Source organism: Myotis myotis, unplaced genomic scaffold (assembly GCF_014108235.1).
Source record: "Myotis myotis isolate mMyoMyo1 unplaced genomic scaffold, mMyoMyo1.p scaffold_m19_p_3, whole genome shotgun sequence".
In the NCBI taxonomy this organism is placed as follows: domain Eukaryota; kingdom Metazoa; phylum Chordata; class Mammalia; order Chiroptera; family Vespertilionidae; genus Myotis; species Myotis myotis.
In genome coordinates this window covers 89549060-89620821 of record NW_023416335.1, presented here as the reverse complement: position 1 = coordinate 89620821, position 71762 = coordinate 89549060, and the positions used below count along the sequence as shown (strand labels likewise).

The 71762-nt window shown below is 41.1% G+C and overlaps 2 protein-coding genes across 12 annotated transcripts; both read left to right on the top strand.

Moving 5' to 3' along the window:
• Positions 1 to 12708: 12708 nt before the first annotated feature.
• CKAP2 (cytoskeleton associated protein 2) lies at positions 12709 to 29228 on the top strand. Of its 6 annotated transcripts, none has more exons than XM_036299656.1 (9): positions 12709 to 12857; positions 13756 to 13840; positions 17154 to 17229; positions 17344 to 18197; positions 18841 to 19045; positions 20384 to 20554; positions 21384 to 21453; positions 27547 to 27802; positions 28293 to 29228. In XM_036299656.1, the coding sequence occupies exons 1-9, from the start codon at positions 12788 to 12790 to the stop codon at positions 28546 to 28548; spliced, it is 2043 nt and encodes a 680-aa protein (XP_036155549.1). In that variant the 5' UTR covers positions 12709 to 12787; the 3' UTR covers positions 28549 to 29228. The 6 variants fall into 6 exon arrangements, with proteins under 6 accessions (XP_036155549.1, XP_036155548.1, XP_036155553.1 ...); XM_036299655.1 differs by having other exon boundaries at positions 17151 to 17229; XM_036299660.1 differs by having other exon boundaries at positions 12759 to 12857; positions 13740 to 13845; positions 17151 to 17229.
• Positions 29229 to 43765: 14537 nt separating this feature from the next.
• Positions 43766 to 71415, top strand: NEK3 (NIMA related kinase 3). Of its 6 annotated transcripts, none has more exons than XM_036301291.1 (16): positions 43766 to 43860; positions 45489 to 45663; positions 47048 to 47141; positions 47229 to 47326; positions 48703 to 48786; positions 50104 to 50171; positions 50265 to 50351; positions 52980 to 53034; positions 59919 to 60119; positions 60716 to 60788; positions 63522 to 63571; positions 66298 to 66400; positions 67494 to 67625; positions 67853 to 67987; positions 69821 to 69950; positions 70406 to 71415. In XM_036301291.1, the coding sequence occupies exons 2-16, from the start codon at positions 45517 to 45519 to the stop codon at positions 70488 to 70490; spliced, it is 1542 nt and encodes a 513-aa protein (XP_036157184.1). In that variant the 5' UTR covers positions 43766 to 43860; positions 45489 to 45516; the 3' UTR covers positions 70491 to 71415. The 6 variants fall into 6 exon arrangements, with proteins under 6 accessions (XP_036157184.1, XP_036157180.1, XP_036157183.1 ...); XM_036301287.1 differs by having other exon boundaries at positions 67482 to 67625; XM_036301290.1 differs by having other exon boundaries at positions 63525 to 63571; positions 67482 to 67625; positions 70406 to 71414.
• Positions 71416 to 71762: the final 347 nt, after the last annotated feature.

Genomic DNA, 71762 nt, shown 5'->3' with positions numbered 1-71762 from the left:
ACCCAGACTCAAACGGGAGAAGCGGGACTGTCTGGCTTCGGTCAGAACTCGAAGGCAGCTTTCTCTCTGAGGTTTGCAGCGGTTGCTGGGACTCTGAGAGGCAGAGCACCTAGGGACGGAACTGAGAGCAGCCATAACTGCTTGCTCCGCCCACCCTGTAGATCCCCGGGGACCCGCCCCGCCCAAGCCCTGCGCAGAGCCATTTGCCAGATAGCCTCAGGCAAACACTAGATTAGCACCGCCCTAGAGATCCAGCACAGAAGCTCTCCCACTGCAGACACAGCTGACTCTCATAGCCAGTTAGCCTGGAGGTCAAATCACCCCGGGTATTGCCAACAACAATCAAGGCTTAATTACAACAAGACTTTGCACAAAGACCACTAGGGGTGCACCAAGAAAAGATTAAAAAAAATGCAGAGATAAAGAAACAGGATGCAAATGTCAGAAATGGAAGATATAGAGCTCAAAACCACACTTTTAAGGTCTTTCAAGAACTGTCTAGAAGCTGCCGATAAACTTAGTAAGGCCCTCGAAAAGACTGGTGAGACCGCCGATAAATGTAGTGAGATCCTCAAGAAATCTAATGAGACCCTCGATGTTGTGATAAAGAACCAACTAGAAATTAAGAATACACTGACTGAAATAAAGAATATTATACAGACACCCAACAGCAGACCAGAGGAGCGCAAGAATCAAGTCAAAGATTTGAAACGTGAAGAAGCAAAAAACACCCAACTGGAAAAGCAAAATGAAAAAAGAATCCAAAAATACGAAGATAGTGTAAGGAGCCTCTGGGACAGCTTCAAACATACCAACATCAGAATTATAGGGGTGCCAGAAGATGAGAGAGAGCAAGATATTGAAAACCTATTTGAAGAAATAATGACAGAAAACTTCCCCCACCTGGTGAAAGAAATAGACTTACAGGTCCAGGAAGGGCAGAGAACCCCAAACAAAAGGAATCCAAAGAGGACCACACCAAGACACATCATCATTAAAATGCCAAGAGCAAAAGACAAGGAGAGAATCTTAAAAGCAGCAAGAGAAAAGAAACTCAGTTACCTACAAGGGAATACCCATATGACTGTCAGCTGATTTCTCAACAGAAACTTTGCAGGCCAGAAGGGAATGGCAAGAAATATTCAAAGTGATGAATACCAAGAGCCTACAACCAAGATTACTTTATCCAGCAAAGCTATCATTCAGAACTGAAGGTCAGATAAAGAGCTTCACAGATAAGGAAAAGCTAAAGGAGTTCATCACCACCAAACCAGTATTATATGAAATGCTGAAAGGTATCCTTTAAGAAGAGGAAGAAGAAGAAAAAGGTAAAGATACAAATTATGAACAACAAATATGCAGCTATCAACAAATGAATCTAAGAATCAAGTGAATAAATAATCTGGTGATCATAATAGAATCAGGGACATAGAAAGGGAATGGACTGACTGACTATTCTTGGGGGGGAAAGGGGTGTGGGAGATGCGGGAAGAGACTGGACAAAAATCGTGCACCTATGGATGAGGACAGTGGGTGGGGAGTGAGGGCGGAGGGTGGGGCGGGAACTGGGAGGAGGGGAGTTATGGGGGGAAAAAAGAACAAATGTAATAATCTGAACAATAAAGATTTAATTAAAAAATAAAAAAATAAAACCTATTTGAAGAAATAATGACAGAAAACTTCCCCTACCTGGTGAAAGAAATAGACTTACAAGTCCAGGAAGCGCAGAGAACCCCAAACAAAAGGAATCCAAAGAGGACCACACCAAGACACATCATCATTAAAATGCCAAGAGCAAAATACAAAGAGAGAATCCTAAAAGCAGCAAGAGAAAGAAAATCAGTTACCTACAAGGGAGTACCCATACAACTGTCTGCTGATTTCTCAATAGAAACTTTGAAGGCCAGAAGGGAGTGGCAAGAAATATTCAAAGTGATGAATACCAAGAACCTACAACCAAGACTACTTTATCCAGCAAAGCTATCATTCAGAAGTGAAGGCCAGATAAAGAGCTTCACAGATAAGAAAAAGCTAAAGGAGTTCATCACCACCAAACCAGTATTATATGAAATGCTGAAAGGCTAGTTCCTTTAAGAAGAGGAAGAAGAAGAAAAAGGTAAAGATACAAATTATGAACAACAAATATACATCTATCAACAAGTGAATCTAAAAATCAAGTGAATAAATAATTTGATGAACAGTATGAACTGGTGATTGTAATAGAATCAGGGACATAGAAAGGGAATGGACTGACTATTCTTGGTGGGGGGAAAGGGGTGTGGGGGTGAGGGAAGAGATTGGACATTAATCGTGCATCTATGGATGAGGATAGTGGGTGGGGAGTGAGGGTGGAGGGTGGGGTGGGAACTGGGTAGAGGGGAGTTATGGTGGGAAAAAAGAGTAACTAATGTAATAATCTGAACAATAAAGATTTAATTTAAAAAAAAAGAATTTTAGTTCCATGGAAGTGTAATTTTTGGTTTCATCAAGGTCTTGAGGTCACACTGGAGTCACTTAACTGCTAACTGCATTGGCTAGACCTTTATCAGCTGATGTTAGCGAGTTATGGTTGATGCTGCAGAAGGGTTGGAGCACAGCCCCTCCTGTGTTCTACAAGATACTTCAAAAAATTTCCAGTATCACCAAGGAAAAGAAACATGATTAGGGTCTGGTGGGTGTCCGGTTTCAATTTCTAAATATTGGAGACTGAATTTATATTTTCAACAGTGAGCGCTCATTTTTTCCAATTCTTCTATTGAAATTCTTTTATTTATTTTAATTTTTAGTTTATTTTTTAATATATTTTTTATTGTTGACAGTATTACAGTTATCTCTCATTTCCCCCCTCTTCATCCCCCTCCTCCCAGCCCCTACCCACCCTCCCAGGTCTTCACTACCCTATAGCCCATGTCCATGGGCTATGCATATCCTACCTAATAAAAGAGAAACATGGTAATTGGCGTATGACTGCTACCCTTCCCATTGGCTAATCAGCGAGATATGCAAATTAACTGCCAGCCAAGATGGCGGCCGGCAGCCAGGTAGCTTGAAACTAACATGAGGATTGCTTGCTTCAGTGACGGAGGACTCCAATGTTCCCCGCCTGCCGCTGCAGGCCTCTGAGCTGCAACTCTAAGCAACTATGTAACAAATATAGAAGCTAAACAAAACCCCAGAAACCTGCTTTAGTCCTTCAGCCAGCAGGATCGCAACATTGTAAGCAAAGGCCAGAAACCTACTTTCAGCAGCAGAGGCCTAAGAGCTGGAGCCAAGCCTCACAGCTAAAGCTGGCCCAGAATAAAAAAAAAGAAAGAATAAAAGGAACGGTTGGGAGCTTCAGTCACCCCCAGCCTGAAAAGAGCCCTCAGCCCCTCACCCAGACTGGCCAGGCACCCCAGTGGGGACCCCCACCCTGAAGGGTGTGTGACCAGCTGCAAACAGCCATCATCCCCTCACCCAGGCTGGTCAGGCACCCCAGTGGGGACCCCCACCCTGATCCAGGACACCCTTCAGGGCAAACCAGCCAGCCCCCACCCATGCACCAGGCCTCTACCCTATATAGTAAAAGGGTAATATGCCTCCCAGCACCGGGAACAACGGAGCAAGGAGGCCTCCCGGCACCGGGATCAGCGTGACAGGGGGCAGCGCCCAAACCCCCTGATCGCCCTGCAGCTCTGTGTGTGACAGGGGGCGGGGCCACAACCTCCCTATCCACCCTGCTCTGTTCATGACAGGGGAAGGCGTCCCAACCCCCTGATCAGCCCTGCTCTGTGTCTGATAGGGGGAGCTCCCCAACCCCCTGATCGCCCTGCGGCTCTGTGTGTGACAGGGTGCGGCGCTCCAACCCCACCCCCCCTCGGGCCCTGCTCTGTGTGTGACGGGGTAGAGCCATAACCTCCCCATCAGCCCTGCCCTGAGTGTGAGAGTGGCGGCGCCCCAACCCCCTGATCGGCCCTCCTCTGTGGGTGATAGTGGGCAGTGCCCCAACCCCCTGATGGGCCCTGCTCTGTGCATGACAGGGGGCAGCGCCCCAAACCCCTGATTGGCCCTGCTCTGTGCGTGACAGGGTACGGAGCTCCAACCCCCCTGATGGGCCCTGCTCTGTGAGTGAAGGGGGCAGCGCCCCAACCCCCGGATTGGCCCTGCTCTGTGCGTGACAGGGGGTGGCGCCACAACCTCCCCATCGACCCTGCCTGAGCGTGACAGGGGACGGTGCCCCAACCCCCCAATCGGCCCTACCCTGAGCGTGACTGAGGGTGGCATCACAACCTCCTGATCGCCCTGCTCTGTGCATGACAGGGGGTGGCGCCCCAATCCCCAATTGGCCCTGCTCTGAGCCCAAACAGGGGCTGCTTGGGCTTGGGCCTGCCCTCTGACACCCTGGAGCAGGCCTAAGCCAACAGGTCGTTATCTCCTGAGGGGTCCCAGACTGCGAGAGGGCACAGGCCGGGCTGAGGGACCCCCCTCATCCCCGAGTGCGCAAATTTTTGTGCACCGGGCCACTAGTCTATAATAATAAAAGTGTAATATGCTAATTAGACCAGACAGCCAAATGACCTTCCGGATGTCATTCTGGACATCCTTCCAGATGAAGCCACAGCAGCGGGGGCTGAGGCAGAGGTGGTTAGGGGCAATCAGGCAGGCAGGCAAGCAGTTGGGGCGATCAGACAGGCAGACAGAGTGGTTAGGGGTGATCAGGCAGGCAAGGCAGAGGCGGTTAAGGGCAATAAGGCAGGCAGGCAGGCAGGCAAGCAGTTAGAAGCCAGTGGTCCTGGATTGCAAGAGGGCAGTTGGATATCCCCTGAGGGGTCCCGGATTGCAAGAGGGAGGATGCCGGGCTGAGGGACACACACACACACACACACACACACACACACACACACACACCCGCCCATGCATGAATTTTGTGCACCAGGCCTCTTGTAAGTATACAAGTTCTTTGGTTTATCTCTTCTAGTCCCCCATACCCCACATCAAGATATATCAGTCTGTTCCATGCTTCCATGCTTCAGGTCTTATTTTGTTGGTCAATTAATTTTTTTAAATATATTTTTATTGACTTCCGAGAGAGGAAGGGAGAGGGGGAGAGAGAAGAACATCAATGATGAGAATCACTGAATGGCTGCCTCCTGCATGCCCCACACTTGGGATCCAGCCTGCAACCTGAGCATGTGCCCTGACCAGGAATCAAACTGTGATCATTGCTTGACCCTTGAGCCACACCAGCTGGGCAGGTCAATTAATTTCGTTTATTAGATTCCACAAATACCTGAGATCATGTGATATTTGTCTTTCTCAGATTGTCTTGTTTCACTTAGCATAATATATTCCAGGCTTTCCCAAAGGGTAAAAGGTCCCTCTTTTTTATAGCTGCATAGTATTCCGTTGTACAAATGTCCCAGAGCTTTTTTATTCATTCATCTACTGATGGGCACTTGGGCTGTTTCCAAATCTTAGCTATTGTAAATAATGCCACTATGAACATAGGGTGCATATATTCATTCTGATTGCTGTTTTGGGGTTTTTATGATAGATTCCCAGAAGTGGGATTTCTGGGTTAACCAGAAGTTCCATTTTTAATTTTTGAAGAAACTCCATACTGTTTTCCATAGTGGTTGTACCAATATGCATTCTCACCAGCAATAAATTAGTATTCCCTTTTCTCTACATCCAACACTTGTTGTTTTCTGACGTTTTGATGGTAGCCATTCTAACAGGGCTGAGGTGATATCTCTTTGTGGTTTTAATTTGCATTTCTATGGTGATTGGTGAGTTTGAACATTTTTTTTCATATGTCTCTTGGCCATTTGTATGTTCTCTTTGGAGAAATGTCTATGCAGGTCTTCTGCCCATTTTTTAATTGGATTATTTGTTTTCCTTTTGATGAGTTGTATGAGTACTTTATATATTTTAGATACTAACCCCTCATCAGATGTATCATTGGCAAATATGTTGTCCTCTACAGTGAGTTCCCTTTTCATTTTGATGATAGTTTCTTTCGCTGTGCAGAAGCTTTTTATTTTGATGTAGTCCCATTTGTTTATTTTCTCCTTAGTTTCCTTTGCTCTAGGACAGTGGTTCTCAACCTTCTGGCCCTTTAAATACAGTTCCTCATGTTGTGACCAACCATAAAATTATTTTCTTTGCTACTTCATAACTGTAATGTTGCTACTGTTATGAATCATAATGTAAATATCTGATATGCAGGATGGTCTTAGGCGGCCCCTGTGAAAAGGTCGTTTGACCGCCAAAGGGGTCGCGACCCACAGGTTGAGAACCGCTGCTTTATGTAGTTAGATATAATTTACATCCAATAAAAATTTTTAAATATACATGATGAGTTTTGATTATAATCATTTATCCACAATCATGTATAAGAATATTTTAATCACCTTAAAAAGTTTCCCCTGGCTCTTTGTATTCAATTTCCTCCCCCAAGTTCTTGGTCTCTGAGAACTACTAATCTGCATTTTATCACTATAGTTTTGCCTTTTCTAGAATTTCAGGTAAATGGAATCATAAGGTATTGTAGTTCTTTGTCTCTGGCTTAAATGCAATGCCATGTTTTTATGACTCATCCAGTTGTTGCATTTCTCAGTATTTTGTCCCTTGTTATTGCTGAATAGTAGTCAATTACATAAATCTTTAACAATTTGTTTATCCATTCATCAGTTAATGGAGAATTGGTTACTTTCTGCTTAATCTTTAGTATGTGCATAGCCAATTGTCCCAACACCATTTTTTGGAAAGACTATCCTTCTTCTCCATTGAGTTGTCTTTGAAACTTGTAGAAAACTGACTGACCATAGTGCCTTGAGTATATAGGGTGGGGCAAAAGTAGGTTTACAGTTGTTCTATGGAAAATAATAAATAAGAATACAAGAATAAACTCTTGTGTTTTGAGTACTCATAACTGTAAACCTACTTTTGCCCCACCCTGAATTTCTGGATCTCTCTTGTATTTCATTGATTTGTTGTTCTTAACACCAATGCCACACTGTCTTGGGTTACTGCGGCTTTATAAATACATTTTGAAATCAGGTACTGTTAATCTTTCAATTTTGTTCTGTTTCAAAATTGTTCCTCTCTAGAGCCTTTACATTTCCTTTTAAATTTTAGAATTCAATGTCAATTTCAATAGAAAAGCCTTCTAGTTTTATTTCGATGGGATTGAATAAATCTACTTGGAGAGAATAGATATCTTAATATAGGATCTTCTAATCCATATGTATATTCTCTACTTCACTTATTTAGGGTTTTAATTTCTCTCAGCAGTATTTTGTACTTTCTACAGAATAATTTTGTCAGAGCCTCCTAACTTCTGAATGCAAAGGTTCCTTTCAGTCCCAATCCTACCTGATCTCTTTAGCACCCAACACTGGGCCATTCCCTCTTTCTTGAGGTTCCTTCCTCCATGGAATTCATGTCCTCAATGAGTCCCCATTTTCTTCTGTCCCTTGTATTGCTCTGCCCTGTTCACTCTGCCCTGTTCTTTCCCTATTTCACATGAACACAGAAGGAACAACTTAAGCTGATCAACAATACTTCAGGTGACTACAGTACTACAGTTGCATGGTCAGCTGTATTGGTGAAAACTGTTAGGTTAGGTGGCTCAGGAGGTGGCGTAAGAAATAAAGAGTCGAGTGAATCAGAAAAGAAAAGGAAAGGTTTATTGTGCCTGGGAGACCCACGGACCCCAAAGACAGGGCACGTGGATTCACGCCAACAGGGAGAGGGGTGTTTTTTTTATACTGCGGTTGGGGAGGGGCGTGGACATGAGCTGAGGTATTCAGCTGAGGAAGTTCCCGCTGCAGGGGGTCAGCCAGGTATTCAGGAAGGAGTCAGTATCTGTGTGGGGGTCATGCTGATTCAGGGAGAAGCCAGTATCTGTGTCTGGCACGCTGATCTGTTAGAAATGCCAGGGGGAGTCCATTATCTCATCACACGTCTGCATGCATCCGATCCTGGGCTCTCTCCGACCTAACAAAAACCTGTTTGGAACTGCTCTTTGGATCTTTTAGAAAACAGTCTGTCCTCCTTCCAACAATTGTGGAATTGTGGGAGGATGACTTTAAAAAGATACCATTGTAGAAGTAGTAAGTGAGCCCAGAGCTAAGATAAGAATTATAATGTTGGAAACCTAGCAGTTTTGTAGGTTTTTCTACTCGGCATCTCAGTCTATTGAGATCTCTGGCTATTTATTTATTTGTTTATTTGTTTATTTATTTTTATCTTTATTATTGAAAGTATTATATATGGCCCCCTTTTACTCCCATTGACCTCTTCTAGCCCGAACCTTCCCCCCACCCCAGGCCTTCACCACCCTATTGTCTGTATGCATGGGTTATGCATATATGTATACAAGTTCTTTGGTTGATCTCTTTCCACCCACCCACCCAGCCACCTTTCCCAGCCTTTCCTCTAAGATTCAACAGTCAGTTCCATGCTTCTATGCCTCTGGATCTATTTTGCTCAGTTTATTTTGTTCATCAGTTTATTTTGTTCATTAGATTCCATATATGAGTGAGATCATGTGATACTTATCTTTCTCTGACTGGCTTATTACCATCAAACCAGCACTGCAAGAAATGCTAAGGGCAATGGACACAGACAACAGGGGGGTGAGGGCGTGAGTGGGGGGGATGGGGAGTAACGTGGGGATAAGGACACATATGTAATAACTTAATCAATAAAAAAAATTTTTTAAAAAGAAATGCTAAAGGGATTGTTGTAAGAAGAAATAAAGAGAAGAACACAGGCATAAATAATAAGAATGGCAAAAATAAGAACCTATCTACACTAATAAAAGAGAAAGATGAAAATTGACCATACCTTTGCAACGCCCACTAGCCAATCAGGAGTGAGTATGCAAATTAACCCAACAAAGACTGTGGGTTCATTTGCATACGCAGGTGCCCAGCGGCTGGGGGCGGGGCAGGACACAGGCATTCCATACCGCCCCAGTCGCTCCAGGCCTCTGGGCAGTGTGGGAAGGCGGAAAGGCGGCTCCAGCCCGAGAGAAGGCAGTACCGGCAGCCAGGGGAAGGAAGGCCCATTCTTGCACGAATCTTCGTGCATTGGGCCTCTAGTCAACAAGAACCTTAAATGTAAATGGCTTACATGCTCCAATCAAAAGACACAGAATAGCTGAATGGATAAGAAAACATGATCCATATATATGCTGTCTATAAGAGACCCACCTCAGAACAAAGGACTCACACAGAATGAAAGTAAAGGGATGGAAAAAAAGTTTCCAGGCAAAAGGAAATGAAAAAAGAAAAAGCTGGAGTAGCAATACTCATATCTGACAAAATAGACTTCAAAATGAAGGCTATAATGAGATAATGAAGGCCACTTCATAATATTAAAAGGATGGATACAACAAGAGGATATACCTCTGGTAAACATATATACACCCAATATTGGAGCATCCAAATATATGACAAAAAAACTTCTGGAGGATTTTAAGGGAGAGAGCAACAACAATACAAACATAGTAGGGGACTTTAACACCCCACTGACATCACTGAATAGATCTTGTAGAAAAAAATTAGCAAGGAAACAGCAATCCTAAATGACACACTAGATCAGATGGAATTAATTGACATTTACAGAACATTTCATCCCAAAGCTACAGAATAGATATTCTTCTCTGAACCACATCCAGCATGGCCAGGGGTGAACCTGAGGAGGGGCGGTGAAGGATTAAAGAAGACAGACAAGATAATATAGTTGGGGCTAGGTAGGTTCACTTGGCCATGGATGAGGACACAGTGACACAGCCTGTAAGCTGAAGCTTTATTTTATAGTCAGAGCACACAAAGCAAAACAAGGGAAGTGGTCAACATGTTTACAATGTTCTTGTGAGTTTCACCTTATTTTGGCAGCACTTGCTGTACCTCCTACAGCCCATTAGCTACCTAGGAAGGAACAAGGGAGGACTATAAGTTCAAGCTTAATTATGCTAGGAGGGTTCTGCCCTCCAAGCTGGGACTTGTTTATGGCCCTGCCACAGGTCAGTCTGAGGGTTAACCCTATAGCCGCTCCCTACACTTCTCAAGTGCACATGGGATATTTTCAAAAATAGACCACATGTTAGGACACAAACTAAATCTCTATACATTCAAGAAGACTGAAATCATATCAAGCATCTTCTCAAATCACAATAGCATGAAATTAGAAATCAACTACAATAAAACATTCAAAAACATTCAAATACATGGAGGCTAAATAGCATGCTATTAAACAATGAATGGGTTATCAAAGAGATCAAAGAAGAAATTAAAAACATCCTGGAAACAAATGAAAATGCACACACAACCACAAATATATGGGACACAGTGAAAGCAGTCCTGAGAGAGAAGTTCATAGCATTATAGGCCTACCTCAAAAAACAAGAAAAACATTTAATAAGTTTTTTAACACTACAACTTAAAAAAATAGAGAACAGTAAGAAAAGCCCAGAATAAGTAGAAGGAAGGACATGATAAAGATCAGTGCAGAAATAAATGACATAGAAACTAAAAAAACAAAAACAAAAACAAAAACTATACAAAAAGTCAATAAAACCAAGAGATGGTTCTTTGAAAAGATAAAGATGGTTCTTTGAAAAGATAAACAAAATTGATGAGCCCTTCACCAGACTCATCAAGAACCCAAATAAACAAAATCAGAAACAAGAGGTGAAGTAACAACTGACCCCCACAGAAATACAAAAGATGGTTAAAAAAAAAAATAATACCATGAACGACTATATTCCAACAAACTGGACAACCTGGACGAAATGGTCATAGTCCCAGAAAAATACAATTTTCCAAAACTCAATCAGGAAGAATCACAAAACCTGAATAGGCTAACTACTGATGAATTGAAGCAGTAATAATAATTTAAAAAAAAAAAAAAAAAAAACTTCCAGGAAACAAGAGTACAGCTTTCTTTTTGAGTCATTTCCTTTTATTATTTTATTTTTATTTTATTTTTTTACTATGCCACTTAAAAAAAAAAAATAATACTGGGCCTGGCTGGAGTGGCTTAGTCGGTTGAGCATCATGCTGTGCACTGAAAGGTTGCCAGTTCCATTCCCAGGCAGGGCACATTTGATCCCAGTTCCCAGCATGTATGGAAGGCAACTGATCCCGTTTTCTCTCTCACATTGATGTTTCTCTCTCTCTCTCTTTCCCTTCCTCTCTGTAAGCATGTCCTCAGATGAGGATAAAAAAAATTGAAATTTACATAACATAAAATTAACTATTTTACAGTGAACAGCTCAGTGGTATTAATATGCTCATAATGTTGTACAACCACTACTTCTATCTAGTTCCATCACTCTAAGTAAAACCCTTTATCTATTAAGTGGTCTCTCCCCATCCCTCCCTACCCCAGCCCCTGGCAAACACCAATCTGTGTTATGTCTCTATAAGTGTATCTATTCTGTATATTTTATGTAAATGAATCATACTATTTGTGTAACCTTCAGTGGCTGGCTTCTTTCATTTAACATAATGCTTTGGAGGTTCTTGAGTCACTTTTTAACTGTTTCATTTTGTCAAACTGTTCTCGGTCACTTAATGGGAATCCCTGGTTACCCAACCTGTCTGATCAAACTTTAGTTAAATAATCAACAATATTAACAGTACTGTTAACAGCAGTGATATCTTAAGGATGGTGATAAGCACTGTTTGGCGGTTGGTTCTCTCAGAGTTGTTTTACCAAGAAAAAAAATACAGAATATCCCAAACTCACTTCCTCATTAAGATGCCTGAAGAAAAAAAGCAGAGAAAGACAGGGAAAGCTGACCAGGGTTGAGAGTCAGCTGAGGAGGCCCTTTGACCCTGGGCAAGGGAGGTAGAAATTGCATCCTCCCATCTCCGTCTGCGCTTAAAACAGTCCAGCCCAGCCTTAATGCAGTAATCAGGCAAGGTGGAGAAATGTTATGCATCCAATGCTTAAAAACAGAAAGGCATAGTTCAGACAAAACTCTCAAAAGCTTTTCTACACGAATTATTTTGTTTCGTGGATTGGATGTTTGCTAGGCTTTTATGAAGATAGATATTTTTAGATGGGAACTGAAAAATTATGGCAGCACACTTAAACGCACACCCAAAATGTCTACAAAAAATACTATTTTAACTTACAGGAGTGTTATAAGAGAAGGATCTATCCTCATTTTATCCCTTTCTCTTCCTCTCTTTTTTGCATCTGATTATTGCATAGTACAAAATAATTTATATCCTAGTTTCAGCTCCCCTTTGCAAGCTTTGTGAACAAATAACTTCTGAGCTTGTCTCCTCATCCAAGAGACAGGAGATGATGACGTCCCACCTGAGAGCTGGGATGCGGTCATTGTGAAAGGGGAATGCCCCGGCTCTTCGTAGGTAGTTCGAGCTTATATCCTCTTCCTCCTCCTCGGTGAACACGCCCATGTTTAATTAGAGTTGCAGCCAAACAGCACTTTTCCCGTCTGCCTTCCTTAACGGACTGTGGGTTTCTAAATGCCTGCTATTTAGCAGAGACTTTGCAGGCAGACGCCAACGAGGTCCAAGACGGGGCTGTTTGGTTTGAAAACCTGGGATTCAGCCAAGGGCCGCCCTAACAGAAACCGGCAGACCCGCCGCAGCGACCGTAGCCCAGGCCCCGCCCCCTGCGCCCATTGGCCCATTCAATTCACGCCGGCACCAATGGGCGGAGGCGTCGGCCGCGCCTCTCCCGCCGTGCGTCGTGCGGCTGCTTCTGCTTGCGGGGTGGCGGCGCGGTCAGGTAGGAGACGCGTCCTCTGCCTCGCCCTGCGATGAGCTCCCCAGCGGTTCCGGGCGACCTGCAGCTTCCCCCGAGTCAGAGGACCCAGTTCGCCTTCAGAGGTGAGGGCCGCGGCGCGATATCCGCGCGACCCGGCGAGGGGACCGGGCAGCCGGGGTGGGGGTGGCTGGGCCGGCCCAACGGTCAGGACCTTGGGGCCGCAGACCCGCTTCAGCCCTGACGACTCGTTTGAGACGCGGAACGGGTCACTGGGCCTCTCGCCGCTGCCTTCCTGACGGCGTGGTACCCGCCCCGCGGCCGCTGTTTACGGGCTGATCACTTCGCGCGCAGCCCATACCCGGGGGCGTAACCCGCTAGCGGCAGAGACAGGCCTAACCGGTCAGCGCTGCGTTTATCGAAGGGGGCGTGCGGGGCCCCGGACGGAGCCGGCGCTGCGGGGCCGGGCCACCTCGGCGCGAGAACTGAAGGCGCCTGCTCAGGGCGGTCCCACCTCTGGAGTTGGGAGCACATTTCTCGGATGGACTTGTCGTCTCTGATGCTCCCTGTTAACGCCCCCGACATTATGAAAACCTAGGGTTGGCTAGGTCCTCAGAAGTAATACAGTTATTTCTCTGGCCTACACTTGGGAAAACAAAGAAATGTCACCCAACTCACTTACGGTAAATTAAAATGTGGAGTCCAGTGTCGTCACCTCTACCATTTGGTTTCCCAAAGCTTGCCTTTCAGTAACCGTGTGTTGAGAATTGTGTTCTCCAGATGTTTCACTTCAAGGTAGAAGGTAATGCGATTCTTGTGCAGAGTGGTTGTGGGACCAACCGTATAGTAACAGCCTTGTAGTAATGAGATTTTCCAAAGGCAATACTGAATACTGGGCGATTTTCTGCTATCTATAAGATGTGATGTTAAGTAGAACATTTGTTGAAGTAAAATCTTCATTTAGTCCATTTTTATTCGCTGTTATTGTAACGAATGTTGACATGTAGCTGTTTTGTTATTCAGAGCAAAGAAAACAAAAACTCAAGGAGCATCTGTTAAAAAGAAAAACTCTCTCTACATACAAACAGGAAAATCAGAAATTCTCCAGGTGAGGTAAAAAAAAAAACACTTTTTTTTTTTCCGATTGGTAAAACTTATTCAGATCTTTCCAGTAAAAATGTAATGTAAGTCATATGTGTAATTAAAATTTTTCTAGTAACTACATTTTTAAAGTTTTATTAAGGTGAAATGAATTTTTTAAATATGTTTTCATTGGTATTAGAGAGAGAGGAAGGGAGAGAGAGAGAGAGAGAGAGAGAGAGAGAAAGAAACATCAATGATGAGAATCATTGGTTTTCTGGGGATGGAGCCTGCAACCTGGGCATGTGCCCTGACCGGGAATCAAGTGACCTCTTGGTTCATGGCCCAGCGCTCGACTATGGAGCACTGAGCAACACCAGTCGGGCCGAAATGAATTTTAACCAGTTAACTACCTCACGTCCAAATGGAAACCATCCCCACATGCCACGATATTTTGAATTTAATTTTAAAAAATCAATTTGCAATCAATATTATAAATATATATATATTACTCACAAATTTGGGTGTTCTTCAGTATTTTCAGCTGAAAATTCTCACAAAAAATGATTTTAAGTTGGTCAGGGCTGCCACTTAGGGAAAACGTGTTTTTTTTTAATAGACACGTGTCGTGTGTGGGGAAGGTCCTCCGCTTGCGTCTACAGACGCTTATGGCGTACAATGGGTTAATAACATTTTATTTAATGCAGCATATCCTGTGTTGTCATTTTAACATGTAATACTTTAAAAATTGAAATATTCTTTTTGGTATTGAGTTTTCAAAATCTGGTCTGTTTTTAATACTTTCAGCACATCTCAGTTTGGACTAGCTACATTGTAAGTGCTCAACAGCACTTGTGGCTTAGTGGCTACCTTATTGGATTGTACAGCATCAGATCACCATTTCTTGTGTAAATTCACACTAAGAAGAAACAATTTTAAAGCAAAATGTGTATTTTTATCAAAATATTGACATGGTTTATACAGTACTACAGAGGCCAGTCTTTGTATAATTTAGCAAGGTTTTAGAGTGTATGTGTGGGGTGGGGGGAGTATTGTTCCTTGGGAGGTGGCCCTCCTAAATGTTTGGAAATCATTTGTTTTAGTCTCAGTGATCCATAGGAATATATTTGTATTGTTTTGTTAAATTTTTTTAAATAGTACATGGTTGTGACTAAAACAAAAACCCTTAAGTATATAAAAAAGGAAGTCAAAAGGTCCCCTCACTCTTTCCAAATAACTGGTAGTGACATTCTTCCAGGCTCTTTGTGCAATTTAAGAGTATGAGGTTAGTTAGAGTGATAAGGACCTGGGCTGGAATATGTAGGTCTGCCACTACAACTATAAACCTCAGGGGGGATACCTGGCCTCTTTGAGTTTGTTTACTTATATTAAAATGATAAAAAAAATTGTATGTACTCTACACATACACATGTTCAGAAAGAGAGCAAATGATAATGCAAGTGGGATAAAATGTTAGCAGTAGGCAAATCTGAGTAAAGCATATATAGATATTCTTTGAACTATTGATAATTTTGCAACTTTCTGTAAGTCTGCCTTATTTCCAAATAAAAAATTTTTAAGCTTTTAATTTCACATTTATAAGTTGCTTTACTTTAGAATAAACATTTTCATAAATCCCATAGTTCCTTGTTTAAACAAAAGAATGATCTTAGGCTTTTAATTTAGATAACTGAGTCTATATTGATACCATATATTGAAATGGGGAAGACTTAGGTGTAGGAATGGAGAGTTTGACCCTAAATTGGCATGTTGTAGGTCATACTTTAGACTAGAAGGAAGAGAGTACCAGAGACAGGCTGATAGTCTTTGGTGGAAGAAAAATGGGTTAATTCTTATTAAGATTGCTTCTAGCCCTGGCCAGTGTGGCTAAGTGATTAGAGTATTGGCACATGCACGGAAGGGTCTTGGGTTTGATTTCCGGTCAAGGGCACATACCTGGATTGCAGGTTCAATCCCCAGTCCCAGTTGGGGCATGAGCAAGAGGCAATCAGTCAGTATGTTCCTTTCACATCAGTGTCTGTCTGTCTGTCTGTCTCTCTCTCTCTCCCTCCCTCCCTCCATCCCTCCCTCCCCCACCCTCCTCGCCCCTCTCCCTTCCACTCTCTCTAAAAAAAGCAATGGGAAAAATACCCTCGGGTGAGGATTAACCAAAAAAATGAAGATTGCTTCTAATTTTGTCAATGAGATATTATCACAGTATATTGTAATCCCAGAAGTAATAGAATCTGAGATCAATAAGTGGTCTTATTAATGAAGGTACCACATTGGGAGCAACCTGGCAGGTTGACCCAGAGCATCATCTCCCACCCACACCAAACAGCAGGCCAGGTAGTAACAAGAGGAGTATTTGCCATCAGGAATTGAATACAGGAGCTTAAAATTTAGAGATGTTGCTGTGCTCTAGGCCACTGGCAATGCCTGGAAGAAATGAGAAGCACCTATACTCAGAAACTAGCCACCAATATACCCAGTTCAGTAGCACATTTTGATCCTTCTCTGCCATCATTGAAAATGGGTGGTACAAGCTATTTCAAAGTTCTGCTGCTTCTCCAAGCAGACTAAGCAAATAGATGTGAAAGGCAGTATAACCAAAATTATCAGCTCTATAGATTGCAAATATTTTATGCTAAAATGTACTTTTTTTTCATATTTTTACATCTCTGAACTTGAGCTTTATCTTAGAATCAATGGCATCTAATTGACCCTGTTTTTTCCTTGCTAAAAGATTCTCACAGTCTATACTAACCAGTCTAAATATGTAAAAAGGAGTTTAAGTCAAATAATAAAAGTTTTGCTTAGGACAAATAAATCTCTCAGTTCTTAGGTGTACCATGCCAGCATGGCCAAGGGTGAACCTGAGGAGGGGCGGTGAAGGATTGAAGAAAAGACAGACAAAAGAATTCAGCTGGGGCTCGGTGCATCCCCGTGCCTGGATGAGGACACAAAATACCCAGCCTGCAAGCCGATGCTTTATTTTATAGTCTGATTAAAACAAGGGTAGATTAACATGTATACAAATGTTCTTGTTTTGGCAACACTTGCTGCACCTCCCACAACCCATTAGCTACTTAGGAAGGAATTAGGGAGAGCTACAAAATCAGGCTTAATTATGCTCGGAGAGCTCTGCCCTCCAGGCTGGGACTTGTTTGTGGCCCTGCCACAGGTCAGCCCAAGGCTTGACTAGAGCAGCTCCCTACACTTAGGTCAATTTAAAATTATGAAGTCAGGTAATGGTTAATATTTTTCCATCCCTTCCCAAAAAAAGGAAACCCTCTTTGGTATGGGGTTTAAAATTCTCTTATTTTTATTTTTTTAAGTAGTAGAAACGAGGGAATGATGACATCTGAGGGTCTGGTCCAAGAAGAGACAAAAGTTCTGAAACTTAAGACAAAAATGGTAAGATATGGACATAGTCCTCAAAACTGTCCCTTTCCCCCCTTTCCTTCTCCTAAACTCTTTCTGAAAGAAATGAATTCTGAAATACTAATTTTTTTCAAATTACTCTTTTAGGCTGATAAAGAAAATGTTCATGGACCTACAAGGAGCAAAAATAATGTAACAATGGGAAAAGATTGTATTCCGTTAAAACCTTCTAATGAATTAACCAATTCAACTACATATAACTTGGAGAATAATAATCAAACTCTGCAGTTGTTACCAATTACAAATGATCACCAAGGTCAACGTATGACATTAAGCCAAGCATTTCATATTAAAAACAATCATAAAAAGAAACAAGTGACTACAGAAAAACCAAAGCAAGATGCTAACGTGTTCAAGAAACCTGTGCTTGGATCTTATCGTGGCCAAATTGTTCAATCTAAGGTTAATTCATTTAGAAAACCTGTACAAGCCAAAGATGAGCATTCTGCAATAACAAAGAAACTTTCAACTCCTATCTCTAAGGCCACAAAACCTCAGCCTATAAACACCAGCAGTGTAATAGCAAAAAGTCACAGAGCCTCAAATATGATGACTACGACTAAATTTGTGAGGGCTACATCTCAGAATGAACAACTTTTACGTCCTCCTATTAGAAGTCACCACAGTAATACTCATAATACCCAGGACTCCCTGAAACAAGGCATTGCCAATGTTACAGTTCGGAAGGGGTCTCATGAGAAAGAATTACTACAATTAAATACAGTTTTAACTAGTGTCAAAACCATTTCTTCTCAGGAAGTAAAAAGAAATAAGACAGTATCAAGAAGCATCACATCTGAAATGATAGCCAGGCCTGCTTCATCTTCTAATATCAAACAGATAGAAAAGTCAAAAACCATTGACCAGTGCAGGCATACTATAGCAAAAGCAACTATCAACAATAGAAGGGCTCAGCCCAAAGAAACCGTAGAAGAAAGAAAGTAAGTAGATGTAATGCATTAGCTGAATTTTCAAATTTGTGATTTGGTTTATAATTTAATGTATTAGAATTTTTTTGTGTGTGTATTCTCTACTGTCATGTGTAGGCAAATTTATATTGTGGAACAGTATGACCTGAGTTACTGTGTTTGAATGTGTTTTATTAGGTTGTTTTATATAGCATAAGTTAAAATTCTTAATAGAATTAGGAAGTATTTTATAACATCCATTTAAAAATTCATTCTTATGCCTTTGAGCATATAATTCACTTTGATATTTTTTAATATATTTTATTGATTTTTTTACAGAGAGGAAGGGAGAGGGATAGAGTTAAACATCGATGAGAGAGAAACATCGATCAGCTGCCTCCTGCACACCCCCACTGGGAATGTGCCCACAACCAAGGTACATGCCCTTGACTGGAATTGAACCTGGGACCCTTCAGTCCCCAGACCGACACTCTATCCACTGATCCAAACCGGTCAGGGCTCACTTTGATATTTTTAAATTTTTTTTCTTCATATTTGTGAACCATGTCTTGCCCCTAGCGTGGAACTACTTAAAGGTTTGAAATATTTTTTAACTTTTCCTCTATTTGACAATGCTATCAGTAATATCATAGTAATGTACTGCTTATAATTATAGAGCTCGTCTGAGTGAGTGGAGAGCTAGCAAAGGAAAAACATTGAAAAGGCCTCCTAGCTCAGTAATAACCCAGCCTGAACCTGAAGGACAGAATGAAAAACCAGTTGGGTCATTTTGGACTACCATGGCAGAAGAAGATGAACAAAGATTATTTACTGAAAAAGTAAACAAGACATTTTCTGAATGCCTAAACCTGATTAATGAGGTAATGTCTTTATCTTATATTTGTGTAGTAGTTTATATTTTGCAAACTACCTTCATAAGTATTATCCCATTAATTGTAGTCAGTCTTGTTTGACCAAGTAATGTGTCACTGATGTTATGTAGACTTACTGTTAATTATGAGATTATTTTCTTTGGCCTTTAATGGACTTCTTTTTTACCCTAGCCAGTTTGGCTCAGTGGATAGAGCATTGGCCTGCAGACTGACAGGTCCTGGGTTCAATTCCAGTCAAGGGTACATGCCCGGTTGCAGGCTCCATCCCCAGTAGGGGGCATGCAAGAAGCAGCCGATCAGTGATCTCATCATTGATGTTTCAATCTCCCTCTTCCTTCCTCTCTAAAATCAATAAAAAATATATATATTAAATAAAATAAAATGGACTACATTTTCATTGAGTTCATAGAAATATATCAAAGGAATAGATTTTTTTACTTGAGTTACAAATATTGTATTCCTCTATGATGTTAATAATTTACCAAGTCTAGCAACACAAATTAGTCCTTATTACCACAGGTTAAATTCAGATTGACTAAAATATTTTCAAATACTTTGATTCATCTCACCCAACATCATTATGATCTTGAACTTATTGTATTTTATTGTTGGACCAAAATTTAACAGACTATAATAACTCCAGAATGTTTTCTTTATTTCCTAACTACTCTTTAATCTTGCTTTGGTCATACACTACTGTCTAAGTTCCAGAGCAAGACTGAATACAGAGTATGATTTCAAACTTTAGTCTTCATGAGCATCATTAAACATTTTGTAGTTTTGAGGACCAATGAAAATTACAATTAGGGAAACTGATTAAATTCTTATTTCTGCTTAGCTGGAGTTTTTTATTGATACTATGGAATTTTTCTCCCCTGCTACTCAACTATATATAACTTACTTACATAAACCATTACAGATTCATTTTAACCTTAATATCAATACCTGACAGATATAATTTTAAAGCCTGCGAGCTATTTTCACTCAGAAACACTTGGTAGATACAAAAATATATAAATATTAATAACTGGAATCTACAATAAATACGATAAGAGGATAAATATCAAGACCAAGGAGAGTGTTAGTCGTTTTTTTATGAATGTTTTTCTCAACTAGTGTATTATGTTCTTTTGCCTTGTACTTATGACCAATATGCCTCATACTAGCCATTCAGAATAAATTTGGAGTGAGGAGGATAATAGTGGATAGTTTTATGAACAATTTTCCATCAACTTTTTTCTATCACTGATTTTGATTATAGTGAGCTTAATTGCTTATACTTTCTATGCTAAAAGATAACACTCACTTTATTTCTTGACATTTTAGGGATGCCCCAAAGAAGAAGTATTAAACACACTGAATGACCTGATTAAAAATATTCCAGATGCCAAAAAACTTGTTAAGTATTGGATATGCCTTGCACGTGTCGAACCACTCACAAGTTCTATTGAAAATATTATCTCAATCTTTGAGAAGGCCATTCTGGCAGGAGCTCAGGTGAAATTAAAACTTACTAATTACAGTGCATGTAAATTATTCAGAATTATTTGAGATATATCATAACTTAATAAAATTGTGGTTTTACATATATATATATATATATATATAAAATGAATGATTAAAAGACACAAGAATTGCATTTTTAAAAAAATCTTTATTCAGATTATTACAGTTGTTCCTCTTTTCTCCCCCATAGTTCCCCTCCACCTGGTTCCCACCCCACCCCCTGCCCTTACCCCCCCCCCCCCACCGTCCTCGTCCATAGGTGTACAATTTTTGTCCAGTCTCTTCCCGCACCCCCCAGACATGGTGCATGGGAAGTGCTCATAATATCTGGCATATAATGGACACTTAGTGAACTGTTGAATTTTTTAACCTTGAGCTGTTCAAAGACACATTTAATACCATGTGAAACACAAAAATATAACTATGTACTTGATGAGGAGAAAAGGAATAAACTTAAAGGTTAATGTAGACTTAAATGTAATCAGCTCTTTAATAGATATTAATAATATTAATTTGCTACTTGTTTACTAATAATGTTCATATCAGGCAAGCAGTAATAGTTACCAAAGCCTTAAGAAAAATTATGGGGGGAAATTTTAAACTGATGAAATCTCATTCCTTAAGTTTATTTTTATTTTATAAATTGGAAAAGACAGGCATTTTTTTCAATTTAAGTGGCAAAATAAGTGGTCTAAGAGCCACTGCCTTGTTTTATAATATAAAATTTAATCACTGGACTTAATATTTTAAACTTGGACAATGTAGTGTCTGAGAATATAAACTTACATGTGTCTGCTCTCTTCATTTAAAAAAAATCAAGCCTATTGAAGAATTGCGACATGCAATTGCAGATATTCTAACAATAAAGAGTCAAGAAAAAGTTAAATTTGGTAAGTTTCATTTTGTTTCCTTCAAGTGGATTGTGACTTCATTAAATTTCTTTGCTGAATTGTTTTTCTTTTATCATTTTTAATTTTTTTAATATGTAGGTTAATCTTTTCTCATACATCTGATGATGTACCTCTGAGATTCAATAGCTTTCTGTAGTAAGAATTTTTAATTAGGAGGTCTCATTCAAAACCCAAATTTGTCATTGAGTGTCTGTGAAAGTTACCTTACTTCTGTAGAACTTAATTTCCTGTCTTAAGATTGAGGCAGTTTGACTAGACCTCTAAAAACTTCTTGCTTATTAAATTCTACCATAGCCCTGGCCTGCATGGCTTAGTTGTTAGAGCATCAGTTTGTGTCCTGGGTTTGATTTCTTGTCAAGGGCACATACCTGGTTGCAGGTTTGATCCCCAGCCAGGTTGGGGCAGGTGCAGGAGGCAAACAATCGATGTCACATTGATCTCTCTCTCTCTCTGTCTCTCCCTCCCTCTTCTCTCTCTCTCTCTTCCCCTCCTCTTCCCCCCTCCTTTCCACTATCTAAAAGTCAATGGAAAAAATATCCTTGGGGTGAGGATTAACAAAAATAATAATAAAATCGATCATATGTTCTATGCTAGAGAGACACTCATTTAGAAATTCTCTTTGCTAGGAATAGATTGAGAGGCGATGAGAGGTTCATTAGTGATCAGGTATTTAAAATGTAAATATCTTCTAGATTCAGATATAGGTTGGTGCTAGTTACTATGAGCTTTCACAAGAAATTTAACCCCTTTTCTGTAAAATAGGATAATGTTAAGATCTTTCTTAAGATTCTTAGGACCATTAAATGAAATAATGTACAGCATTGGACAAAAGTAGGTTTAAAGTTATGAGTATGTGAAACAGTTTATTGTATTATTATTACTTATTTGTATTACAACTGTGAACCTACTTTTGCCCATACCTGTATATAAGAATCAAATTCCTAGGCACATAGTAAGTTCATTAAACTTTAACCATGGGTAATATTAACTACTAGAGGCCAGGTGCACAAAAATTTGTACACTCAGGGGCGTCCCTCAGCCCAGCCTATGCCCACTCGCAGTCTGGGACCCCTCGGGGGATGTCCACCTGCTGGCTTAGGCCCGCTCCCCGGGAGAACGGGCCTAAGCTGGCAGTCAGACATCCCTCTGACAGCCCGGGAGCCCTCGGGGGATGTCCACTTGCCAGCGGGGAGCAGGCCTAAGCTGCAGTCGGACATCCTTAGCGCTGCTGTGCTGGCAGCCATCAGCCTGGCTTGTGGCTGAGCAGAGCTCCCCCTGTGGGAGCACACTGACCACCAGGGGGCAGCTCCTGCATTGAGCATCTGCTCCCTGGTGGTCAGTGTGTGTCATAGTGACCAGTCATTCCCAGTGGTTCTGCTGTTAGGGTCAATTTGCATATTACCCTTTTATTATATGGGATTTTGGATGAGAGGAGAAATCACTACATATAAGTATAAGCTAATTTGTTTCTTTTTTTTAACAGAGTTATTTCCAGTTTTTTAGTATACCTCTCTGTATCAGCCAGTCACAGATATTTGAGCACCTATTATATATCATTGTTGCTTGTATCTGGTTTTTTTTTTCACTAATTTTATTTTTTATTAATTTTAAAAAGTGTCAGTTTGACCTTTTTAAGGCTCCTGATGACTGCTGCTAAATTGCTTTCCAAATTAGTTACAAGTATCCTTATTTTCAGTACACAAAATGAATTTAAAATATAGAGATCTAGGTCATGGGCTAAACTTTAAGTAAAATTTAAAATTATACTGAAATTCTAAATGTGTTATACACGTTTTGGTTACATGTTACCAAAAATCTGTTCAGTGATGTTAATATGCATATGGCTTAATGGTTAATATCTACATGTGAGGGGGTCCTCTTTTACTGGCAGTATGTTTAATTCAACAGAGAATATTTCAATTGATGGTTGCTGTTAATATGCCCCTAGGAGAACATACAAAAGATAAATTTTTTCTAATGGTACTAGTTATATTTAATGATGAAACTTGGGAAGGAATGGTCAGGGAAACAGGAGGAAAAACCAGGAAAGTGTACTATACCATAAACAAAAGGAGGAGAAAAGTTTAAGAAAACCCAACCTGGAAAAATGGATGAAGGGGATCCAAAGGTATAAACCTCTAGTTATAAAATAAATAAGCCATGGGGATGTAATGCACAGCATGGTGACTATAGTTAATAATACTCTATTGTATACTTGAAAGTTGCTAAGAGACTAGATCTTAAAAGTCCTCATCAAAAGAAAAAAATAGACTTATTGTGGTAATCATTTCACAATTTTACAAATACTGAATCAGTATACTGCTATATACCTGAAACTACTATAATGTTATATTTCAACCAGAAGGCCCTGTGCACTACATTCATGCTCTCCGGAGGGGTTGGGGAGGTGTCCCCTCAGCCCTGTCTGCACCCTCTTGCAGTCCAGGACCTCTCGGGGGATGTCCGCCTGACAGCTTAGGCCCACTCCCCACACTGCCACGGAGACAGGAGAGGCTCCCGCCACTGCTGCTGCTGCGCTTGCCAGCTGTGAGCCCGGTGGGAGCACACTGACCACCAGAGGGCAGCTCCTGCACTGAGTGTCTGCCCCCTGGTGGTCAGTGTGCGTCATAGAATCGGTTGATTTGCATATTAGGATTTTATTATATAGGATTATACTTTGGTTTTTAAAAATTAATAAAAAGAATAACTTAATCCTGAGTCTTACACACTAAAGACAGCAAAGTGGAAATAAATATTTCATTTTAAAAGCTTCGGCCCTGGCAGGGGTGGCTCAATTGATTGAACATAGCCCCATGCACCAAGAGGTTGCCAGTTCAATTCCCAGTCAGAGCCAGCGCATGTGGGCTCGATCCCCAGTAGGGAACATGTAGGAGGCAGCCAATTGATGTTTCTCTTAACACATCCATGTGTTTTTTTCTCTCCTTTATTTCTCTCAAAAATCAATAAAAACATTTTTTAAGAGAAAAAAAGCCTTTCTCATAATTCTCACTGGCTTTAGAGATCTGTAGAAAGAGAAAACAGTATTTTAATCAAATTCAGTTTTCTATCTTTCCTGTGGAATGTTTTCTAGCAGGTAGAATATTTGTCTTTACATGGAAAAAGAAATGCTATCAATAAACTCTTGGCTTTCTGAGATATGTAATTACTAGATATAAAATCAGTTTTACAAATTAAGATTACTTGTAAGTAGCATTGGGAAATAGAAGACAAATAGTAACAGAGATGAGCACCACTTGAGTCTCTCAGATACCTCAAGCCCACATTTCCACCCTTGAAAACATCATTTTTCTCTAAACCTTCTTTCTTTTGGTTCCCTTTCTCAATAACTGACACTGCCCAGTTCTCTACATCAGAAGTCTTGGGATTATATTTCACTGCCTCATTCTCACACTCCCACCCCTATTCCTCAGCCAATCAAATTCAATTAAACTTTGTAAGCATCTCTTAAAATGCATCTGTTTCTCTTCATCCTTACTCTTATTACTGTTTCAAGATCACCTACAGCTCTTACCTGGACTACAACAGTAGTCTCCTACCTTGCCTGCTTCTCTACTCTTACTCTAATCCATTCTCAATGCTGCAATCAAAATGCCCTGTCACTTCTCTGGGTAAATTCCTGACTCCAGCCTCTTGTCACTTGCCCTCCCACTCCTTCACATCTCTAAATTTCTTTCTTTTTTTATTTTCTAGAAAGGACTATATTACCTATTTTTTCTCTGGTCTATCCAAGCCAGTGTTCTACTTTTAATCTAATTCCTCTTTATCCTTTACACTTCAACTCAAATGTCATTCTTTGGGGTAGCCTTCCCTGATAGCCACCTATCCTCCCCACCCAACTAGATTAGATGCACCTGTTTTGTGCTCCCAGTTTTTTCTCTGTGCAATAATTTAAACTGTAAACTTGATGGACAAGGACGGTGTCTGATCTTTCTCACCATTGTACCCCAGTGCTAATGCAGTGTCTAGCATATGTTAAGGCACTTAAATATTTGTTGAATTAAAGAATTCATATTCCCTCTCCCCATTTCAACATCTTTTCACTAAAGAAACAAACACATTCAGCCCTGGCCAGTATGACTCAGCCCGCTGACTCAGTTCCAGTCAAGGGCACCTTGGTTATAGATTCCCTAGCCCTGGTTGGGGTGCATGCAGGAGGCAACCAATCAATGTGTCTCTCTCATATCAATATTTCTCTCTGTCTCTCCCTCTCGCACTCTCTCTAAAAATCAGTGGAAAAATATTCTCTGGTGAGGATTAACAAAAAAAAAACAAACATTCCATTTATCATGTAACTAAAACATCTCTTAGTAAAAATCTCTAATAATTTCTTATCAATCTAGAGGTCTTCTCAGCTTGATGGATTTACCAGATGTCTCACAAGTTTTTCACAGCTGACATGTTGTATTTTAAACTTTGTCTTTCTCTACTGTTTCGCCATAACACCATCTCTTCCTCCCAAAAAATAAAAGAAAGAAAAAATTATTCTGTCATTAAAGACTCCAAAGGAAGAAATTTTTGAAGGGCTGCCCCTAATACATACACTTATTAACTCCTAACTTAAAAAAACACTTAACTTAGGCTCTTCCTTCTCATTGCCTACCTCTGCCACCTTGCTTAGACTATTAAAACAGCTTTGTCTTACCATCACACATTATTAGTTTTCATTCCCTGCCATTCTAAACCATCCTGTATTGTCACCAAATCTAACTGTATCTCTGTCTCTCGTGAATTTTTTTTTATTATCAAACTTGTTGCACATAAAGTTCGTTATAGTCCACGCCAGTGGTTCTCAACCTTCTCGCCCTTTAAATACAGTTCCTCATGTTGTGACCCAACCATAAAATTATTTTCATTGCTACTTCATAACTGTAATGTTGCTACTGTTATGAACCATAATGTAAATATCTGATATGCAGGATGATCTTAGGTGACCCCTGTGAAAGGGTCATTCAACCGCCAAAGGGTTTGCGACCCACAGGTTGAGAACTGCTGGTCTAGACCCTTTCTCTTTATCTGAATTCATTACCTCCTCCCCACTGACCTTTATATTCCTTTATATTCTAAGCACACTGGCCCTTTAATGTTGTCTTACTAGATCTTTTTTTAAAAAACAAAACCAAAAAACCTTCATACCAAAATTGTCTTCCTTGGTCTTGTCAAGTAGTTACTTTTCAAGACCCAGCATAAATGTTACTCATGACACCTTCCCTAGCCATCTTTCTGTCCTACAAACAAAGTTAGTTATTTTTTATGGTTCTTATCTCAATTATAGCCATTTTCTTGTTTTATAATTATTTTCAAGTGCGTCCCTTCCATGGAATATGAACTTTTTTTTTAAAGATTTTGTATTGATTTTTAGAGAGAGAGAAACATTGATGTGAGAGCGAAACATCCATTGGCTGTGTCCTGCACATCCCCTACTGGGGATTGAGCCCACAGCCCGGGTATGTGCACTGACCATGAATCAAACCGGCAACTTTTTGAGGCACAGGACAACCCCCAATCAGCTGAGCCACACCAGCCAGGACGGAATGTGAACTTCTTAAAGGACAGAGATGATTTCGTTCTTACATTTGTATCTATAATCTCTGACACACAAGTGTTGGTAAATATTGTTAAATAGCCATAGCCAGTTTCACTCAGTGGATAGAGCATTGACACCCCCCACCTCCCCCTCCACGGACTGAAGAGTCCTGGGCTCGATTCCCTGCTCCAGAGCATGTACCGCAGTTGCAGACTCATCCAGATCAGGGTGTGGGAGGCAGCCAGTCGATGTGTCTCTCACATCAATGTTTCTCCCTCTCCTCATCACTTCCACTCTCTCTAAAAATCAACGGAAGAACATCCTCAGGGAGGATTAAAAAATATATAAAAATATGTATATAGATAGATAATTAAATAGTTGTCAGCAATATTTGTTCAGGAAAAGTAATGGTTAGGAGATGGCTTGGTTCTTTTATTTTGAAAATTTGGCTCGCTATGAATAAATTTAATGTTTTCTGGTTTTCTTAAATTTGACCAAAAGCATAACTTATAAATGTATTTCTATAGGAGAAAATCTTGAGGAGGCTTGTGCAACGAAGGAAAAAATCCAAGAAGTCAACATCGAAGATATTGGTGTTAATCGAGAGTCAGGAAAACCTGAAATGGAAAATAAACATTATAGAAATGTAGTATTTCAAGATTGTAAAAAAGAGCAAGTACACAAAACAAAAGATCCAACCAATGATGTTAAAACCCCCAGCACAGAAACTAGGGAGGGTTGCTTAATTAAATATAATGTGTCTACTACACCATACTTGCAAAGGTAAGCTTTTTAAATGTAATGTGCTGATTTGTTTTTATGCTTAGGGATAATAAATATGGTATTTTAAAATCTTTGAGCTAGCTTCCACTTAGAACTATTTGTTAACAAAATGGTTTTAAACAAATCGAATATCATTGGACATCACCATTTAAATACTGCATTTGCTTGCTTTTCCCTAAATATTGTCATTTTGAAACAAAATTTTTACATCATCTTAATTGCTGATTGGTGATAATATGGGATTTGGAACTCAACAATTAGCCAATTCTACAGATATTCAAGTATCTACTGTGTACAAGTTATAATAAAAATTGAGAGAAGAATAAATTCCTTATTTCAAGAAGCTCACAGTACCCCTCTGTAAGACAATCAATCACATGGTTATAACACAAGTTATGGTATGATAAATAGCATCAAGGTACAAAGTAAAAATGTTAACATGTTTTTTAACAAGGGAATAATTTTGTGGGGTTTTGTTTGTTTGTTTTAGTGTAAAAAAGAAAATGCAGTTTGACGAAATTAATTCTGCATTTAAAGAGCTCAAGTTTCTAACACCAGTTAGACGTTCTCAGCGACTTCAAGACAAGACTTCTAAGTTGCCCGATATGTTAAAAGACCATTATCCTTGTGTGTCTTCATTGGAACAGTTAACAGAGTTGGGGGATGAAACTGATGCTTTTATATGCCGCCCTAATGCAGCACTGTGCCGGATGTATTTGGAGACTGAAACAACAGAAGAGAAATAAAGCTATGATAAGAAATAAGGATTTTATTATTCCTGGGGTGTTTGTTTGTTGTGGCTTCATATGTCTTAGTTCAGGAGTTGGCCAAGTTACCTAAGTATTCATGGCAGTAAACTCTTTTATAATATTCACATAATAGATGTTGCCTTCTGCTTGTCAGAAAGCTAGATCCTATATTGTCTATCTCAACAGATTAAGATTTTCTCTAAGGTAGCTAAATTTTGTCAACTAGTTTACTATGTTCTTTTAGTATAATTAATGTCATTCTATTTCCAGTGGTATTTCTAAAATAACTAATACTTAAACTTGTTTTGTAATATAAAAACTTAACTGTTAAATAATGTCCCCTGAAACATGGTAGTTATATACAGTAAACAGTTCTCTTCTTCCCACACACATAAATACCATAATAAAATTGTTTATGTCTTTGAGCTGATATTTAAATAGCATTTATCCTCTACCAGGTCCATGTTTTCAAATCAGTAATTGGCCATTGTAAGAGCTTAGATCGTTTTAAAACTGTCATATGAATGTGGTTGAAAATCACGTGCTTGGGCTCATTTATGTTCATATATTCCATTTGTATAACAGTGCCTTCCCTTGTCTTCTGTTCTAGAGAGCAGGATTTTTATTTTATTTTAAACTGCCTAATATGTAAACAATAAATTAACATATCTACATAATGATGTTTCAGTGCCATTTATTTCAACAAATATGAAATGTAGTTTAACCACAGTGAATAAATTCAAACCTCACCTTTGGAAATAAATTATAGTGGGATTTGACTTGAGGTTTTCAACACTTAAAAGTATGTGCTTAATGGTTATTTTCTTTTGAAAATAATCTACTTCTCTAAAATTGTACCTTAAATTTACCAAAAGTATTTTTTTAAAAAACTTTTTATTGATTTTTAGAGATAGAGGAAGGGAGAGAGAGAGAGATAGAAAATCGATGAGATCAATTGGCTGCCTCTTACACACCCCCTTCTGGGAATAGAACCTGCAATGTGCCCTGACCGGGAATCAAACCAGTGACCTCCTGGTGTGTGGAATGATGCTCAACCAATTGCGCCACACTGGCCAGGCAATTTTTACCTTAATTCTTTAGTTTGTTCTTTTCATACTTTGTACAAGTGGCACAAAATATGCCATTTTGAAATAAACTTCAAGTTGGCTTATGCACTGAGCTTTTTAACCATTTCACTGCCACACGTCCAAAACAGAAACCATCCCCACACACTGATACTTTGAATTTAATTAAAAAAATTAATTTGCAACGAATATTATAGAAATAAATATATTACAATTTGGGTGTTCTTGAATATTTTCAGCTGAAAATTCTCATGAAAAGTGATTTTAAAGTTGGTCAGAGCTGCCACTTAGGGAAAACTTTTTTTAATTTTTATAGATGCGTGTGGCATATGGGGAAGGTCCACTGCTTGCAATTACAGATGCTTATGGCATACAATGGGTTAATATCTATAACATAAGGGCCCTGAAGTTTAATAGACCTATGAGCTTTGAAGTTTAATAGGCCTATATTCAAAATCTCAGCTCCTACCTTTTCTTAAGTTATGTGGCCATGGAGAAGTTACTTAATTGAACCTCATCTTTCTGAAGGGTAAAGTGGAGATAATCCCCTCTGGTCATTTTATACATGTTATCTGCCTATCCCTGTGGTTGATAGGCCAAATGGACACCGCACCCAAGCTGAACTGTCAGTATCCTTTTCATAGATACTTGGAATCAGAGCTGAGTTCGTCTTTTCTATGTAGGTAGACCTAAAATAGGTAAACGAGGCATTGGGCAACCACATAAAGTTTTGGTAGCAAAGATTACTAGTCAATGGAACAACAAAGTACCTAGGGAAAAGTAGAGACTCTGCCTGGGGTCTTCCTATATCAGTTGTGTATTCAAATAAGTAAGCGTATATGTGCATTTTGTTTTGCTTTGTTGGATATAAATGGCATGATGCTTCACATGTGATTCTGCAACTTGCTTTTTTTTCCTAATTTACTTGAGGAATTTTCATTGACAAGTCAGTGTAGCATCAAGACTACATGGGAGTTCAGTAAATGATAAATTTTACATCTCAATACAGTAGAGAAAATGGCTATGAGTCAACCATGCATTTTGAGAACAAGAAATTTCAATCTCTCCACCACTTGCAAAAATAAGTTCCAGGTAGCATAAATAGTTAAAGTATATTAGAAGGAAATGTAAAATACATTTTTTTCCTTAGGATAGAGAGGGCTTTCTTAAGCAAGACACTTTTGTAAAGGAATCCTTAACAATGAAGGGGGTGGTGGAACACAGATTTTAGCAGCAATTAGCAGCAGACAAGTTCCACCTTTGGGTACAAGTGCAAGACATTCAGGAGCCAGACCAGTTATCACATCTGGGATTCTCAAAATACTCTCTGAGAGAATGCATGTGAAACTAGACATCAATGCCCAAGGTATTCAAGTTTGAGAGCAAATAACATTCTCAGATATGCAAGGATTCAGTTTACTGTTCCTGAACTTACCTCAAAGTATTCCTATAAGGTTTTATTCCAGTGAAATAAGTAAATTAAGATTTAAAGTCACATTAAATCAAGCTTTAGGGAGAACCAAGATGGTGGCATACGAAAACACTAGTACTTGCCACTTCCCACAACCACATTAAAATTACAAGTAAAATACAGAACAACCATCATTCAGAACCACCTGAAAGCTGGCTGAATGGAAGTCCTACAACTAGAGAAGTAAACAAAAAAATGGAGACTGGTAGGAGGGGCAGAGGTGTGGAAATGGCTGGTCTAACACCTAAGTGTGTTGTTTTCTTCAATTAGGAGGGATATCTAGGCTGTGGAGGACTCCTGTAAGGAGCAAGGGGTCCAGCCCCACACCAGACCCTTAGCGCAGGGTTCCAGAACTGGGAAGAGAAGTCCTCGTAACTTTGGGCTCTAAAAACCAGTGGGGATTGTGGCTAAGTGACATGGAGGCTGCTGGAAACCCAGGCAGTTCCTCTTAAAGGATCCACACATGAACTTACATGGTCTCACTCTCTCTGAGCTCCAGCATTCAGGCAGTGGCTCCAGGGGATCCAGGGACATATGGGGAGGAACTGGATTGTATGACATCAGAGCAAGAACTCAGGAGTGGCTTTCTCACAGACAGGGGTGCTTGCAGGGGTCATTGTTCCTATGCTGAGACCTCCCCCAGCGCAGAACTAACTAGCAGCCATATCTGAGTTCCCATTAGTCTGGCTCACACTGCTCACTCCACCCTGGTGATTCCCTGAAACCCTGTCCCATCCAATTTGCAGCCCCACCGAAGCTGTTTGCAGAGGCTTTTCCATATAAATGGCCTGTCCTAGCTCAGGCTTCAGACCTTCCTAAAACCTCTCAAACAAGCAGCAGCTGGCGTCAGTGTGCTCTCTACCGCTCAATAAGAGGCCCAAGATGGCTAGGCCTCCCCTGGGCACCTCCAACCCCAACACAAGTAGCAGCCATCTGCAGATCATATGTTTTATGTTTGGTGGTCCCAGACAGTGGCTGACTTTGTACCTCCTGGGAGGCCCCAGAGCCAGTGCACCCAGTGGACAGCTTCAGACCATACCAGATTACAACTCTACACATTCACAAATGACACACCCAAGGGGCAGACTCAGTGAGCATCAAAGCCCCAGTGAAGCAAGTCCTGCTCTATAGGGGCATCTCCTGCACAGCAGCTCTTCCACTATAGTCACAGCTGGTCCTCACAGCCAATTGGCCTGGAGGTCAACTCCCAGTGACGCCAACAGCAATCAAGGCTCAACTACAACAAGAGTGTGCACACAGCCCACACAGGAGCACACCTAGAGTGCCCAGCTCAGGTGAGTGGGGAGGCTGAGCTACTGGGCCCTACAGGACACCTACTATACAAGGCCACTTTACCAATTCCAGGATACATAGCAGCTCTACCTAATACATAGAAACAAACACAGGGAAGCAGCCAAAATTCTGACACAAAGAAACATGTCACAAATGAAAGAACAGAAGAAATCTTAAAAAAACAACAAAACAAAACAACTAAATGAAATGGAAGCAAGCAAACTACTAGATAGACTTCAAAACAATGGTTATAAGGTTGTTTAAGGATCTTGTTGAGAGCTTCAAGGGACTTAGTGGACTTTCCAGGATCTTAGTGAGAATGTTAAAGACATGAAAAAGGACTAATCAGAAATTAAGCATACACTAACTGAAATAAAGAATAATATACAAGAATTCAACAGTAAAGTAGAGGATTCTGGGAATAAAATCAATGATTTGGAAGATGAGGAAGCAAAAAATACCCAATCCGAAGAGCAAAAAGGAAAAAGAATCCAAATATATGAAGATAGTGTAAGGAGCCTCTGGGACAACTTCAAGTGTACCATCATTCACATTATGGGAGTGCCAGAAGGAGAAGAGAGAGAGCAAGAACTTGAAAACCTATTTGAAGAAATAATGACAGAAAACTTCCCCTACCTGGTGAAAGAAATAGACTTACAAGTCCAGGAAGCACAGAGGATCCCAAAGAGACCCACACCAAGACACATCATAATTAAAATGCCAAAGGTTAAAGACAAAGAGAAAATCTTAAAAGCAGCAAGAGAAAAGCAATTAGTAAGAAGAAGAAAAATAAGAGAAGATTAAAAATATGAACAATAAATACATATCTAAACAATTAAATCTAAAAATAAAAATAAACAAAGAATCTAATGAACAAAATAAATTGATAGAGGATATGGAAGATGGCGGCGGTATAGGCAGACGCGTCCCAGGTCGTGTCCCTGAGCAAATGGAGTGAGCAGCTGAAACTAGTAACATCCATCCCGAATTGGCGAAATTCCTCAGCTGGCGAGACAGTTTACAGCCGGGAAGAGCAGAACTCCCCTGGAAAGGTAAAAAAAAACCAGGGATTTGGGCAGGAAAGTTTGCCAGACCTCTGAGCCCAGAGAGTTGGAGGGAGACCGCGTGGCAGACAGCCGCGTCCCTTGGGACAGGCACAGCCCCTGACGGGGGAAAGGAGAACCGCGGGATTCCTGGCGCTGCCGGGGGAATTGAGAGCTCGGTCTGTGATCACAGAGGACTGAGCCTAAAGGGGGCAGCCTGAAGAGCTGATCAGACCATGCAGTCCCGGTAAGAGAAGAAGCTTACAGAAACCAAGCCTTCCCCGTTTCCGCGGCCGGCGTTTGTTTGTTTGTTTTCACTGAACCCTGTTCATGGGACATTTCGGATACAGACACTCACCTGTGCTGAAGAGAGGGAGAGTGTGCGGAGGAGTGGAATCTGGGGAGAGACTGAGGAGAGAAGGGGGGCCGGGAGAGGTGGCAGCGAATTGAGTGCTGAGACACCCCTGAGCCCACGTCTGAGGCAGCCATTCTCTCCGGAGAGTGAGACTCCTCCCCCCAGCCCCCAGGCAAGGAGCACAGCCACACCCAGATTCCACCCTGTAGGAGATCAAGGATTAAAATAACCTGATCAGTCCCTGGGAGTTAACAGGGTCTGGCCTATAGAGGGATTTTCAATCCCAGCAACAACACAGCACTGGTAACTCTTACGCAGCCAGCTCTGGGCAGTGAACTTCCACTGGACAGAGAGGCCCTGTAGCCTCAGAGGCCAACCCCAGAACACTGCCACCCAGAGGCTGACCCACAAACTGACTCTTTGCTAAACACAAAATAAGACAGTCTGGGAAACAAATGCGGCTTGCTTTAAAATAAGGACTGTGGTTTACAACACAGAGGAACAGTGTATCGCAGGGAAACTCAACACTCTCCTGAATACCGGGCAGGTCTAAGGCGAGCCACACTGAAGAATAGAAGAACCGAAGGACCTTCACTACTGCAATATTTTTTTTTTTCTTTTTTCACCTTTTAACTAAGAAACCAATTTTTTTTTCTTTTTTTTTCTTTTTTTTCTTTTTTTTTCTTTTCCTCTTCTTCTTTTTTTTTTTTCTTCTTTTTTCCATCACCTGATTTTACCCTTTTAATTACTACCTTCTTATTTTTAACCAGTATTATTACTGCTACCATTTTACCATTTTTTTTAAAGTGCCATTTTATTTTCTCTTTATTTTATTTTGGGATTAGTGTTCTCCATTCTATTTTCATCGTTATATTATTGGTTGTTTCTAGTTTGCATTTATCTCCAGGGAGCTGTTGCTGGAATTTGTTGGGATTAATGGCTGTTCTATAGGAGCATTCTCCTCATATAAAAAGTCTCTTCCCCTCTTCCACTTCATTCTCTCTTTTCGCTCTTTTTTTTTCTTTTCCTTTCTTTTCTCGCTTTTACTTTCCCCCCTCCTTTTTCCCACTTTCATTTTTGCACTCCTTTTTTTGGTCCCTAATTTTCTTTTCTTTTTTCTCTTTTCTCTTTTTCTCTTCCTTCTTCCTTATCCCCTAATTCTCTTAATTCAGGTGGTCACCTTTATTTGGGGTTATTAATATCGTGAATATATTTGTGTATAGTGCCTGGTACGTGGTGCCTTGTTGTGTTGTATTTTGTGCCTTTAAATCAACACAGCAGATCCAAGCAACAGCAACCTCCTGAGCACCACACCCTCTGCTGAGGAACAGCAGCTGTACGTGAAACCTCGCCCCACCAGCCAGAAGAGCCACCACAGCTGTGAACAGCACCCACCAGAGGAGTTGCTGCCAACTGAAGAGCAGCTGCTACCGCAACCGCCCGAAGAGGAACCGCAGACCAAGGAGTCACTGCCACCAAGGGAGCAGCCACTGAACGACTCAACGTCTAGATATGTCAGTGAGATCAAACATGGGTAGACAAAGAAACCCCCAAAGGAAAGAGAAGGAGGACTCTCCAGAAAAGCAGCTAAGTAATACAGAGGCATGCAACATGACAGAAAAAGAATTCAGAATAAGGGTCCTAGAGTGCATAAACCGGATGGAGGAAAAAATCGACAACCTCAGCAAGAAGCAAGAAGAAACAGATGAAAAAATCGATAACATATGGAAGAAGCTAGAAGAAACAGATGAAAAAATCGATAACATATGGAAGAAGCTAGAAGAAACAGATGAAAAAATCAACAACTTAAGTAAGACCCAAGAAGATATGAAGAGCGATATAGCTGCAATGAAAAACTCCATTGAAAGTATCAACAGTAGACTAGGAGAAGCGGAGGACCGAATTAGTGATTTAGAAGACAAGGAAGCAAAACACACCCAAAATGTACTGCAATTGGAGAAAAAAATGAAAAGACAGGAGGAGAGCCTAAGGGAGCTTTGGGACAACATGAAACGAAACAACATACGAATAATAGGGGTACCAGAACAACAGAAGGATGAACAAGGATTAGAAAACCTATTAGAAGAAATAATATCAGAAAACTTCCCTGAGGTGGGGAAGAAAAAAGTCACACAAGCCCAGAGAGTCCCAAACAAGGTGAACCCAAAAAGACCCACACCAAGACACATCATAATTACCATGGCAAATGTTCAGGACAAAGAGAGAATCTTACAGGCTGCAAGAGAGAGACGGAAAGTTACATACAAGGGATCTCCCATTAGATTGTCAAATGATTTCTCAACAGAAACACATCAGGCCAGAAAAGAATGGATGGAAATTTACAAAGTGATGCAAAGCAAAGGACTGAATCCAAGAATACTCTATCCAGCAAGGCTATCATTCAAACTTGAAGGGGAAATAAGAAGCTTCACAGACAAAAAAAGGCTAAGGGAGTTTATCACCACCAAGCCAGCAATGCAAGGAATGCTAAAGGGACTGGTATAAAAATAAGAAATAAAAAGCTCAGAAAGAAAACAGCCACACAAAAACAGAAATGCCTACAAACAACTACCTTTCAATAATAACTTTAAACGTAAACGGACTAAATGCTCCAAACAAAAGACATCGAGTGGCTGAATGGATAAAAAAACATGACCCATACATCTGCTGTCTACAAGAAACCCACCTCATTAGAAGGGACTCACACAGACTGAAAGTGAAAGGATGGAAAAATATCTTTCAGGCAAATGGAAAGGAAAAGAAAGCTGGGGTAGCAATACTTATATCGGACAAAATAGACCTCAAAGTGAAGGCCATAACAAGAGATAAGGAAGGCCACTTCATAATACTAAAGGGATCAATACAACAAGAAGATATAATCCTGGTAAACATATATGCACCCAATGCAGGAGCACCCAAATTCATAAAAAAACTCCTGGAAGATATCAAAGGAGACATCGACAACAATACAATCATAGTAGGGGACTTTAATACACCACTGACAGCACTGGATAAGTCCTCTAGACAAATAATCAGCAAAGATACAGCAATCCTAAATGACTCACTAGATCAGATGGACTTAATAGACATCTTCAGAACACTTCACCCGAAAGCCAGGGAATATACATTCTACTCAAATGCTCATAGGACATATTCAAAAATAGACCATATATTGGGTCACAAGCAAAGTATCCCCAAATTCAAGAAAATTGAAATCATAAAAAGCGTCTTCGCAGACCACGATGGCATAATATTAGAAATAAACTACAATAAAAACAACCCAAAATACTCAAACACCTGGAAGCTGAATAGCATGCTATTAAATATTGATTGGGTTACCAATGAAATCAAAGAAGAAATTCGAAACATCCTGGAAACTAATGACAATGAAAACACAACAATCCAAAACCTATGGGACACAATGAAAGCAGTCCTGAGAGGGAAGTTTATAGCTCTACAGGCCTATCTCAAAAAACAAGAAAAAATGGTAGTAAATCATCTAACTCTACAACTCAAAGAATTAGAAAGAGAGCAACAAGAAAACCCCAGAGTGAGCAGAAGGAAGGAGATAATAAAGATTAGAGCAGAAATAAATGACATAGAGACCAAAAAAACAATACAGAAAATCAATGAAACCAAGAGCTGGTTCTTTGAAAGGATAAACAAGATTGACAAACCTCTAGCCAGACTCACCAAGAAGCAAAGAGAGAGGACCCAAATAAACAAAATCAGAAACGATAGAGGCGAAATAACAACAGACCCCACAGAAATACAAATGATTGTTAAAAAATACTATGGACAGCTCTACTCCAACAAACTAGACAACCTGGAGGAAATGGACAAATTCCTAGAAAAATACAACATTCCAAAACTCAATCAGGAAGAATCTAAAAATCTCAACAGGCCAATAACTATGGAAGAAATTGAAGCAGTCATCAAAAAGCTTCCAGCAAACAAAAGCCCAGGACCAGACGGCTTCACAGGGGAGTTTTACCAAACATTCAAGGAAGAACTAAAACCTATCCTCCTCAGACTACTACAAAAAATTCAAGAGGAAGGAACACTTCCAAGCTCATTCTATGAAGCCAGCATCACCCTAATACCAAAACCAGGTAAAGACAACACAATGAAAGAGAATTACAGGCCAATATCCCTCATGAACATAGATGCCAAAATCCTCAACAAAATCTTAGCAAATCGGATCCAGCAGTACATCAGAAAGATCATACACCATGACCAAGTAGGATTTATCCCAGGGATGCAAGGATGGTACAATATCCGCAAATCAATAAACGTGATACATCACATAAACAAATTGAAAGAAAAAAACCACATGGTCATATCAATTGATGCAGAAAAAGCATTTGACAAAATTCAACACCCATTTTTGATAAAAGCTCTCAGCAAGGTGGGAGTAGAAGGATCATACCTCAACATAATAAAAGCCATATATGACAGGCCCACAGCCAACATCATACTCAATGGACAAAAACTAACACCATTTCCCCTAAGAACAGGAACAAGACAGGGATGCCCCCTCTCACCACTCCTGTTCAACATAGTACTGGAAGTGTTAGCCATTGCAATTCGGCAAGAAGAAGAAATAAAAGGCATCCAAATTGGAAAAGAGGAAGTAAAACTGTCCTTATTTGCAGACGACATGATATTATACATACAAAACCCTAGAGACTCCATCAAAAAGCTACTGGACTTAATACATGAATTTGGCAATGTAGCAGGATACAAAATTAACCCCAAGAAATCCGAGGCATTTCTATACACCAATAGTGAACTTTCAGAAAGAGAGATTATAAAAACAATCCCGTTTACCATCGCACCAAAAAAATTAAGCTACCTAGGAATAAACTTAACTAAAGAGGTAAAAGACCTCTACTCAGAAAACTACAGGACGTTGAAAAAAGATATAGAGGAAGACATAAACAGATGGAAGAACATACCGTGTTCATGGATTGGTAGAATCAACATCATTAAAATGTCCATACTACCCAAAGCAATCTATAAATTCAACGCACTTCCCATTAAAATACCAACGGCATACTTCAGAGATCTAGAACGAACTCTCCAAAAATTCATCTGGAATAAAAAATGACCTCGAATAGCTGCAGCAATCCTGAAAAAGACCAAAGTAGGTGGGATCTCAATACGAGATATCAAGATGTATTACAAAGCCACTGTTCTCAAAACTGCCTGGTACTGGCACAAGAATAGGCATATAGATCAATGGAATAGAATAGAGAGCCCAGAAATCGGCCCGAACCAATATGCTCAATTAATATTTGACAAAGGAGGCAAGAACATACAATGGAGCCAAGATAGTCTCTTCAATAAATGGTGCTGGGAAAATTGGACAGATATATGCAAGAAAATGAAACTAGACCACCAACTTACACCATACACAAAAATAAACTCAAAATGGATAAAGGACTTAAATGTACGACAGGAAACTATAAAAATTCTAGAAGAATCCAAAGGCAACAAAATCTCAGACATATGCCGAAGCAATTTCTTCACTGATACAGCTCCTAGGGCACTTGAAACTAAAGAGAAAATGAACAAATGGGACTACATCAAAATAAAAAGCTTCTGCACAGCAAAAGAAACCATCAACAAAACAACGAGAAAACCCACTGTGTGGGAAAACATATTTGCCAATGTCATATCCGATAAGGGCCTAATCTCCAAAATTTATAGGGAACTCATACAACTTAACAAAAGGAAGATAAACAATCCAATCAAAAAATGGGCAAAGGACCTAAATAGACACCTTTCAAAAGAGGACATTCAGAAAGCCAAGAGACATATGAAAACATGCTCAAAGTCACTAATCATCCGAGAGATGCAAATCAAAACAACAATGAGGTACCATCTCACACCTGTCAGACTGGCTATCATCAACAAATCAACAAACGACAAGTGCTGGAGAGGATGTGGAGAAAAAGGAACACTTGTGCACTGCTGGTGGGAATGCAGACTGGTGCAGCCACTATGGAAGACAGTATGGAGTTTCCTTAAAAAACTGAAAATGGAACTCCCATTTGACCCTGTGATCCCACTTCTAGGAATATATCCCAAGAAACCAGAAACACCAATCAGAAAGGATATATGCACCCCTATGTTCATAGCAGCACAATTCACCATAGCTAAGATCTGGAAACAGCCTAAGTGCCCATCAGTAGATGAATGGATTAGAAAACTGTGGTACATCTACACGATGGAATACTATGCTGGTCTAAAAAGGAAGGAACTCTTACCATTTGCAACGTCATGGATGGAACTGGAGAGCATTATGCTAAGTGAAATAAGCCAGTCAATGAAGGAAAAATACCACATGATCTCACTCATTCATGGATAATAGAGACCATTATAAACTTTTGAACAATAATAGATACAGAGGCAGAGCTGCCTCAAACAGATTGTCAAACTGCAGCAGGAAGGCCGGGGAGGGTTGCGGGGCAGGAGGTAGGGGGGTAAGAGATCAACTAAAGGACTTGTATGCATGCATAGAAGCATAACCAGTGGACATAAGACATGGGGGGATAGGGGAGGCTAGGGGACTGTCTAGGGCGGGGGGATAAAATGGACACATATGTAATACCCTTTGTAATACTTTAAGCAATAAAAAAAAAAATAAATAAATTGATAATAAAATAGAAACAGAGGCATGGAAACATGGAGCAGACTGACAAATCTCAGAGGGAAGAGGGGAGAGGGGGCAGGAAGAGATTAGCCAAAGAATTTATATGCATATGTGCATTACTTATGGACACAGATAATAGGGTGGTGAAGGCTTGCGGTGGGGTGGGAACGGTTGAGGGGGGCAATAGGGGAAAAAGAGGGGAACACCTGTAATACTCAACAATAAAAATTAAAAAAATACAGTCATATCAAATAAAATAAAATTGAAGTCTACATAATTATAGATTACAAAACAATTATGTGAAATGAAGATAGTCTAATGAATTCAACAGGAGAGGTGTCAGATACTAATGAGCCTGTCATGTTTGGGAGCAGGCTACAGAAATTCATGTTTACTCTCATTGTCTATTAAGTACTAGGGGTTTAAATATTAAAAATATAAAACATAAGCAATTCCATACCTAAGTATCAGGAGAAATAAAAATATTCCCCAACAAAGATTATAAACAAAGATGTTCATAGTATTATTCATATTAGCCAAAAACTGGAAGCAATTCAAAAGTCCATCAACTGGTGAATAAAAAAACATTGTGTACTATATCCACACTGGATATTAAGCAAAAGAAATTGGAAATTAAGCAAAAGGAATGAACTACTGATAAACACAATCTGAATGAATTTCAAAAACATACTAAGCAGTGGCTCAGTGGTTGAGTGTCGACCTATGAACCAGGAGGTCACGATTTGATTCCTGGTCAGGGCCTATGCCCAGGTTGTAGGATTGATCCCCAGTGTGGGCATGCAGGAGGCAGCCAATTGATGATTCTCTCTAATCATTGATGTTTCTCTCTCTCTCTCTCTCTCTCTCTCTCTCTCTCTCTCTCTCTCTCTCTTCCTCTCTGAAATCAATTAAAAAAAATTTTTAAAAATCCAACATACTAAGTAAAAAAAAGCCAGACCAAAAAATTAAATACTTTATGATTCCATTTATGTAAAAAGATAAAACTACATTGATATCCCTGGCTGGTGTGGCTTAGTTGGTGGTCCTGTAAACCAAAAGTTCTCTATTTGATTCCTGGTCAGGATACATACATAGATTGCAGGTCCAATTGCTAGTCAGGGCATATATGAGAGGCAGCTGATCAATGTTTCTCTCTCTCTCTAAAATCAGTTAAAAAAACACTAAATTTATATTGACAAAGGAGATGAGTAGTTGCCTGGGGCCAGTGTATGGGGAAGTTTGGGAGTAATGGAAATGTTCTATATCTTAATTGTGGGTATACATGGCCAAAATTGACATGTACAGTTAAAATGGATGAATTTTATTACATGTAAATTATTCCTCAAATTGTATACTCTTACCTTTCAAAATATTAAGGGTACCCACTAAAATATCTATATATATAAAAGACTAATAAGCCAAGTGTTCCCTCAGGAGTTTGACTGGGAATTCGATCGCTCACTATGAGTTGTGCTAACCACCATGGGCGACACAGAACGAAGGAAGGCCCTGGCCGGCAGCTGCTAGGGACCCTATCTGTGCCTGAATTTTGTGCACTGGGCCTCTAATATATATATATATATAAATATATTTATTATCCCTCAACATATAATTATATCTACAATTTCCCCACTAATAAAATACTCTCATAACCTGTGTAGGGAGCAGCTCTAGGGCAGTGGTTCTCAACCTTGGCTGCACATTAGAATCACCTGGGAATCTTTTTAAAATCCTGATTTCTGGGTCTCATCCTCCAGAAATTCTGTTTCTTTGTTATGGGGTGGGGCCACAACATTAGTAACAAAGAAATAGAATTTCCGGAGGATGAGGCCCAGAAATCAGGATTTTAAAAAGATTCCCAGGTGATTCTAATGTGCAGCCAAGGTTGAGAACCACTACTCTAGGGTCAAGCCTCGGGCTGACCTGTGGCAGGGCCACAAGCAAGTCCCAGCTTGGAGGGCAGAGCCCTCCTAGCATAATTAAGCCTGACCTTATAGCCCTCCCTAGTTTCTTCCTAGGTACCTAATGGGGCTGTGTGAGGATTAGTTTCTTGCTGTATTAGATTCTGATTGCTGCTGTAACAAATTAACACAAACTTAGTGGCTTAAAACAAAATAAATTTATTGTCTTTTGGTGGTCTGCAGTCTGGAATAGATCTCACTGGACTAAAGTCAAGGTATCAACAGGATTATGTTTCTTCTGGAAGCTCAAGGGGGAAATTTGTTTCCTGTCCTTTTCCAGCTTCTTGAAGCCACCTGCATCTTCAAATGTCATTCTGATTCTGACCTCCTCTTGTGCCCATCTCTTTCACTTGTCAACATAAGAAATGTCCAGACCTGTAGAAAATTTTTATGAGTTTGAGCCAACTGATAACATTGTCAGGAAGCAAAATCTCAATGGATTGAGAAAATGCTCCAGAAAATGGCAGTTTTGCAGCAGTTTTATACTTTAGAATAAAATCAGGAGATGTAAAAAGGGTTATATAACCCTTTTTATGAAATTCATTGGTGGTAAATTAGAGAGGCAGTAGAAAGCAAAGCGGGAAAATCTCTCAGATTGAAAAGTAAAACGGAGAGACAAATACTTCTTTTACATTAGTGGGTATAGGATAGTTAACAATTAGCATTTACAGCGCATACAGATAGAATTGGGGCCTCAGGATAACAGTGAGGGGTTCTGTGGCCTCATGCTCTAGTGCAGTGGGTGTACCCCGAGGAGTCCAAAAAAAGGGGATTATTCTGACACTCTAAGGGTATGTTATCTTAGATGCAAAAAGACAATAGACAGGTTTACTTACGGTAAAGACTGACCTTTGTCAAGGAAGCTACAGGCTTAGGATGTGCCTATCCACCATGACTCACTCTTAGTTACCAATCTTTATGTTGAAACCATCCTATGTAGTCACTTTCCGTCTCTGAGCTTGTCAGGTTTAGTATGTGGCCCCCTTTTTTAGGGTCCTTGAGATTACATCGGGCTCACCAGGATAATCCAAAATAATCTCCACATTTTAAAGTTAGCTGGTCGTCAATTTTAATTCTATCTGCAAGTTTAATTCCCCTTTGCCATGTAACTTAACGCATGCACAGATTCCAAGGAGTGGGATGTGGGCATCTCTGGGGGGCACTGTTCAGCCGGAGGTCACAGCCCTGGAGCTGAGTGCTGTGCCCCTGCAATTTATCTACACGGGCTGTTCCCTTAAACTGGAGACAAACTGAAGTTACTGGGGGGCACTTTTCCTGTTCTAGAGCCACATGAAACCAGTGTCAAAACGCGCCTTTCCTGGCCCCGCCTCCTCCGAGACCAGCGCCTCCCGCCAGACCCGGGAAGCTCCCAGGCCGGCAATGGGCGCCGCCCCGGAAGCGCCGGTCGCGGGGGCGGAGGAGCCGAGGTGGTCGGAGGAGCGGGTGAGCGGTCTGGTCGTGCTGGCCGCCTCTGGGGCGAGGGCCGGGCGGGTGGTCCCCGCGTGGGGTCCGGGGCGCGGGCGGCGCCCACACGAGGTGGAGGCGAGCGGGGGTCGCGCTCCAGACGCTGGACGCCTCCGGGCAGGCCGCCGGCCGCAGCTCCGCCCCCACCCCAGGGGCGCGGTGGGGGCCGCCCCGGAGCGTGGCGCCCGGGAGCCCGGATTGGGTCGCGGGTGAACTGAATGCCTGGTCTCCATGGTGCGGTCACCCCGCGCGCACCTTCTCAACTCACCTGTGTCTCCCCGGTGATCCCGCTTCTGGCATTTCCACATCACTGTTAGTTTTTGCTTAGTGATTTTTGCTTTACCTGCCTTGCCCTCTGTGCCTCATAATTCCTTGTGGTGTGATTTAAAAACAAATAAACCACTACAAGTAAGCTTTCTGAAAAGTAAGTAAACTCATCCAGTGTTTTTTTCTGTAATAAAAAAAAGGATCACCTTTCTAAGGTTTCAATGATGATAATAATAGCGGCCCTTTATTTGGGGCCTCCTATTGTACCAAAGTATTAGGAATTTTCTATTCATTCTCTCTTACATATTAAGCAATACAACTTAGCTGCTTTATCTTGGAAGTACAGAAGGGGGGACTGAGTTCAAAGACTGTTTAATATCTCTTGTTAGTGCCAGGCATCTCCAAATCAACATGCCTTTCCACATCCCTGTCACATTCCCTCGGCCAGAAAAATCAACAAGCCATGCACACAGCCATTCTGACTTTCCTCTTTTTCGGGGAATGATACCATCATTTATTCAGTTTACACCAGGAAACTGGGAGTCTCCCTTGTCCCCTTCTCCCTGCTTGTCCCTAAATCTGTCACCAGAAATCTTGTCAATTCTTTCTACACATTTCCTTCCCATTTTCTTTATATCCATTGCCACCGTCCTATTCCATTCCGTCATCATTTCCCTACCTTTCTATTGGAGTCTCCACTCTGGCCCTCCTGCGCCCCCCCCCCTCCCGTAGTCTATTCTCTCTGCAGCCAGAGCGAGCGATTGTATTAATATGCAGATAGGATCATATTGCTGTCTTGGTTAAAACCCTTCGGAGACAACCTATTAATTACCCCAAGGATGAAATCCAGCAACCTGAGCTTGGCTTACAATGGCCTTCAGACAGGCCCTATCTGCTTTACCAGCCTGGCACAGTCCTCTTTCAATTCTTTGAACTGAACACAAGCTCTTGCTCCTAAATATGTGATTCCCTCCATCACTCTTTCCCCCCTCGTTGCCTAGCCAGCTTACATTCATCCTTCAGGCTTTAGCTTAAATATCATTTTTCTAACTTTTCGCCTGGATATTTCTGCTGGATGCCAGAGTAGCTCTATCTGTAAGACTCACTACCCTACATTTGTTGAGATCTGTGGTCCCATCTGCACTGGGTGTCTGTGAGGGCAGGAATGATGAGAGATTTACGCAGGATTATAAAAGCTGGTGCAGGTGCTCGATATCAAACTGTTGAAAGAATAAAGGAATAAGTTGCTATTGTCCTGTCTTGTGATTAGAGCTACTTTGAATTAATTCTGCCTTTTGATAATAAGTGTAATTCTCAGCTGTTTCTGTTTTTGAATATAGTTTGGGAGAACCTGTGGAGACTGCGAGAATGGAGCCGGGCTGCGTAGGGGTGCCCAGCGTGGATGGCTACACAGCCCTGAGAGTGATCGGGGAGGGCTCCTTCGGCAGAGCCCTTTTGGTTCAGCAGGAAAGCAGTAATCGGATGTTTGCCATGAAGGAAATAAGGCTTCCCAAGGTCACTGCTAAAAAAATTAGCTCATGTTGAAAGTGTACAAGCAATTTGTATTAGAGAACAAGTTCTGGAGATTTAACATGGAGTTGCTGCTCAGTGCATCAGATGTTATGGGTTTCTTTACTCACTAGCTTTACAAGGTCTTGATATACTTTATATGGTTCTTAGGATATTGTAATTAACAAAAGGGAGAAAAATAGTCAAAAGTGACAATTGCTGTTTATCTCAATGAGAATAATTTGTAATAATTTCCAATTTTGTATACCTAAGGGTGTAGGGAGTCTTTGTCAAAAACTACCCAGGTGCAATATTGATGAAAAAGGAACATAAAAATACAATGACAAGCAAAGACCTAAAATGCTAACCTTTGGTAACAGGGAACCTGTTCACTTTATAGGTTTTATTTCCCTGTATGATGATGAATGTGATATCTACTGGTATCACTATTTATCACTATGCATCATAGTTGCACATGAAAGAATCCATGCCATGGAGCCTGCTTAATACTGTTTTGATCCATTTTTGAAAAAGAAATTTTTTTAAAATAAAATCCCAAAGTGCTATTGCCTCCTCACTGCATTCTTGACCTTGTTTCGTGATTCTCAAACTTGAATAGGCATCAGAATCACCCGGAGGGTTTGTTAAAACATCAATTGCTGGGCTTCACCCTCCTCCCCGTACCCCTAGTTTCTGCTTGAGGAGGTCTGGTTGGGTCTGTGAATTTTCATTTTTAACAAATTACCAGTTGGTGCCGATGTTGCTGGTGTGAGGATCCTTATTTCTTAATTGTAAGGTAAGTCATCCTCATAGAGTAAGTCAGGGGATAAGCAGTCTTGGAAACTTTCTTTGCATGTGGTCTTTCTCCATCTGTGCTGTAGTAATACACCAGACTATTCTTTTTTATCTGGGCCAGTGGACAAAGTAATGCAGACTATTAAGACACAAAATCTCTGATTTTGCTTTAAGGATATACTATTATTGTTAATGGCACTGGCTCTCAAAATCAGCTTATACTTAGACTGATGTTAAAGCTAGTTTATATTCTGTACTTGTAAGGATATATCAGCTTAAGCATGCAAAATATAGCCATACTTGAAAAATCATGTTGTCTCTTAGAGTTTTATAAACTTCACGTGGGTGAAAGGACAGTCCTGTAAAACTGTGTTTGGCATTGAAATGTCAGGGCACTGTCTCTCCATCCAAGAGCAGTGTCCCACCTAGCCCCAGCTTTATTCTCTTGTCTGTCTTCTTTAATCCTTCACTGCCCCCCACCCCCAACCCCAAGGGGAAAAAAAAAAAGAAATGTCATATGAACTCTGTATTATTGTGAAGCTGTCTACTTTCAAATGAAGTATTACATTTATACTTATTTAAAATATTCTTCTAGTCTTTCTCTGATACACAGAATTCTAGGAAGGAGGCTGTTCTGTTAGCCAAAATGAAACACCCCAATATTGTTGCCTTTAAAGAGTCATTTGAAGGTAAATATGAATTCCCGCCAGATATGTGCATGTCTGAATTTGTGCATGACTACCACACTTTCATAAAGAATCTTATATTTGCTTTAGCTGAAGGACATCTCTATATTGTGATGGAATATTGCGATGGAGGGGACCTAATGCAAAAGATTAAACATCAAAAAGGAAAGTTGTTTCCTGAAGATATGGTAAGAGACTGACTTACATAGTTTGCCTCAAGATTTAGAAGCAACTTTTCTCATAAAATCTGTGTGAGTTAAAATGAAAGCATTGGTATCTGTGATTATTTGACACACTAGTTAGAAAGGCTTCATTTCTGTTTCTGTGCTTACTGTTGTCAGAATGTGGCTGCCTGAGATGCTTTTAGGAAGTAAAAAAATAAAAGCTTATAAAATATCAAGGAATAAAACTTGCATGTTTAGAACATTTTCAAAATTGTATTACTGGTCATATTTTGTAGATATTTAAATTTTTGATTTTTGTTGTATTTAAATTTTAAAGGTGGATGGATTTATTTTGTATTTCTAGGTCATGAAAAAAGTGAAGTCCACATTTCTGTTTCTTGCGAGTACCTATTCTCAGTCTTTTTCCTTCCAAAGTTTAGCATATTTCCTTAAGTCTAGTACTACTGTCTTTTTAATGGAAAATTGCATACTAATATTATTTGAATGAATTGACTAAGGAAACGAAATAAACAGCTTTAGTGGGATTTAATTTGTTTTAGGGTATAACATGTTATAAACTGTTGGTAAATATTTTTATTTAGAAGTTGTTTTGTTAAAAATAATGGTTCGATAAAAGGAAGTCAACCTTGGCTTCAAATGGTTGAATCTCCATAGCAAAAAGAAAAAAAAAAAATTAGTTTGACATTTAATTGTAGGCATCTGGAAATTCTGGCTGCTATTGACTGGGGGTTTATAAGCAGAATACTGACCTCAAAGGATTGTTGATAATATAATTAAATTCTTTAATATTAATATAAACATATTCTGAAAAAGGAATGAAAATCTGATGTAATGATTACACTATAAAATTGTACCATATTCATTTATAAGTGGCGTATGTGTATTTAAGAAATACTTTTAGCCTGGCCGACATGGCTCAGTGGTTGAACCAGGAGATCATGGTTTGATTCCCAGTCAGGGCATATATCCGGGTTGCTGGCTCAATCCCCTGTGTGGGGTGTGCAAGAGGCAGCCAATCAGTGGTTCTCTCTCATCACTGATGTTTCTATTTCTTTCTCCCTCTCCCTTCCTCTCTGAAATCAATAAAAAATATATTTAAAAAAACTTTTATTTGGTTGTAATACCAGGAAAATACAGAGGGAGTTTTATTAAAATAAATTGCTATTTGTATAACACATAAAATGATGAAACATGGACTCACAGCTTTTCTGACTTTCTGCAGAAAACACAAACACTGAATTTTAGTCAAACTATGTGATTTTTAGGAGTTCTATGTTTACATTATGTAAAACTAAGGCCTAGAGACCATTCTTTGGAATTTTGGGTTAACATGAACCAGTTTTTGCATTCTTGCAGATTTGTGTGCTTTTGTCTTACAGATACTTAATTGGTTTACACAAATGTGCCTTGGAGTAAATCACATTCACAAGAAACATGTGTTACACAGAGATATCAAATCCAAGGTAAGTGGAATACATTTTTGAGACAAAACAAAACAAAACAAAACCCAAAAGTATTTCATGTCATTTTTTTTTCTGTGTTATTCTATTTCCTTTTGGGACATTTTTATTTAGTTTAGAAATCTTTGTCAACCTAGTATTCATATTAGCCAAATTAAGGTACTACCTGAGAAAAAGTTACTAAATCTCATTAGTAGTATCCTATCTAATAAAAGAGTAATATGCAAATTGACCATCACTCCAACACACAATATGGCCACCACAAGATGGCCAACAGGGGAGGGCAGTTGGGGGTGATCAGGCCTGCAGGGGAGGGCAGTTGGGGGGAACCAGCCCTGCAGGGGAGGGCAGTTAGGGGTGACCAGGCCGGCAGGGGAGTAGTTAGGGGCAATCGGGCCAGCAGGGGAGCAGTTAGGCATCAATCAGGCTGACAGGGGTGTGGTTAGGGGGTGATCAGGCTGGCAGGCAGAAGCGGTTAGGGGCAATCAGGCAGGAAGGCAGGCGAGCGGTTGGGAGCCAACAGTCCTGGATTGTGAGAGGGATCCCAGATTGGAGAGGGTGCAGGCTGGGCTGAGGGACACACACTACCCCCCGCCCCGTGCACAAATTTCGTGCACTGGGCCTCTAGTCTATATATATTAAAGCCCAAGTGACCGAATAACCAGTTGACTGGTCGCTATGACATGCACTGAGCACCAGGGGCAGATGCTCACCACAGGAGCTGCCCTCTGGTGGTCAGTGCGCTCCCATTGCCAACCTCCCGTGGCCCCTCCCCCCAGCCAACAAACTCCTGTGGCCCCTGCCCCTGGCTGGCCAACTTCCCACGGCCCCTCCCCTCCAATCCAGCAGGCCCAATGGCCCTGATTGGGGCTACCAATCTCCCGTGGTCTGGATCGTCCCTGATTGCTGGCCAGGCCCAGGGGCCCTGATCAAATTCGTGCACCAGGCCTCTAGTATGTTAATAAGTTTCAAGCTCTCTGGTGACTGCTTTCTCAAGATGGAAGATGACTGAGATCTGGTTGTGCCACTTGGAGTTATGCTGACACAGGTTCCCAGTCGTGTCAGTCAGGTCTGCTGAGATAGCCTGGAGCATGGCTGTTGGATTTCTAAGCAGTCAGCCTGAATTCCCAAGCCCGAGGGGAGTGGGGGTAGCAGTCAAGAGGCTCTCTGGTCTTTGTGTTCCCCTTGGGTACTCAGCTGTCAGCATTTCTGCCCTTAATCTCCTTGGTGAGTAGGCTTTGAAAGACAGCTTCTCTGGAGACCTCTGCCTTAAGTTTGAATGATGGAAGACATAATCTGAGCTCTTCTTTTTTAATGCAGAACATCTTCCTCACCCAAAATGGACAAGTAAAACTGGGAGATTTTGGATCCGCCCATCTTCTCTCCAAGTATGTATATCTATTCTATAATAGTAAGAGCAATCAAAGCATCCATTATTCAGGAATGCTCTGTACTTACTCTTTGCCTTTCTATGTTTTTAGTCCCATGGCATTTGCTTGTACTTATGTGGGAACACCTTATTATGTGCCCCCGGAAATTTGGGAAAACATGCCTTATAACAATAAAAGGTAGGTGATGTACTTATTTGGTGCGAGGGTGACTGTTTGGTGACAGGCATTGTAGCCTACAAATGAAGTTGTTGTTTTTTTAAATATACATAAAATCATAGTTTTCTAACTGCTATAATCAGAGTTGAGAGGAGCTGAATGTAAATACTGAAAGAAAGGCTAGTCATTTCTAGAGACAGTGTGACTTATATCACTGGTTCTTAAACTTTGCTGTTCCGCTTTTAAAAATTGCAAAGTGCAAGTTGCAATCATACCAGTTAAATGAGAATGTCTGGGGTGGGAAGCAGGCCTCAGTAATTTTTCCAGGATCACCAAATGATTCCAATGTGCAGCAAAATTTAGGGACCACTGGATTATGTCATTGAGTTAACATTTACAAGACTAGGTAATGAGCACTTGACTGATAGGTTAATTGATTACAAGAAGATAGAATAAAGACCTTATCATTTAAAACCTAAAACTTTTTCTGAATATAAGTAATATGTGCCCACTGAATGAGTGAGTAGGGGGAGAGTATTAGAAATATGGAGATGTACAAGAAAGGAAAATGGCAATTACCCACTTTTTCACAGCTGTTAAAACCATTTTGGAATTTTTTTTCATCCATTTCCCTTCCCACCCCCAAACCTAGTTTATGTTCACTGTATACAATTTGGTATCTTGCTTTTTTCACTTTTTATCATATTTATTTCATCCCATATTTAAACTCTTTATAAATATTTTTAATAGTTATATACATGGCTCTTTCAAAATTTACTTTACATTCCTCTATTGTTTCCAATTTTCTTTTTTTTAAAAGAATAGTTTATTGATTTTTAAAGAGAGAGGAAGGGAGAAGACAGAAATATCGATGTGAGAGCACATCAATCAGTGCCTTCTGCATGCCCCCTACTGGGGATTGAGCCTGCAACTAGGGCTGAACCAGCAGCCTTTCAGTGCACGGCATGACGCCCAACCAACTGAGCCAGGGTGTTTTTTCCAATTTTCAATGTCATGAACAGTGCTGTGATTAATGTGCCTTTTGTGTATAAACTGTTCTGTGTCACATTCTCAGCATGGATTCCTAGAAGTAGAAACACCTAAAGGCTCTTGTTACCTTCCTTCAAGTTGCTTTCTGAAAAGGGTATGATCATCCATACTAAATAGGTTCCTTAAGAGTAAAATGGACTGAATTGGCGACAAAACAGCTCTAAAGGGAGTTACCAGGACAACTGGGAAATTTTCGGTTTTGAGAATATTATTGAACTCAGGTAAACTTTCTTGGCCGTGAGGGAGAGTGTCCTTGCTCTGAGGAGATACATGCTCATGTGTTTGGGGGTAGAGTGACATCAGCAACTTTTTTTCAAGAGCTTGAGATATAGATGGAGGAGGGAAACAGCCCACAAACCTGGCAGATGTTCAGGATGGGAAAGGAGGGAGGAGGATGTGGGCCTTTATAACTTCTCTGTAGATTTCAAACTTTACAAAATTACAATTTGGGGGAAATAGCTGCTAAAAACCATTAGTTAAATAAAAAGAGTATCATCTATAAAAAGTCTGGAGGATGACAACTAGGAGGTGAGAATGGTGAAGAAGAGTGAGTGTATAGAGCAAATTATAGAACTCTTTTCTGTTTGAAGAGCTCTTCTGTGGGAGGATTAACTAGTCCTGCTCTCTTTGTTTTGGAATGTAGAGCTAACAAGGGATTGGGGGAGAGTCCCCAGAAGATGTGAATGGTCCCCTAGAGCAGTGGTTGGCAAACTGCGGCTCGGCAAACTGTGGTTCGCGAGCCACATGTGGCTCTTTGGCCCCTTGAGTGTGGCTCTTCCACAAAATACCAGCTCTTCCATAAAATACCTACTTCTGCGCATGGGCCACGACATTTCAATCGCACTGTACGTGCGTGCCCCCACGTGGTATTTTGTGGGAGAGCCACAGTCAAGGGGCCAAAGAGCCGCATGTGGCTTGCGAGCCATGGTTTGCCGACCACAGCCCTAAAGCCATTCAACAGGGCCACAAACTGTGCCGGAGGCAGATTGCTGGCCATCAGGAGGCGAGATCCAAGGCCTGGTGTTGTGCATAGATGGTCTGGTTGTAAGCTGTACGGGATGACTTCTAAAGTCCTCCTTTCGCCGAAGCCGGTTTGGCTCAATGGATAGAGCGTCGGCCTGCGGACTGAAGGGTCCCGGGTTCGATTCCGGTTAAGGGCATGTACCTGGGTTGCGGGCATATCCCCAGTGGGAGATGTGCAGGAGGCAGCTGATCGATATTTCTCTCTCATTGATGTTTCTGACTCTCTGTCTCTCTCCCCTCCTCTCTTTAAAAAATCAATAAAATATTAAAAAAAAAAAAATAAAGTCCTCCTTTCAACTATGATGGTGGGAGTCCACAAAGTTTCTCTCTTTCACCAAATACTGCCGAAATGATACCTGAACCACCCTGATTTGGAGAATCTAGAGGTTGGGGAGCAGAGAGATTATTGTGAGCAACTACCTAAGTATTACATAAACATTACCATATATTTCATTTTAATAGGAATTATTTGCAATATCTGTTATTATTAAAGGTATTTTTTCATTTTTAATATTGGGAAGTACCTATATTTTTATATGATAGCTCATAACCCACATTGCTTCTTTATGTTTCTAGTGACATCTGGTCCTTGGGATGCATTCTGTATGAACTCTGTACCCTGAAGCATCCGGTAAGTATGGTGGGCAAAATGGAAAGGTGGCCTTTTGTCATATCTGGCCAAGTCATAAGTTATATGCCAAAGTCCAGTGGGCAGTTTGTTTCCCTAGGATGAATTCGTTATGAAAGTTTTCATGTTTCCATTGCTATCATCTTTGCCTTGAGTCACTTTTGTAGCATATACTAGTAGAAGTTTCCATTATTTAGTTTTTGTAGTTCTGTATCTAGCTCCCCTACCTCCCTCCTTCTTTCCCTCTCTCCCTTCTTTCTCTCTCCCTCCCCTCCCTCTTGTCCTCCCTCCCACCCTCCCTTTTTTGCTATTCTTAATTTGTATTTGAGCAAAATATATATAACCTAAAATTTACCATTTTAACTATTTTTAATTGTACAATTCAGTGGCATTAATTACTTCACAATGTTGTGCAACCATCACTACTATCTATTTGCAAAACTTTTCTATCACCCCAAACAGAAACGCTGTACCCATTAAACAGTAGCTTCCCATTGCCTCTCACCTAAGCCTTGGTAACCTCTAACCCACTTCCTCTCTCTATGAATTTGTATATTCTAAATATTACATATAAGTTGAATTATACAAAAATTTTTTCTTTTATGTCTGGCTTACTACATATAGCATGAAGTTTTCAAGGTTCATCCAGCATGTGTCAGGATTTCATTCCTTTTTATGACTGGACAAGAGGCCCAGTGCACGAGATTTGTGTACTGAGGGATCGGGCCTAAGCCAGCAGGCGGACATCCCTCTCGCAGTATGGAGCTCTTGCAGTCAGGAACCCCTCGCTCCTTGTCACCCCCCTGCAGCGGAGGTGGAAGAGGCTCCCACCATTGCCACTGCCCTCACCAGCTGTGAGCCTAACTTCTGGCTGAGCAGCGCTCCCCCTGTGGGAGCGCACTGACCACCAGGGGGGATCTCCTGCATTGAGCGTCTGCCCCCTGGTGGTCAGTGCGCATCATAGCAACCAGTTGTTCCACTGTTTGGTCGATTTGCATACTAGGCTTTTATTATATAGGATAATATTCCATTGTATGTTTACACCATATTTTATTTTTCCATTCATCTATTGACGGACATTTGGGTTCTTTCCACCTTTTGGCTGTTGTGAGTACTGCTGCTATGAACATGAGTGTACAAGTATGTATTAGAATCCATATTTCCAATTGTGTTGGGTATATACCTAGGAGTGGAATTGCTGGGTCATATGGAAATTGTAAGTTTAGCTTTTTAAGGAACCACCAAACTGTTTTCCAGAGTGGCAGCGCCATTTTTATACTTATCTTTTTGCCCTTAGATTTCATTTATGTGAATTTCTTCTCTAAATGAATTATTATGAGAAAATAGAATATTATGTTATCCTAGAGGCCTGATGCACAAAATTCATGCAAAGGGCTCAGCCCCCGCTGCTGCAGTGGCTGCCTTGGCCCCTGCCGCTGTGGTGGCTGCCTCCTCTGCCTTGGCCCCCGCCTGCCACAGTGGCTGCCTCGGCCTTCACAGTCCTGGCTTCATCCGGAAGGTCGTTCGGAACAACGTCCAGAAGGACATCCTGTCTAATTAGCATATTACACTTTTATTATTATAGACTGGAGGCCTGGTGCATAGATTCGTGCACCAGTGGGGTCCCTTGGCCTAGCTGTGGGGACTGGGCTGAAACCAGCAGTCCGACATCCCCTGAGGGATGTAGTAGCGCGTGAAGTGGCAGGCAGCAGGAGGACCCAAGCACGGGCCGGGCACTGCGATGCTTCTGCTCATACTGGCCCCGCTGTGCCTGCCACCACCACTTGGTAGGCTTGCTGCTGCTCTGCTGCGGTCTCTGCGTGCTCGTCCTAAGGCAATACCGGCACGCCCATGACCGAGAAGCGGCCGCCGGCTCATGCCCCGTCAGTCTTGATGCCGGTCCTGATCCTGGTCCCAGTCCGGATGCGAGAGGAGCGTTCAGAGGAAGTGTCCGCAGGAGAGGCTCACGCTGCCGCAGCTGCGCTTACCAGCTGTGAACCCAGCGTCTGGCACTCGTCAGTCAGCTAAGCAGCGCTCCTGCTGTGGTAGCGCACTGACCACCAGGGGGCAGCTCCTGTGTTCAGCATCTGCCCCCTGATGGTCAGTGCACGTCATAGCTACTGGTCGAACAGTCAAATGGACACTTAGCATATTAGGCTTTTATATATATAGATATTTTTCAAGATATTTTAAGAAATAATTTAAGAAAAAGGTGTTAAATAACTTGCCCTGCTTGCTCAGTAGTTGTTTATTACACAGAGCCTATCCCTATTAGGTCTTAGCTTTGTAAGGAAATAAATTCTGTTCTTTCGGCACAGATTAAAACTTAGCTCTATCAAGCATTTTCAGAGATGTGCTTGAGAGCAAGTAGACTTATGAGTGAATATTTGAGAAAAATCCTTCATCACCACTAGATGAAAGTAACTCAGACTGAAGGCGTGCACTGTTAATGAGAGGTTGTCTTCCTTAAATATAATGCCAGCTGCATAATTAGAACAACTTGGGAAACTTTAAAAAATACTGATGCCTAGGCCACACCAGACTAATTGAATTAAAGTCTCTGAGGGTATCCTGGGCATTAGTATTTTTATTTTATTTTAAATTGAATTTATTGGGGTGACATCTATACTAATAAAAGAATAATATGCTAATTAAACCAGGAGACCTTCTGGATGTCCTTCCAGACAAAGCTGGGGGCTTGCCGGCCTGCAAACTGCCTCCAGGCCCTCACCCAGGCTGCCCTGTCCCCCGGCCTAGGCCACCCCACCCCCAGCAGGGACCCCCACCCCATCGGGGCTAGGCAGCCTGCAAACTGCCTCAGGCCCCTCGCGCAAGCTTCTTGCTCCCAAGTGGGGACCCCCCCACCCTGATGGAGGTGTGGATGGCCTGCAACCAGCCCTCAGCTCCTCACCCAGGCCGGCCCCACCCCCGGTGGAGACCTGCACCCCGATGGGGGTTTGGATGGCCTGCAAACGGCCCTCAGCCCTTTGCCCAGGCCGGCCTGCCCCCAGCGGGTGGTGTGGCCAGCCTACAAACAGCCCTCAGCCCCTCACCCAGGCCGGCCTGCCCCCAGCAGAGACCCCCACCCCGATGGGGGTGCAGCCAGCCTGCAAACGGCCATCAGCCCCTTGTCCAGGCCCACCCCGCCCCCAGTGGAGACCCTCACCCCGATGGGGGCATGGCCAGCCTGCAAATGGCCCTCAGCCCCTCACTCAGGCTGGTCCCACCCCCAACAGAGACCCCCCTACCCCGATGGTGGCATGGCCGGCCTGCAAATTGCCCCAGCCCCTCTCCCAGGCTGGCACTGCCCCCAGTGGGGACCCCCACTCCGATGCGGGCATGGCCGGCCTGCAAACTATCCCAGGCCCCTTGCCCAGGCTGGCCCCACCCCCAAGAGGACCCCTATCCTGACCCGAGACCCCCTTCAGGGCAGACCAGCGGCCCCAATCCGTGCACCAGGCCTCTATCTATACTAATAAAAGGGTAATATGCTAATTAGACTGGACGTCCTTCTGGACAAAGCCATGGTGGCAGGGCCAAGGCAGAGGCAGTAAAGGATGATCAGGCTGGCAGGGGAGAGCAGTTAGGATGATTAGGCCAGCAGGGGAGAGCAGTTAGGGCAGCCGTGGGCAAACTACAGCCCGCGGGCCAGATCCGGCTCATTTGAAATGAATAAAACTAAAAAAAAAAAAGACCGTACCCTTTTATGTAATGATGTTTACTTTGAATTTATATTAGTTCACACAAACACTCCATCCATGCTTTTGTTCCGGCCCTCCGGTCCAGTTTAAGAACCCATTGTGGCCCTCGAGTCAAAAAGTTTGCCCACCCCTGAGTTAGGGGGACAAGGCCAGCAGAGGAGTGCAGTTAGGGGGATCAGGCCAGCAGGGGAGAGCAGTTAGGGGGATCAGGCTGGCAGGCAGGTGAGCGGTTAGGAGCCAGTGGTCCCAGATTGCAAGAGGGATGTCCAACTGCCAGTCTAGGTCCAATCCCGGCAGTTAGACATCCCCAACAGGTCCCGGATTAGAGAGAGTGCAGGCCGGGCTGAGGGACATCCCTCCTCCCATGCATGAATTTCATGCACCAGGCCTGTAGTCCTATTAAAAAAAGCCTACTATGCTAAGTGTCTGGTTGTCTGGTCATCCATTCAACTAATGAAAGCATAATATGCTAATGATATGCTAAGGCCATTCAACTGCTTGCTATGACATGCACTGACCACCAGGGGACAGACAGTCGACTGGTCAACTAGTCGCTATGACATGCACTGACCACCAGGGGGCAGATGCTCCAACTGGTAGGTTAGCTTGCTACTGTGGTCCAGCCAATCAGGACTGAGCAAGATGGGCCAGACACTCCCTGGAGCCCTCCCACAGTCCCTCCTCAGCTGACCAACCTCCTGTGTCCCTCCCCTACCCCAGTTGTACATGGGTGGGATCCCTCAGCCTGGCCTGCACCCTCTCTCAATCTGGGACCCCTTAGAGGATGTCGGAGAGCTGGTTTCTACTTGATCCCACAGGCCAGGCCGAGGGACCCCACTGGTGCACAAATTCGTACACCAGGCCTCTAGTTAGTTAATAAAATTATGTAGGCTTCAGGGGTACAGTTCTATAATACATCATCTGTATATTGTATTTTCACTGCCCCAAGTCAAGTCTCCTTCCACCACCATTTATCCCGCCTTTACCTTCTCCTACCTCCCCCTACCCCCTTTCCCTCTTGTAATCAATATACTGTTGTCTATGAGGTTTTTGTTTGTTTTTTGCTTAATCCCTTCACCTTTTTCACCCAGCCCCCCTCTCCTCTCCCCTCTGACAGCTGTCAGTCTGTTCTCTCTATCTATGAGTCTGTTTCTATTTTGTTTGTTAGTTTATTTTGTTCATTAGACTCCACATATGAGTGAAATCATATGGTACTTGTCTTTCTCTGACTGGATTATTTCATTTAGCATAATACTCTCCAGCTCCATCCATGCTGTCACAAAGGGTGAGATTTTCTTTTTTATGGTCGAGTAGTATTCCATTGTGTAAATGTACCACAGCTGTTTTATTCACTCATCTACTGGTGGGCACTTGGGCTGCTTCCAAATCTTGGCTGTCTATACTAATAAAACGGTAATATGCTAATTAGACTGGGAGACCTTCCAGACATCCTTCCGGACAAAGCCATGGTTGTGGGGCTGAGGCAGAGGCAGTTAGGGGCGATCAGGCCAGGAGGGGAGGGCAATTGGAGGTGATCAGGCTGGTGGGGGGGTGGCAGTTGCGGGCAAGCAGGCTGGCAGGGGGGCACAGTTGGGAGCAAGCAGGCTGGCAGGCAGAATGGTTAGGGGTGATTAGGCAGGCAGGCAGGCAGGTGAGCGGTTAGGAGCCAGCAGTCCTGAATTGTGAGAGGGATGTCCAACTGCCGGTTTAGGGGGATTGGGCCTAAACCAGCAGTCGGCCATCCCCCGAGGGGTCCCAGATTGGAGAGGGAGCAGGCCGGGCTGCGGGACATCTTCCCCTACCCCCACTCCCCCCCGCCCCCCTCCCCACGAATTTCATGCACTGGGCCACTAGTTCTAAATAACACTGCAATGAACATAGAGGTTCAAGGATATTAGTATTTTTTAAATGGTGATTCTAGTGTGTGGCTCAAGTGAAGAACCACTATTGTATACAAATAAAATTACTTTTAAAATTCCATTATATTATTTATGATTATATTCTTTATTTCCCTGATTTTATCTTTTTTGTAAACTTTTATATATATGTTCTTAGTTTTTCCTAGCAAGAATAATTATTAAGGACTATAGTGCCCTGAATATTTGGCATACAGTTTGTTCTCTCATCTGCTTTAAGGCAAAAGCAGTTCTCAAGCCTTCACAAAATGCAGACAAACATAGTGAAATAGTTAAGAAGCCTGAGGGAAAGCAGAGTCAATCTTATTTTTTATTACCTGAATTTTTCCTTTATTACATGTTGATTTTTCCTTTATTCTATCTGCACTTGTATATTTTATTAATAGGGTAATGCACATCCAAGGCAGAACGCAACATGTTCTACATGAGTATCATTAAGGCTGAATCTAATGTTTTCATTGTATAATATACTTATTATACAATGAAAACTTTAAAAATGTTTTTCTGCTATGGCATTTTATAGCCTACTCTATTGTCAATTTTTTGAATCCTCACCTGAGGATAAGTTTTCATTGATTTTAGGGAGACAGGAAGGGGGAGAGAGAAAAAAAAAACATCAATATGAGAGAGGAACATTGATCAGTTGCTTCCCGTATGTGCCCAGCCCCGGGGATGGAACCCATAAGCTTTTGGTGTATGGGACGATGCTCCAACCAACTGAGCCATCCAGCCCGGGATATTGTCAAATTTTAAAAGCTACTTTGATGACATGAAAGGTGAAAGAGATTTTGCAGTAGATGTTTAAAACTGGAAAAGTCATCTAAAATACATTTTGCCAGGAAGCAGGCCTGGGGATTTCTGGGGAGGAGTAAAGCAAACAAATACAATACTTATATAAGCCCTTAGTGTCATTTGACTTTTTAAAAAAGTCATATGTCTGTATTGCTTTGATTTTGAAAAATATATTTAAAATGTATATCTGCAAAAACATTGATTATAAGTAATCAAGTACCCATGGCTGGTATTGATGGTAAGACTTTCTCTAGATGGGGAAGTTCTTTGTTATTTACCATTTAAGTGTATTACTTTCTCCTGAACCACCGTAAGATTTTGGATAGTATCATAAGAACACCTTCAGGAAGAAAAATGACCAGGCAGCAGATAACATTTATAAAATTAAAATAATTCATATGAATTCACTTCAGCTGGTGTTTTCTTATTTGCATTCTCCTTCCTTGCATCTGCTTTTACAGTTCAATTTTATTTTTAGTTTCAGGCAAATAGTTGGAAAAGTCTTATCCTCAAAGTATGTCAGGGGTCTGTGAGTCCACTGCCATCTCATTATTCCTACGAGCTTCAGCATCTAATCAAGCAGATGTTTAAAAGGAATCCTTCCCATCGCCCCTCAGCTACCACGCTTCTCTCTAGAGGCATTTTAGCTCCGCTTGTCCAGAAGTGCTTAACCCCACAGGTATGCAATGTGTTGAGTTGACTCTGCATAGTTTTCAAATGTTTGTTATATTTAAACACGAATACATGCTTGTAAAAACTCAAATGTAGATGTGCATAAAAAAAATTAAAAGTTAAAACTTCCTTTCCCTCCTCTTCCCCTTCCATAATGCTGGTTCCCAAGGGTAATCACAGGTATAGTTTTGTATATCCTTTCAGATCTTTTTCTTTCTTTATCTTTATTTATCTTTAGAGAGAGGAAAAGAAGGAGAGAGAGAGAGAGAGAGAGAGAGAGAAACGTCGATTTGTTGTGCTACTTACTTATGCATTCATTGGTTGCTTCCTGCTTGTGCCCTGACTGGAGATCCAAGCTGAAACCTTGGCACCTCAGGATGACACTGTAATCAACTGAGCTACCTGGCCAGGGCCCAAATCTTTTTCTAGACATATATAAGTGTCTGTTTGTCTGTGTGTCTAAATTATATATGTTTTAAACAGCATTTTTACTTTTCAATGTTCAATATTATTTTGGGGAAGAATGCTGATAATTAAATGATATGACAGTGTCTAAAAAAAAGGGTAGTGTATATTTTTAAATTCTCTGCTTTAAATTTTTAGATCATCACAGAATTTGGAGAGCAGGTATTAGAAGAAACCAAAAAATCTAAGCATAGTACACCAAGAAAAAAGGGTAAGAATTTAAGAAAGCTTATTTTTTTGTCAAGTGTGCTTTCTAAATGTAGTGTAACAAAAAAGAAAAATGAAATCTTCAAGTTATTAGAGATGTTTTTCAGAGATACTCCTCAGATCAAAATTTTCTTTCTGTTACTTAAGACATAATTCTGTACTGAATCTTATATATTTAATTTGCCAGGGATCCAAAAGCTTAGTTTGGAGATTTTAGTGATGTGAAGATTGTTTTCTGTTTTATCATTGGTACCATACTTAGTCTGGTTTGTTTTGGGTAAGGTAGAAAGCTTCTGTGGGATGGATAGCCTAGGAATTTAACTATGAAAATATAATGTTAATCTTATCAGAAATTATATCCCAAAGAACCATCTTGTAAACAAAATTTTAAAAACAAGGGTTTACAGCCTGGCCAGTGTGGTTACGTGGTTGAGCATCTACCAATGAACCAGGAGGTCACAGTTTGATTCCCAGGTTTGATTCCCCAGTAGGGGGCATGCAGGAGGCAGCCAATCAGTGACTCTCTCATCATTGATGTTTGTTTCTCTCTCCCTCCCCTTCCTCTCTGAAATCAATAACAATATATTTAAAAATCAAACAAACAAAAAAAGCTGTACAAAAGTTGGAACTGTTTACATAATAGCTGCTCAAAAATTTCATACATCTATAGTAAATCCTGAGCAGATTTTAAATATAATTTATTGTCCCTTTGAAAGTTGTCATCTCTTAATTTTTTCAAAGCCATTTTTTTCATTTGTCGCTAGTAACTCAGATCTTCCTCCTGAAAAGATCCAACAAAGATAATAGATCTGACCAGAGTAAGAGAGAAGAGTTAAGCATCAGGTCATCCACTATAAGGACAGGACATGCTGCGAAATGTCCACTATTTGATGCGTGTTATCTTAGTGTTAGATACTGCAAAAGAAAGACTTTGGAAACTATACTGTTTTCTTAAAGTTAAATTTTAAATGTTATTTTTGTAAGGATATAAACCCTTCTAGTGATGTAAACCTTCAGCCTTATAATTCAGCCTTTTCACCATTACTTAAGAGGTAGCCACTTACTTTTGCTTCAGCAGTTTCAGTTAATTTTACTTTAGGTACTGTTTTGTAGCTTTTGTTCACATCCCAGGGTAGTAGGAAATTCGTTTTAAAATGCTGGGCTGCCTGGCTGGCATGACTCAGTGGTTGAACATGGACCTATGAACCAGGAGGTCATGGTTCAATTCCTGGTCAGGGCACATGCCTGGGTTGTGAGCTTGATCCCCAATGTGGGGTGTGCAGGAGGCAGCCAGTCAATGATTCTCTCACATCATTGATGTTTCTGTTTCTCTCTCCCTCTCCCTTCCTCTCTGAAATCAATGAAAATATATTTCACCAAAAAAAATTTAGTAAATTAAAAAAATCCTATCTAATAAAGAGGGAATATGCTAATTGACCCTTATGTTGTCGCAAAGATGGCAGTGCTCACAGCCAATAAGGAGGGAATATGCTAATTAACTGCCCAGCCCTCAAAGATGGCGGTGCCCACAGCCAATAAGGAGGGAATATGCTAATTAACTGCCCAGCCCTCTAAGATGGCGGCTCCCAAAACCAGAAGATGGCAGCACCCAGTCCCCTCAGCCCCACTGGGGCGGCAGGTGTGTGGCAAGGCTGGGCCACTCCGCGTGTCTGTCTCTGGAGTCCCCCAGTTCCCTCAGCCCCCCAGCAGCCCAGGGCCGGCCTGAGGTGCAGGCAAGCCTTGGATGACAGCTGCCCAGCCGCCCAGGGCCACCCAAGGCTCAGGTAACCAGGGCCGGCTGAGGCTTGTGCTGCCAGCAGTGGCAGCAGCAGAGGTGTGATAGGGGGTGTTGCCGTCCCCTGATCGCTGAGTCACCTCCCACCCCTGAGGGCTCCTGGACTGTGAGAGGGGGCAGGCCAAGCTGAGGGACCCCCTCCAGTGCATGAATTTTCATGCACTGGGTCTCTAGTAAATAAAATAAAATAAAATGATGGGCAACAACCACAACAAAAATAGTCAAAGAAAAGTTTCAAGATAGTTTGGTAAAATGTAGTTTTACAATTCCTAAAAAGAGAGAACTAAGCCAGCAGAGAGGTACCACCACGTTGGGGCCATATGTCTAGTGGTATCTCCCATCTATTCTGTAGATAGACTAAAACAGTGAAAGATCTGTGAGGGCAGGGACCATGTCTCATTTCCTCATTGTTGTATCCTCAGTGCCTGTCATTATACAGTAGATGCTCAATATCAAGTCTTTAAAAGGTTGAATGAATGAGGAACATGGACTGCTGGCCTCTGTCAGAGGAAAATCAGGAAGGCACCATCCTTACCAAAGGGATCAGTTGCCAGAGTGCTCTCTCCGGCTGCTGGTCCCTGGTGAAGGACACCTATTCCACCTGCTACCACAGCTGTGGGCAAAAGCACAGACTATAGCTAGCTTGGACTGAAGGTGATAATGACCTTCTGAGTATGCAGAGTATCTTACCTCTTCGTGATTAAATGGGTTGGCTTAACTAAATATAGATGTCAACTTTCAGATGTCACCTTTAGGAATAAAACAGCAAAAAGCAGGTGAGATGTATTACTAGATGGCTAAAGCTTGTTAATCACCAATCAGGCTAATGCTTTGGTTGTTTGACTTTAAAAACTTAATTTGTCTCAGGCTTTATGCATATCACATTAGGAGCTAGTAATGTGAGCCTTTATGTGCTTTCTCTTTTTCTTTTTTCTCTTTAAGCAGACTCCAGCAGAATCAAGATCGCTTTGGAAAAAGAAGCAAGCACAGTGGTAAGTGCTTTAAAATTAAATTTATGAAACAACCATTTCCTGGATACCTGGTATCATTAGATACTGTGGAATATTTGGAAGACTGACCTGGTCCCTCCAGTTTAATAATTTGTCATCTTTTGGCATGTGAAGCAATTGGTAGCTATTGTCCTGTACTATTGCCAGCTGAGCCACTTTAAATTACCATTTATTTTGTTTGTTTTTTCATTTTTAATTATTGATGACAAGTGGTTCCAGTATGGATGTGAGAGAACTTTGTCTAGCTTAAGTCATGAAAATCTTGTTTTAGCCTGACTTTTGGTTTGTTTTTTATTGTGGCAAAATATATTTATAACATAAAGTTTACTATTTCGGTCACTTTTACAAATACAATTCAGTTGCATTAATTACATTCACAAAATTTAGCAGCACTATCTGTTTTCAATACTTTTTCATTCCAAACAGAAACTCTGTACTTATTAAATAATAACTCCCCATTCCTTCCTCACCCCCATGCCCACCCCAGTCCCTGGGAACCTCTGTTCTACTTTCTGTCTCTCTGACATAATTTGCCTATTCTAGATATTTCATGTAAGTGGAATCGTACAAGATTTGTCCTTTTATGTCTGGCTTCTTTTGCTTAGCATAATATGTATATTTTTAAGTAACTGTTGGTACCTTTTAAAAGAAATATGTTTTTATTGATTTCAGAGAGAGAAAGGGAGAGAGAGATAGAAACATCAATGATGAAAGAGAATCATTGATTGGCTGCCTCTTGCATGCCCCTACTGGGGATGGAGCCCGAAACCCAGACATGTGTCCCGTCCAGGAATTGAACTGTCACTTCCTGATTTATAGGTCAACGCTCAACCACTGAGCCACACCGGCTGGGCCATATTTTTTAGGTTCACCCATGTTATAGCATGTGTCAGAATTTTTCTTTTTTATTTAGATCATTATTTTGATATGCACATTTTTCTGTTAAAAACCTTTTAGTACCTCCTTATTATCCCATGAACCAAGGCAACATTTTTCAGCCTGGCATTTAAGGTTCTGTTTGTCTTGTTTAGCCCTAGGCAGCTTTTACAGGAAAGCTGCAGTAAAGTCTTGCATAGCAACAGCCGATTCACTTCCTAGTATTGTCACAGCCCTCTCAGTAAATTGTGTCCTGCTGATAATGTTTTTCTTTCTTCAGCATTTTAATCTTTTTAACTCAAAAAGGAAAAGATGTACTAATAACAAATTATTCTATTTATGGAATGTGCTAATAAGTAAACTTATAAATTTTTTTAATGAACCTTAGATTGTAAATAATAACAACATCCCACCATTATGTTGCTACACATGGAATAAATCCTGCCTCTGTACTTTTTTCCCCTCTGCATGGTAATATCTATTCTTTCCAGCTTTATTGAGGCATAATTTGCATGCAATAAAATTTACTTACTTTTTGCATGTAGTTTGATGAATGTTGGTAATTTTATACAGTCATATAACAACCACCACAGTCAAGGTAAAGAAATCCCATGTCCCTAAAAAAGCTTTCTTGTGGCCCTTTATAAATGATCCTGGCTCTCATCCCAGGCAGCCACCACTGTGATTTTAATACCACTTAGAGTAGGTGTTAAGTCGATGTGTTTTCACAAAATGAAAAGGGAGAAAGAGCCATAAAGTAAGTCAAGTAACAGAAAAATTGAGGGAGAAAGAGAGCCCTGGATAGGCCACAAGGTGAGGTGGGCATGTAGGCAGAGCTGAGTGTTGCTGGGCCAGGAGTGGTGTTAGACGCTGCTGTCTATTGGGCAGTGACTCTCAGTAGAGATGGAAGATGGGAATCCCTGGCAGCTTTTAAAAACCGCTCATCACAACCACCTCCCAAGATTTTGACATCTTTGTCTATGGGAGGGACCTTTGAAATCATACCCCCTAGATGTGTGGGGAGACAAGTTTGGGAACCATTGTACAGAAATAAAATAAGGTGTCAGCTACAGCCTACTTTTAATTTATTGACTCATTCAACAAATCATTGAGAACCTGTGTTTTGGAGACTGTCAAGGCACTGGATATGTATTTCTTCTCAAAATACATTCAGATTTAAAGACTAGCTAGTGTGTTGCTTCATGAAATCAAGAGCTTAGGTAATTTGGAAAAATACTGAATTAAATGGGAACATTTTGGCCATATGTAGCAACTTTATAAAAATATCTCATTTTGGTATTTCCAGCATGAAAAGCCCAATATAGCAAACCATATTAAAAATTTTTTATTACTTATTTCCTCTACAAAGACCTCTCAAACCCTGGCCAGAATGGCTCATTCTGTGCACCAAAAGGTTGCCGGTTTGATTCCTGATCAGGGCATATGCCCAGTTTGCGGGTCTGTCTCTGGTTGGGGTGCAGGCAACCAGTCGATGTTTCTCTATCTCTCTAAAAAATAAAAAACATTTTTTAAAAAGGACTTTAAAAAAAGATCTCAAATACCTGTCATTTTATATATCCTCTTTATATTTGTAATGAATGATATTAATAGCTAGTAGTGCCTGACTTAATATACATATATGGATGTATATTATTTTTAATATAATCTGGTGTGTAGGGTTCTATAATTATTAATGTCTTTAATTCATTAATGTTTATTTAAAATTAAAATAGCTGACTTTGTATAGTTGTTTATTTACCTTTTTATAGCAATTCAAGCATTGTTTAATCTGAATTTTTTTTAACTAATCTGAATTTTTAATCTCCTTTAAGCAAGGGGAAGAACAAGGCAGAAAATGTAGCCACCCTGATTTAGAAAGCACTAATAAAAATTCAGTGGCAAGTGCACCGAGGAGAGTAAACAGAGAAGAGAAAGGTAAGTTATTCACATTCTGATCATTGTGTAAGTCAGGGACTGGGAAATATACTAGTAGAAGGGGGACCAGTTTTTGCATTACTAGGTCATAGGTTTCAAACAAGTGGACACATGCAGATTTGTATTTGCTAATCCAGTAATTTATTTCAAAAGTGTCTTATTTATCCATAAAAAAAGAGAGAATAGTATTTATTAACTAGAGGCCCGGTGCATGAAATTCGTGCACTTGGGGGGAGGGGGAATCCCTCAGCCCAGCCTGTGCCCTCTCAAAGTCCGGGAGCTCCCATGGGGAGTGAGCCTAAGCCAGCAGTCGGACATCCTTAGCGCTGCCGCAGAGGCGGGAGAGGCTCCTGCCACCACCACTGTGCTCGCCAGCCATGAGCCTGGCTTCTGGCTGAGTGGCGCTCCCCTTGTGGGAACGCCCTGACCACCAGGGGCAGCTCCTGCGTTGAGTGTCTGCCCCCTCATGGTCAGTGTGCATCATAGGGAACAGTCATTCCACTGTTTGGTCGATTTGCACATTAGCCTTTTATTATCTATAATAATAAAAGCGTAATATGCTAATTAGACCGACATCCTTCCAGACAACCTTCTGGATGAAGCCGGGGCTGCAAGGGAAGCCCAGGTCCCGGTGCTGGAGGGAAGCCCGGGTCCCAGGTGCCAGAGGGAAGCTGGTGCCGGCAGCTGGGGGAAGGAAGGCCTACTCTGCATGAATTTTGTGCATCGGGTCTCTAGTATAGGATAAGAGCCTTTAGAAAAACTAATATTTGTTATGCTCTCCACCATAAAAAGCATGGCATTCAGTGTGTATCTAAGTCTTCTCAGGGCTTCATTCTTGTACAGAGTATAATATATAAATATATACATATTATTTTTTTAAATTCACCTTAATGATTTGTTTTGTTTTTTCATCTGGATTTTTTTCATTTCCTTTACTACCTAGACTTGAAGAACATGTTAGATCTGAGTTTGAAAGAAAAAAGAAATATTTCTGTTTATTGTTAGAGAAAGACATGTCTAGAAATAGGTAAATAAATAAAAAGAATATGCTCAGCAGTCCTTTTTTACAATTTAAAACCACATGGTAAATCAGTCCATCATAGGAAAGCTGGTTCACCAAGTCCTCTCAGGCGACAGTGGGAGAAACATGTGTGCACTACAGCGCTTGCAGCTTTGGAAAATGCATCCATACTTGCCTCCAGTTTAACCACAGAGGATGATAGAGGTTAGTAGCCAGATTACTATTATTATGGAACATTTTCTAATAGTTGTTTAATGGGCTAGATATTTTTTAAACATGTCCTTCTGTAAAGGTTATTTGGTGTCATTCGTGACTGAAATAGATTTTAGTAGAAAATAAAATATAATTAATTTTACTTGAAATATGATCTGGAAGATAATGTGCTAAAAATATTTTTTATTTGACCCTAATTTTTACCTTTTCACAACTAGGTGGTTCTGTAATAAAGTACAGTGGAAATAATAGCCGTAAGCAGTGGCTCAAAGAGACTCCTGAAACCTTGTTGAACATCCTTAAGAATGCTGATCTCAACTTGGCATTTCAAACATACACAATATATAGACCAGGTAATTTATGTCTGTTATGTAATCATGGAAACCCTTTGGCATTCTTTTTAATTGTGGTGAGATAGACATTACATAAATTTACCATTTTGACCATTTTTAAGTGTACAGTTAGGGGCATTAAATACATTTACATTGTTGTGCAGCCATCACCACCATCCAGCTCTAGAACTTTTCCCATTTTCCAAAACTGAAACTCTGTGCCCATCCTATATAATAAAGAGGTAATATGCAAATTAACCCGCACACCCTCACAAGATGGCTGCCTACGACCAGGCCAGCAGGGGGGTTAGTGAGGGACAACCAAACGACTGAACAGCAGGCTTCATAGGGCAACCAGGCCAGCAGGGGGGTTAGTGAGGGACGACCAAACGACTGAACAGCAGGCTTCATAGGGCGACCAGGCCAGCGGGGGGGAGGGGCAGTTGGGGGTGACCAAGCCAGAAGGGGGGCAGTTGGGGGCAATTAGGCTGGCAGGGGGGCAGTGAGGAGTGACTAAGCTGGTGGGGGGGGCAGTTGGGGGCAACCAGGCCGGCAGGGGGGGCAGTTAGGGGTGACCAGGCTGGCAGAGGGGGCAGTTAGGAGCGACAAAGCCAGCAGGGAGGGGGCAGTTGGGGGTGACCTGGTTGGCAGCAGGGGGCAGTTAGGGGCAAGCAGGCAGACAGGCAGGTGAGCGATTAGGAGCCAGCGGTCCAGGATTGTGAGAGGGATGTCCAACTGTCCTAAACCGGCAGTCAGACATCCCCCAAGGGGTCCCAGAATGGAGAGGGTGCAGGCTGGGCTGAGGGGGACCCCGCCCCTGTGCATGAATTTTGTGCATGAGGCCTCTAGTTAAACAATAACTCCCCATTTTCACCTCCCAGAAATCCTTTTATTTTCAAGTTATGAAATCACATACATAGCATTATAGTTTTAGGTTTTCTTAAATCTTTTCTAGATAGTCTTAAGCTATAATTAAAATTTCCCATAGAACTATATTATTCCTATTTACTCAGTTGTTTGCTTATTTGTGACTGCTTTCTTTTCAAAGTAGCTCATTTTTTCTGTGCAAGTATACTGGTGGCTTTACAGTTCAGACTTCATCACAGTAAAAACTATAATCTGACTACCCAAGGATAACTTTTAATGCTTTAATATAAGTTGTTATATTTGAGGGTTTAATTATATTCTGAATATTTTATTTTGAAGAAAGTAATATTTTTGTTGTTGTTGTTAATCCTCACCAAGGATATTTTTCCATTGATTTTTAGAGAGAGTGGAAGGAAGGGGGGGGGGGGAGAGAGAGAGAGAGAGAGAGAGAGAGAGAGAGAAACATTGATGTGTAAGAGACACATTGATTGGTTGCCTCTCGACTGGGGCTGGGGACTAAGTCTGCAACTCAGGTACATGGCCTTGACTGAGAATCAAACCCAGTAGGGTGAAAGTAGCATTAAAAAAAATTTTTTTTATTTATAGATTTGAGAGAGAGAAAGAGAGAGAAATATTGATTTGTTGTTCCACTTTATACTTTCATTGGTTGATTCTTGTATGTGCCCTAAATGGGCACATGCTTGAACCTGCAACCTTGGTGTAGTGGGACGATGCTCTACCCAACTGAGCTACCTGGCAAGGGCTAAGAAAATAGTGTTGTTAAAGTTAATATATATACTGATGCTTACTGGGCCTGTTTTATGCCAGAAATCATGCTGGGTAATGGCGGGAGGCACTGCAGAAGAAATATAGAACATGGGATTGTCCTCAACTAGCCAGCAAACTTTTGGAGGCTTTTAGTCCAATATGAGGAAATGAATAAATACTGTTTAAATCCACATGATTTCTGTTAATATTCCTCTGAAGGTTCAGAAGGGTTCTGCTTGAAAGGTCCCCTGTCTGAAGAAACTGAAGCATCAGACAGTGTTGACGGAGGTTACGATTCTGTCATTTTGGATCCAGAGAGACTCGAGCCTAGACTGGATGAGGAGGACACGTACGTTGTGCTGTACCAAAAAGCTTTAGTTGTGGGGTGTGTGTGTGTGTGTGTGTGTGTGTGTGTGTGTGTGTAATTAACCTTAATAATGTCAGGTTTAACAGGAGCTGGTTATATCATTTTACACCATAAATGAATATTTATAACTTGATCTTTTATCTGAGGTGGGTAATGCATAACGGTAATTACTAATTCCTGACTGAGCCAAATGTTTAAAATTGTTCAGATTGGATTTATTGTTTTTTAATATATTTTCTATTGAAAATATTAGTGAAAGAGTGAAAGAAGTGTTCTTTTGAAAGCACTAACCAATTTTTTTTCTGTGTTCAGTTGCCTTGGAGCTCATTTTTTAAAAATGTGAATATTGTTATGGTGTTGTTCTGCTTTGAACCCATCAACAAATACTTGCCATACCCCTAACATGGAGGCTTAATATCCATATCATTTTTTCACAGGGACTTTGAGGAGGAAGACAACAACTTTGATTGGGTGTCAGAACTGAAGCAGCGAGCTGGCTGGCAAGGAGCATCTGGTGACTGATGCCCAAGGAAATGTTCCTTAGTCACATTGAATAGATGTTTAAAGTGAGGAATTAATGTTTCGATATTAGCTAACGGAATGTGTATTTTCCCTTGGAAACAGAATGGGCTAGGGGTGCTGTGGATATTTAAAATTGTTCCTGATTTGTTTAAAAATCTACAATTCTTGTGCGTTTTTTAACGCAAAGAAGAAGGTGTAGAATTATGGGTGTGAGCTTCAGGCTTTGCAGTTAGATAGAACAGAAATTGGATGCTCATTATTTGTGTGATTGTGGGAAATTACTTAACCTCTTTGGGCCCGAATTTCCTTAACTATAGCATGAGGTTAATAATGCCTATCTCATAGGGATGCTGACCATGGAGCATGAGAGCAACCTATAATGTTATTATTTGCATTGTTATGATTTCTGTTATTACTATGTAGCTCTTTTTACATTTCCTAAAGATTTTAGGATCTAAATATATTTAATTATAACATAATAATGTGTGCAATTTTTCAATAAGACTCTCTTGGTAGTGATCAATGATCTTTCGTGATCTTTACTACCGTCTATCCTTAAATATAGCCCCTCACAGGATACACAAAAGAACCTAGTTCAGATGATCCACCCTGGGAGGAGTGGAAAGGGTTACGTATCTTTTCAGAAGTTGTCAGTCCTGTACAGGAGAAAGGAATAGGGCCAACGATGAGGAATCAATATGGAAAGTATCAGAAATTAGAATATTGTGGAACTAATGGAAGGAGCAGGATCCCAACATATATGGGTCACCATGACACACTGTGCTGGGTCCTGTCATTAAATCCATGATCAGTTAGCGGGGTAAGGATATTTTACTAAAGCCCTGGCTGGGTTGGCTCAGTGGATAGAGCATTAGCCTGTGGACTGAAGGGTCCCGGGTTCGATTCTGGTCAAGGGCACATGCCTGGATTGTGGGCTCGATCCCCAGTTGGTGGTGTGCAGGAGGCAGCCAATCAATGGTTCTCTCTCATCATGGATGTTTCGATCTCTCTCTTTCTCCCTTCCTCTCTGAAATCAATGAAAATATATTTTAAAAAATATTTTACTAAAGAAGAAACAGCTTCTTCTCTGGGGATTCCACAGGGGCAAGTGTAGGAACAGCATATGCCTGACCTGGTATAGGGAACAATGCTCAAGTGAAGAACAGGAGGAAAAAGATAGTGAAACTACAGTAGGATCATTATTAAGGTTCTGCTGAAATATGGAATACATACATCTGATTTAAACATTTTGCCCTGACCCATGTGGCTCAG

What these genes read in the sequence shown, in the direction of transcription:
- CKAP2 (XM_036299660.1), top strand. Translation starts at nt 12,788, where the DNA reads ATGAGCTCCCCAGCGGTTCCGGGCGACCTGCAGCTTCCCCCGAGTCAG. An exon ending in GAAACCGTAGAAGAAAGAAA is followed by an intron (nt 18,198 to 18,840) that starts GTAAGTAGATGT and finishes TTATAATTATAG; the next exon opens with AGCTCGTCTGAGTGAGTGGA. An exon ending in GCCTAAACCTGATTAATGAG is followed by an intron (nt 19,046 to 20,383) that starts GTAATGTCTTTA and finishes TTGACATTTTAG; the next exon opens with GGATGCCCCAAAGAAGAAGT.
- NEK3 (XM_036301287.1), top strand. Translation starts at nt 45,517, where the DNA reads ATGGAGCCGGGCTGCGTAGGGGTGCCCAGCGTGGATGGCTACACAGCC. An exon ending in ACAGAGATATCAAATCCAAG is followed by an intron (nt 48,787 to 50,103) that starts GTAAGTGGAATA and finishes TTTTTAATGCAG; the next exon opens with AACATCTTCCTCACCCAAAA. An exon ending in AGTAAACAGAGAAGAGAAAG is followed by an intron (nt 66,401 to 67,481) that starts GTAAGTTATTCA and finishes ATTTAAAACCAC; the next exon opens with ATGGTAAATCAGTCCATCAT.